This window comes from Mesoplodon mirus (genome assembly GCF_964341445.2).
Source record: "Mesoplodon mirus genome assembly, chromosome: 16".
NCBI lineage: Eukaryota > Metazoa > Chordata > Mammalia > Artiodactyla > Ziphiidae > Mesoplodon > Mesoplodon mirus.
Window position 1 is genome coordinate 14957044 of NC_138992.1, and position 72089 is coordinate 15029132.

General features: G+C 38.8%; 1 protein-coding gene across 1 annotated transcript; it reads left to right on the top strand.

Moving 5' to 3' along the window:
- Positions 1-244: 244 nt before the first annotated feature.
- Positions 245-41116, top strand: TMEM65 (transmembrane protein 65). The gene is made up of 7 exons (XM_082601595.1): positions 245-977; positions 25500-25544; positions 28403-28470; positions 33000-33054; positions 33917-33959; positions 35828-35933; positions 38184-41116. Exons 1-7 carry the CDS (start codon positions 692-694, stop codon positions 38283-38285), a joined length of 705 nt encoding a protein of 234 aa, XP_082457721.1. The 5' UTR covers positions 245-691; the 3' UTR covers positions 38286-41116.
- Positions 41117-72089: the final 30973 nt, after the last annotated feature.

The following is a 72089-nucleotide window of genomic DNA, read 5'->3' on the forward strand; positions in this document are numbered from 1 at the left end:
TGCTTCGGAGGGGGTGGGGACACGCGTGCACGCCCTTTAGCCCGGAGAAAGCGCGGCCCGCAAGCCTGCACAATGCGCCTGCGCGGCCCCGCCTCACCCACCCCGCCTCTTTTCTTCGTCCCGCCCTGTTACCCCCTATATTGCCGCCAGGGGTAGCGGCGGCGGTTGTGGTTTGAGAGCGTGGCTGCTTTGAGGGCGCGGAAGCCGTACGGTGTGGGGATTAGGGCTGGCAAGAGGGTGGGAAAACCGGCGAGAGAGGAGGGCGGTGCCGGGGAAGGGCGGTGCCGGGGAAGGGCGGCGCGTGGCTGACTCATCCCTCTGGAAGATCAGACTGACAGACACAAACCCTTGCCGAACCCGCCCGCCCGCGCCGCTCCTCTTTGGTTGGGAGGCGCCCGCCCGCACCGCCCGCCCGCCTTCTCCGGGAGCGCTCTCCCGGCCCGGCCGCCTCAGAGAAAGTTTTTGTCGTTGGGAGGGACCGGAGGCGCCGCGAGCCTTTGGGAAGGGAAGGAGGACTGAAGAGGAGGCTCCAGCCGCACGGGCCCGGCGAGTGCATGGTTCCCGGCGCCTTGGCTGCCTGTCAGGAGGACATCGGGGCGGGGTCGGGCTGAGCCCAGCTCCTTCTTCCCGCGGGCTCGCCAGAAATAGCCCTCCCGGACTGCCGCGGGGCGTCCCCGCTCCTCAGCCCGCCATGTCCCGGCTGCTGCCGCTGCTGAGGAGCCGGACCGCGCGCAGCCTTAGGCCGGGCCCGGCCGCCGCGCCCCGCCTGCCGTCCTGGTGCTGCTGCGGGCGGGGGCTGCTGGCGTTCGCGGCCCCGGGCGGCCCCCGGGAGCTGGGCACCCACCCCAAGAAGGAGCCCATGGAGGCGCTGAACACGGCGCAGGGCGCGCGCGACTTCATCTACAGCCTGCACTCCAGCGAGAGGAGCTGCCTGCTCAAGGAGCTGCACCGCTTCGAGTCCATTGCCATCGCCCAAGGTAAGGGGGGCGCGAGGGGGGCGAGCCGGGGACGGAGGGGCGGGTGCCCAGAGCCCCCCCCACCCCGCCTGCGCCCCGGTCGCCCGGCCACCCCTCGGCCTGGGCCCCCTCGCCCGCTTGGCCTCGCGCCTGGGACGTCCGGGGGGGCGGGGGGAACTTTGCGCCTCCTGAGTGTCCCCGGGGCAGGTAGGACAGGCGCGGATCGTGCCAGGCAGCCAGGGCCAACGCTTGGCTGGTTCCTCCCCAGCCTCACAGTTGGAGCTTCAGCCCCAATTACCAACCGACGTTGATTTGATTTTGTTTAGATTTGCTGTGCCCCCCGTCCCCCAGCCCTCCTGTCCCCCTGTAGTCCTTGCTGCTTACTTATGAACGTGCAGCCATGCCGTTGGCCTGCGGTGCCTCCTTCCAAAGCGCTACAAAGCCGAGAGGCAGGGGGAAACTTCGCTAAATGGTTATCAAACGAAGATGTGTCAGGGTCCGAAAGAAGGGATGTCGCTTCGTTAAGGCAGAGGTGTTCTCAGCGGCTTGTTTGCGTACACCTCCAGCTGGATTCATTTAAGCAGCCGAAGGAAACATTTTCCTGGGAAACTGAAAGCGTGGATCAGACCAGCAACTGCAGATGCATACTTGCAAGCCCATCACAGGCTTGGTGCTGCCCAAGTTAGACTCCCGTTTTCGTTGTGCCCCCAGAGGGTGAAAGAATGCAGTAGTTAAGAAGGTATTTTGCAGGAAATCTGTGGCTCTGCAATAAAAAGCGGACTTCTGCTCAAAACTAATTTGGAATGGTGAAAGCCAAGCCATTTTTAAGCTAACCTATTAAAGGAGGATATTTTTCAAACCGGTGCAGCATGTTGCTATGTCAGAATTTGAGTCCAAGTGAAAAAGCTAAAACGTCAGAAAATCAGGAGGATGAAAGGGGCCAATGATCAAATCATTCAGTCTTAAGATACTTTGGCCATTTAAATACCGTGATACAGACAGACAGAATACATTGCTGCTGTTTCATGTGATACATTCTGGTGTGTTGGAAAGTGGTGTTTTTGGTTGTTGTTTCTTTTTTGTTGTTTGTTTGTTTTAACAAACAAACCCCTCCCTCAGGGTTGGTAGGTCCATAAGCATTCCATAGGTTCTGTAAGTTGAGAGCACATTGATTTGGAGCAAGGCATTTGATCTGCCACAGGCACTGGAAAGCGCTTCTTTGGTCTGTATTCAGGAATGGAGGAGAGAATTGTCTACCTCATAAGCAGGACTTTTCTACACTACTTCTTTAGAAACTTTTTATTAGTTATGCCTTTTAACTGCTTTTTTTTTCCCTCCGTTCAGGGAACTGTGGACCAATTTATGGTACTGGATGATTCCAGACATTGTCTACCCACAGTGCTTCTATGGGAACAATGTGACATCACAACCAATTCGGTTACTAAATGTGATCACGATATTACATGAAGTCATAATCAAAGACTAGCATGTTTGTGAGCTGTGTGTGCGCTCAGCGTGTGGTTTTTAAATATTCACTTCTGAAAATGTGACCCTTGGAAAACTATAAAGACATTCATGCTAGAGCATTAATTTTAGGAATCTTTCTCCATGGGTAAGACTGTTTGAACACATCTTTGGCCTTTTCTAAGTAATTTCTTGGAAATTCTCCATTAACATTGTTACAAGATTGGAGGGCTTTATTAATATGATTTTATGACAGTGCATGAAAAGCATGTCCTGTGATACAAATGGATAAATTTTGCCTCATACCTTATTATTTTAGCACATGCCAGTAGGAATGCTACATTTTCCAGTGAAAATGGGAAATGTATTTTAAAATTTAACATGGTTTTAAATATTCTGGAAAGGACCTGTAAACTTCAGTCAATGGAGATCAGTTAGCGTCAATTAAACTTAATAATACGTAAGTTATATGAGAGAGAAGTTGGTAATTTAAGTTGTCTTTGTTCAAGATAAAGGATATAGGAAACAATGTGGTATTCAAATGCTTATTTGACTTAAAAGCTAAAGAACTTCAGAGTTTGAGTCAACTAATTTTGCCAATGTTGATGACTAAATTATTGCTCTTTGACTCAGAGACACTTATTGATGATGCTGGTTTAATTTTTAGTCAGTCTTAGTGTTCTTCGTTGTTTTCAATATCAATACGTATAGTTTCTATGGAGATAACTGGGATCATCACTAGTAAATTACCCTATTCATTAACCATTTAATGTAGAGAGGATTTATTATGTTGAGAATGCATACAGCTCATTCTATTGCTGAAAACAATTTTTTCCCCAGACAAATGAAAAATTGCCATGTTTTTCTTTTATTGTTGCTTTTTGAGTGTTTTTAAATGCTCAACCCATGTATTAAATATGTGTGTACTAAGTGCACTTTCTAATGAAATAAATTATGTTAAAAGAGCTGTTTCTTACAATAGGAAATCTTACGTGTTCTTGGAAAGAGTGCTTGCATGATCTAATGAAATGTTTTGGATTTGGTGTGGAAACATTACAGGAAAAGAAAATCTGTGCTTTGAAACGGAAGTGGGGTCTACTGCTGAAATTTGTTATATTTGCCCTTATTTTTCTTGTGTGTTTATCAGTAGGCATTTGATATAGTCTGTGACAAGATAAAGCTTTAGAATCAGTTTGTAACAGATAAGGCAGACTTTGTGGGATGTCTTGTTAATAGTTAAGTAAGATATTGTGATTTTTAAATTACAAACTGATTTCTTTCCTAGTTTAAAAAAAGTTGATGTTCTGTTCTCAATTTATCTGCTCAACCTGCTCTCTATTCTTCCAGAAAGAGTCCATATTCTTCTGATAGTGCACTGTTGGTTCATTGTTTTTACAAGTAGGACTGGCAAGCTGATGTTATTACTATTGCCTTTTAATTTTAGCTGAGCTTTTTAAACCAAATTTGTTTTTCAAGTTTTGCAGTTACTATTTCTATTTATAATTATTAAAAAATTTTTAAATAACTATTTGGTTTTTGAAGGATGAGCAGTGCTCATTGCATTAGTTAGTTCTACATTGCTGTACAACAAATTACCCCAAAGCACAGTGGCTTAAAACAAACATGTATTGTCTCATGGTTTCTGAGGATCAGGAGTTCTGGGGCAGCTTAGGGGGATGTTTCTGCCTCAGGGTCTCTCATGAAGTTGTAATCAAGCTTTCAGCTAGGGCTGCATCATTGAAGTCTTGACTGGGGCTGGAGGAACCAGTTCCAAGAAGGCTCACTCACATGGCTGTTGGCTAGAAGTCTCAATTCCTTGCTGTGTGCGTCTCTCCACAGGGCTGCCTGAGTGTTTCAAGACATGGCAGCTGTCTTCCTCCAGAATGAGTGATGAGAGAGACACCTAAGCTGGAAGCCACAGTCTTTTATAACCTGGTCTTAGAATAGATAGTCCATCCTTTTTTGCCCTCATCATACACTGTGGGAGCATACTATACAGGCAGGGTGTGAATACCAGGGGGTGGAAATCACTGGGGGCGTCATCTTGGAGGCTGCCTTCCACACTTACTTAGGTGTTGTAATTAATGCTCATTGGAGAATTACACAGAAAGGTAAGAGCTGGCTTTTGGGGAGGCACAATGAAAGATATGATTTGAAAAAAGGACCTTCTTAGGGAATATTTTTGTTAAATGTGTACTTAAAGTATTTTTAAAAATGAGATTCTTTTTATATATGGCAAATAAGGGATGTTTGGGGGGAACAGCAGTTTTTCTACCAATGTTAGATCTTAATCAGCTTGCATTTTTTTTGTTTCTCTGTGTAAGTGATAATTGTATATGTTTAAAAAAATTTTTTTTACATTTTTTTTTTTACCATTTATCTACATCCATATAGATACACCATATAATTCTAAATTTAATCTTGTAGTTCCCCACCGTTGTGATTATTTACTTAAGGTAGCATGAGTTTTGTTTTGAGAACTTGCCATATAGCATACTTAGAATACATAGAAACAAATATGATTTTTTGTGGAGTTCCAGTCCACTAGGGATCTTGGACTCTTTTTTTTTTTTTTTTGCGGTATGCAGGCCTCTCACTGCTGTGGCCTCTCCCGTTGTGGAGCACAGGCTCCGGACGCGCAGGCCCAGCGGCCATGGCTCACAGGCCCAGCCGCTCCGCGGCATGTGGGATTTTCCCGGACCGGGGCACGAACCCGTGTCCCCTGCATCGGCAGGCGGACTCTCAACCACTGCGCCACCAGGGAAGCCCAGGATCTTGGACTCTTAACAAGAGTATCCCCATTTTTCTCAGCTCTTTGTATAGGATTATATAAGAAAGTGGCAGTGCTGTTAAGCTGTTAGCCTCTAGATGAATTGGAGATAATCTTGGCTTTTGCTCAAAGAGAATAAGAAAGAGGGCAAGAAAACATTTCATACTCCAAATTAAGATTTGTGAATAAAGATATTTAGGTGCCTTAGTTGAAACAGTAAAAGAGGAATAAAGGAATAACTAGACTTGCAAGAGGAGAAGAACAGGATGAGGATATGAAATGTGGATTGAGTCAGGAAGAGTGAGTGATCTCTAATAAGCTGAGAGCTTCTATATCCTGGCCCTGGATAAGTAAATGAAGCTTTGTTACAATCACTTATTTTACCAATATGGAAAGAAACTAATTATAGCAGTATATTCCAACAAGGTTAATTACGATACTTTAGAGTTAATGGGAATGTTGGAGTAGCCCTGTAACTAGGGATTACTGCCTAGAAAACAGATAATATAAATAGGATTTTTTTCTTCCATTACAAAATGGATATATTCTATTTAACAATCTTTAATCATCATTTAACATGTAACTTGAGGTCCAGAGTTATTTGTGACATAAAACAACGACCGTTCCATTATTTCTCATGATTATGTGGATCAGGAATATAGGCAGGGCTCAGCTGGGTGATTCGTCTCTTTCACATGGTATCTATGGGGGTCACTCGGTAAACGGCTGACAGATGAGCTGGTCACAGAGTCCAAGATGGCTTCACTCACTTGTCTGGCACTTTGTTGGACATGGCTGGAAGGCTGGGTTCAATGAAAACTATTGACCAGAGTAGATGCATGTGATCTCACCAGTATGACAGTCTTAAAATGGTCAGGACTTCCAGAGAAAATGTTCCAAGAGAGCTAAGTAGAAGCTGTAAGACTTTGTTATCAGTTTCCCATTGTTGATGTAACAAATTGCCACAAATATAGTGGCTTAAAACAACACAAATTTATTCTCAGAGTTCTGGAAGTCTGAGGTCCAAAATTAGTCTGAAGAGGGGCTAAAATAAAAGTGTTAGCAATGCTCTGTCCTTCTGGAGGTTCTAGGGGAGAATGTGGTCCTTGTTTCTTCCAGCTTTTGGTATTCCTTGGTTCTTGCTCAAATTAATCTCTGCTTCGGTTGTCACATCATTGACCTTTTTGCCTCTCTTTTATAAGGACCCTCGTGATTACATTTAGGGCCCACCTGGATAGTTCAGGATAATCTTTCTCAAAATCCTTAACTTAATCACATCTGCAAACTCTCCTTTGCCATATGAGGTGATGTATTCACAGGTAGGAGGATTAGGATGGGGACATATGGGGAGGGGTATTATTCAACCTACCACAGTTTATGACCTAGCCTTGGAAGTCCCAGAATATCATTTCTGCTGCATGCTGTTGGTCACACAAGTCACTAAGACCAGTCTAGATTCAAGGGAAGGGAAATTAGGAGGAGATATTCTAGTAGGTAACCATAACTAATAATTGTAGTTTGTTCCTTTATATCAGTTCCTTTATATCCTTTATAACATTTAAAAATTAATTGTTTCTGTTGGAAATCTTGTATTACATCTTTCTTTATTAATGCATACCAGTAACATATTAGTTTTTGTTTGTTTGTCTTAAGACTTTTTTTTTTTTGTGGTACGCGGGCCTCTCACTGTTGTGGCCTCTCCCGTTGCGGAGCACAGGCTCCGGACGCGCAGGCTCAGCGGCCATGGCTCACAGGCCCAGCCGCTCCGCGGTATGTGGGATCTTCCTGGACCGGGGCACGAACCCGTGTCCCCTGCATCGGCAGGCGGACTCTCAACCACTGCGCCACCAGGGAAGCCCCTGTCTTAAGACTTTTGACCATTCGTTCTTGTACTGAGTGCCAGTATAGTGATAGTGATTTGTTTGATTGATAGATATATAGAGAGACAGAGGGAGACAGAGATGTGTAAGACTCTTTCCTCTGTATCAGGATATCTTAGCCTTGGCGGTATTGACGTTTGGGCTGGATAATTCTTGTTGTGGGCCTGTCCTCCACATAGGATATTTAGCAGCATCCCTGTCTTCTAGCCACTAGATGCCAGTAGCACCCTCCCACCCTCCTCACCCCAAGTTTTGTGTACCAAAAATGTCTCTAGACATTGCCAAATATTCCCTGGAGGAGACACTGGGTGGGAGGAAAGGGAGGAATTTAGCAAAACCAATCTGCTTGAGGGCCATCGCTTTATATGAAATGCTATATCAGACTCTTCACCTCATTATCAAATAAATGAGCTTTGTGATAACTCTTTTCCTTGATTGTGATGTCCTTTCACTTCTAAGTTCTTAACTAAATTCTAAATATTAGACCCTTAGAAAATAGGGCTTCCAGATAAGTCAAACACTGCCATAGTTGAATTCACCAGTAATTTGCTGGTGTTCCTCTCAATAGTCACTATTTTCTTACTTTTTATAGCAGTTGTGACAAGCAAATTTTTATAAAGGTGTTTATAGATAGAAAAATTGAAATAATATAAAGTCTGCAACTTTATAGGGTCATCCAAAGGGTCAGGCAGAAATAAAGATAATGGATAATCTTGAGCGTTGTGAATGATCTGATATTGAACCACTATCAGTGGCGATTGTTTTAGTTTTTCTAAAAATAGTGATGAATTTGTATAATTATACTCTTATCTGGTTTTCTCTGGCATGAGAGAATATAAAGCTAACTGGAACAAACAGGGACTAAATTCCTGAGTGCAGATTTTATTAGCATCTTGCTCGTCAGCTGAATTAATTAGTATGTAAGATTCTAGCCTTGTCTTTGACTCATAGGTTTATGCTTTAAGTGAATGAAAACAACGACATGAAAGCAAGTAGTTATTTGTTAAAATATAATAACGTAGTTACCTCAGACCACCTGGTAAATGAGAGACTCTTCTAGACAAAGGACCTTGCAGGTAACAAAACGTCACTCCTCTTTTTTTTTTTTTAATTTTATTTCATTTTTTTATACAGCAGGTTCTTATTAGTTATCCATTTTATACATATCAGTGTATAGATGTCAATCCCAATCTCCCAATTCATCCCACCCCCCACCCCCACCCCCACCCCCACTTTCCCCCCTTTCCCCCCTTGGTGTCCATACGTTTGTTCTCTATCTCTGTGTCTCTATTTCTGCCTTGCAAACCAGTTCCTCTGTACAAAACATCATTCCTCTTAACCTCAGAAACATTTACTTTTTTTTTTTTTTTTTTTTATGCGGTATGCGGGCCTCTCACTGTTGTGGCCTCTCCCGTTGCGGAGCACAGGCTCCGGACGCACAGGCTCAGCGGCCATGGCTCATGGGCTCAGCCGCTCCACGGCATGTGGGATCTTCCTGGACCGGGGCACGAACCCGTGTCCCCTGCATCGGCAGGCGGACTCTCAACCACTGCGCCACCACGGAAGCCCAGAAACATTTACTTTGACTGTGTTTGATGGCAACATATTTGAACATACTGCTTTTTTCTCTGCCTTAGTAAAAGTATAATGAGCACAGTTTTGCCTGTACCAGATGTCCAAGTCCGTGTATACTGTATTTTAATACGATGATTTTCTTTGGGGCTACTTAACTTCTATTTGTAGAGATACGAGTCATCACACCAGATGCCCCCAGAACGCTGTGCTGTTTCCGTTGGCATGCTTTCAGACCGTGTCATAGTGCTGGCGAGGTGTGTCCGATTTGTCCTGCCCCTGCCCCAGCCCCACTCCATCCACAGTGCCCTCGGACCGCGCTGCTCTATCCCCATTCGTCCCTTGTGGTAAACTTTGCTGCTGTGGAAGGAGGTCTGCTTCTCGGGCGTCTCTGTTGTTGTTTCTAATGTCTGCTCTTTGTCACTCTTCCATGGTGGGTTTTTTTTTTTTCTTCTTATATTTCTTTCAGTATCTCTTTCTCTCTTCACCCTTATGCTATTCAGTAGGGTTTAATCTTGATAGACATTTCAGGGTCACAGACCACTACTCTCCTGTCTCTCCAGCTAGCCAGTCGCACCTATCACACTGCTATGGACCTCTGACTCTTCAGATCTCACACTGAAGATCTTGTATTTCTGCTAATGTTACGATTATGGCCGTTCAAAGGATTGTTGCTGTAAATACCTGAAAGGCACTTAGGTTCAGAGAAGTTTAGGTTAGAATGGTGTTCTTTACTTGGTTGAGTTTAGATTTTCTGTCTTCTTTCTGAGTTTTAGGGTAGGCTATTTAGGGCACTGGGTTATTAAAACAATTGTAATTTTAAACATAGCATGATATTTCATAATATACCTTCGGAATTTCTGTTGTATAATGGCTCCTACATTTTGTAGAAGACATCCCACTGCTACCACTATCGCTGCTGCCAGCGCCATTTTCATTACCATTACTTAGCAGTTATTGAATGGTACAGACACACTGAGCTAATTAAGTGAGCCTTCATGTAATTATTCTGTTTACTTCTCTTGGAGAGAGAAGGCATTATCTCTATTCTATGGATTAAGATGCTGAGACTAAGAGCAGCTTGCCCAAGATCCTAAAACCTCTGTGGCAGAGTAGAGTTTTTAGCTTAGCTTTGTTTGACTTTAAAACCCCTGTTCTTATTATTGCACCTTTCTGTAGATATTCATACCTGGAATTTTTTTAACACGTGCTGGGAAAAAAGGTAACAACTCAAATGCTCAATAAAAGTCACATGTGCTGGTAGTATATCTTAGTCTATCTTTTATATGTTTGCATAATATACACATTCAATACAAAAGCAAATATAGCATTGTTACTTTTAAAATAAGGGAAATAGGGCTTCCCTGGTGGCGCAGCAGTTGAGAGTCCGCCTGCCGATGCTGGGGACACGGGTTCGTGCCCCAGTCCGGGAAGATCCCACATGCCACGGAGCGGCTGGGCCTGTGAGCCGTGGCCGCTGAGCCTGCGCGTCCGGAGCCTGTGCTCTGCAACGGGAGAGGCCACAACAGTGAGAGGCCCGCGTACCACAAAAAAACAAAAAATAAAATAAAATAAGGGAAATCAAAGTAAAATCAGTGTGCAAAAAAGTTTATAAATTGGGGGATTTTGAAAAAGTCAGAAAACTAGTATTTGGGACTTCCAACTGTTATAAATCTTTAACTTTCTAACCGTTATTCTAATTTTCCTTTAGATTTTTAAATGAGTTTAAAAAAACGAACATGCTATTCATAGAAAACCTTTCTAAACTTAGAAAATTTATTTGTGTAACAAATATTTGTTACTCTCCCTACCATAATAGACTCGGTACTGCATATTGGAGGTGTGTCAGAGAATTAATTCAGGGAAATACTCTCATGAAACCTACATTTTTGAGAGAGGAAAGATAAGAGCAATAAAGTAAATAATAAAATAATTATAGATAGTGTGTGCTATTAGAAGAATAAATAGAAGGACATTTACTTTACTTGAAGTGATCTGGGAAGGCTTCTGTTTAGGTAATATTTAAGCTGAAAATAAAGGATTGAGAAGAAGCCATTCATTCAGACAGATGGAGGAAGAGCATTCTCAGAAGGAAAAGCAAATACCAAGAGCTTGAGATAGGAAGGGACTTCACATAGTGTAGAAATTGAAAGAAGGCAAATATGAGTGGAACTTAATGAACAAAGGGTAGAGTGGAATGGGATGAGATGTAGGTAGGCAGAAGCCAGATTAGCCGGGACCTTTCTGGGTAAACCATATGAAGGCCATTCAGGCATTTACACATTAGTGAAATAATGGTATTTGAAGAGCCCTCTGGCTGCTATTGGAGAACAGATTGGAGGGTGCAGATGTGTAAGCTGGGAGACCACTTAGGAAGCTGTTACAGTAGTCTAGGCTAGCAATGATGGTGGCTGAGACTAGGTGGCCACAGAGATGAAGAGGAGGAGATGGAGTCAAGATATACTTGTGAGAGTGAACTGATAGTACTTGCTGATGGGTTAGAAAGGGTCAGATAATAAAGGGAAAGGAAATAGTAAGTGATGACTTAGGTTTCTGACTATACTGACTGAGTAAAAAGCGTTATTATTAACTGTGAGGGAGAAGACTGGGGAAAGAATAGACCTGGGGGTGTGGAACTTGAAGTGTTAATTTTGGACATGTCAGATTTTAGATACCTTTGTGAATATAAATGGAGATGTCAAAGAAGTAGGTGTGTGTGTTTATGCATGTGTGTGTATTTATACACTTAAATCTGGAGCTCATAGAAGTTTAGGCTGAAGATGTAAGTGTGGGTGTCAACAGCTATATATAGATGGAGAGGAAGATCCAGGACAGAACTCTGAAAAGCACCAATGTTTATTGGAGGGGAAAATGAAGAAGGATCAGAACTGGAGGGAGACTGAGGACTGTCTACAAAGTCAGGAAAAATAACAAGAATAGTGTATTCCAGAAGCTAAGTAAAGAAGACAGCGTTTCAAGAAAGAGGGAATGATCTGATGCTTTAGATGGTTCAAATAAGAGGAAGACTGGCGGGTGGGAGGGTGGAGTAAAGAAGGTCTATTGGATACAGTAGCACAAAAGAGAGTGATGTCTTTGTCAAGAATTATGTGGGGAGAAGCCAGATTTTAGTTGGCCGAGGAGGGAGTATCAATATGGAAGGACTCAACTCTTTAAAGGGAACTTTGGATATGGAGGGCAGGAGGTGTTGGGCAGTAGCTTGAGTACTACTAAGATTCCCTCTTTCCTCATCGGTCAGAAGTCTGAACTTATTTTAAATATATGTTACTAGTTTGCTCATTTTTTACAGAGTCCTGTGTAGAATTCTAGTTTATCAGAGGAAAATGTAATATCCCAGGTAAGCAAATTATACCTCTTTTTAGCAGTATTGTGTAGAAAATATACAGACCATTTAGCAAGTAATGTCTTTTCATTTTCTTTGGTAAGAAGCTTAGAGAAATCAAGAAGATGATTTGAAACTCCACTTTCAAATTAAAATACCTAAAGGCTAGGGCGAACATTTTTTTCCTGGGATGTAGGACTTTAAGTGCTAAAACTGAAAGAGTCCCAGGCAAACTGGATGGTTAGTCACCCTACCTGCCCACGGGTGACAGTATTTTTGCCGTTCTCACAGATTAAGGCTTTTGACTCATAGGAGAGGTTGAGAAAGGGATCCAGGTAGAGTTTCATGTCCCTTCTGCACTACTGCTTTTTCCCTTCCTCTAGGTCTGTACCACAATGGATGCTTTCTTAGGGCTCCTTCTATTACCTTTTGTGTCTGGTGAGATTTCTGGTGAAAGAACCTGCAAGAAGGTACCCTAATGCCTTCACACTGTTGCACTGGCTGTCACTCTGCCTTCACCTGTTCCCTTACTATTCTAGCCGTATTCTTATGGTGTCCAGTTGCATCTGTCTCAAGTAAGCATGTGCTAACGTCTCCTCTGTCCTTGCAGGTGCCTGCTTCTCTTTTGATTTAGGGCCAATTGTTTGCTTTGTGACTTGAGTTCTCTTAGGGGTTTGAAATAAGTCATAAATTTGAATTTAGTTTGACTTCATTTCACTGTAAGGGTGGGAGCAATACTCTTTGTAGCTCTCTCTATCCCACAGTGAAAACTAGAACCCGCTTCACAAAGTTTAATGTACATATAAAATGATCTGGGAATCTTACTGAGATACAGATGCTGTTTCAGTAGATTTGAGGTTGAGCTTGAGTTCTGCATTTCTAACAAGTTCCCAGTGATTCAGTGCTACAGGTCCAGGGGGGCAATACTTTGAGTAGCAAGGCTATAGCAATTGTCTTTGTTTTTAAGGTGAGAAAGTTGAGGTCATATAGATAAACTCAGGCATCCTTGCATTTTGAAAGGAAACAGGCAAACATGTGAGAGTGATAATATAAGATGTGGCATATTTTGTGAGCTGGCAGAATTTTGTTTGTGTGTTAGAAAGATCTTATGGTTTAAGAAAACATTATTATAGCATTTTTTCTACTCAAAGGGACCTGTTAAGAACATTACAAAAAGTGTGAATTGTTAACACTGATTTTATAAGTTATACAACGATCACTTTTGAGTAATAAATGCTGTGTAATAGATTTATTCCTTTGTTCTCATTTCTTTTTCTTTCCCATTATTACCTTGAATATGCTGTTCATCGGTTAGTCTCATTTCTTCAGTGAACCATGTCCTGTGTCATACTTTTTTTCTTCTGCTTTTCTTCATCCTGTTCTTCCTATGTTTTCCCCACTCAATTCTGTATTACTTTTAAAATTTAGAAACAATCTCAAATTTCTGAAAAAGTTTCAAGTGTAGTACAGTAAGATTTTTTTTCCCTCCCCTGAATCATCTGAGCATAAGTCGCTGACATGATGCTCTGTCATCCCTGGCACAGGGTAGGTTCTTTGGGAAGCAGTCTTTGAGACAAAATTTAGCATGCAGGAAGTTTACTGGGAGTGCTGTTTGGAATCCTCACCTTAGAAAGGCAAGGGAAGGAAGGAGTTTCGGGCAGAGGTAGAAGCAAAGTGATGCAGTCTCCACCGAAGCCTTAGCTGAACCTGCGGAGAGGTCTAGAGATAGAACGACCCTTCAGTGCCGTCCTGAGTTGGGTGAGAGGTCCAGGCCTCTTCCTCTGTGAAATTACATGCGGAACTGCCCTGGGCAGGGGGCAGAGCCTTGGCTGAGGCAGCATTCTTCAGCTGAAGCAGTCGCCTAAGAGCACTATCACTGAGGGCTGTCTCTCGGAAGGACTTCGGGCAGCTAAGGATCAACTGTGCATCACGATGCCCACTACAACTGGAGTACTTTGGCCTGTACTTCCTACAAAGAAGAATATTGTCCCATATAAGCCACAGTATAACATGGATAGATGACTACCATCTTATTCTCTGTCACTCAGGTTTCACCAGTCGTCCCAATAATGCTCCTTTACACCAAAAAGATCCAGTCCAGAATCACATGTTGCATTTAGAATTTCCTTTATTTGAAACAGTTTCTCAGTCTTTCCTTTGGCTTTCATTACCTTGATAGTTTTGAGGATTACAGACCAGTTATTTTGTAGCATATACTTCAATTTGGTTTTGTCTCTTTCCTCATGAATAGATTCCAGTTATGCATCTTAAGTAGGAATATCACAGAAGTAATTTAATGTTCTTTTTTCATCCTGTCAGTTGCTCATGATTTTTCTTTGTTCCTGATGATGTTAACTATTTCTTGGTTAACCATTTCCTTTGAACATTTGACGAAGTAATATCTGTCTGACTTATCCACTAGACAGTTACTATTTTCCTTTTTGTAATTAATATTTTGTGGGGAGTTACCTTGAGTCTATGCAATATCCCATTCCTCATCAACTATTCAAGTTATGAATTCATATCAATATATATTCATGAATTCTTACTCTATTTAATGGGTGACAATTCATTACTTTCATTTTTGACCCTCAAACAGTCCCATATTTCACCAGTGGTAACTCCTTCAAGTTGGCTTCTGTGTCTTTTTGACACCTCCATTACTCTTTGAACGTTTCCTTACTTTTTGGCACCATGAGATATTCTAGGCTAATCTTAGGACATTTCCTACCCTAGCCCTGGAATCAGCCATTTCTATAAGGAGCCCTGTTTTTTTTCAGTGTAGAATGGTATTTAGAAACCAAGACGTGCACATTAGGTGTGCTCATAGCTATTAGGCTGTTGCTGTTCTCAGGCCCCCACAGTGCACAGAGTTAGTGAATATATGAATGTATGTATTTATATACATAATAAATATGATTTATATTTCTCTATCTATCCATATCTATTATAACATGAGTTCATAACAATTTTTCCAATCCTGATCCAACATCACAGGGTACATTCTTGTTTCTGTCTTTCTAACTTTATTCTCTGATGGAAAAATACCTGACTTCCATTATCCTTAATATATTTATTCTTTTTTTTTTTTTTTTTTTTTTTCCGTACGCGGGCCTCTCACTGTTGTGGCCTCTCCCGTTGCGGAGCACAGGCTCCGGATGCGCAGGCTCAGCGGCCATGGCTCACGGGCCCAGCCGCTCCGCGGCATATGGGATCCTCCCAGACCGGGGCACGAACCCGTATTCCCTGCATCGGCAGGCGGACTCTCAACCACTGCGCCACCAGGGAGGCCCTATATTTATTCTTTTGATCATTCCTCCTACATGTCACCAATATCCCATCACCACCATTGAATTTATGCTCATTTCATTAAATAATTCGTTTTTTTGTTATTGTAGTCAGTCCCTGCTTTACACAGTTCCCATAAGCATGAATTTTAGTAACCATGTTTTAGTTAGATAACAGTCCCCAACAACAAGGTTCCAATTTTATTTGCCACGGTATATTAACTCTGAGTAGTTACATAAAGTATTAACTTTGCTGCTAGCTCCTCAGTCCACAAATCACTGTGTAAAACAGGGGGTGCCTCATGATTGTGGCCAATCATCTCACTCTTTCACGGTCTGTCAGTGGTTGGTCACTACTTATCTGTTATTCAGTTCACACACAGACAGAAAAATGTGTAGTTGTGTTGCCTCCTTGTCTCCCAGTGATATACCTATAAGACGTTTAAAAAAAAAAGATAATGAAAAGGGGATGGACCAAAAAAGATGAAAATGCAGCAAAGTGATAATACTGAAGTGAAATTTTAATCAAATGTAAGTGAGGTTATAGAAGAAATAGCTGACTGTGGGAATGTTCACACTGCTGTTGAACTGCTGGCATTTGAGAGACTCCAGATATGCAGCCAGAGGAGCTAAGAGACCACAAACTTATGGACATGAGTGAGGAAAGTGAGAAGGTTGTGATGGAAAGGATGACGTTCCAGAGAAGTGACTCTGGTAAAAATTTCACATTAAAGGAACTCTCAGATATTTCATGATATTGTAAATATGAAAGATAAAATGCAAGCTATTTCAGACTTAGAAAGGAGTGTGACAATTCACCAAGGCATAGAAAAGATGCTTGTTCCATATTGTAAGTTATATGATGAGAAAGAGAGTGCTAGCACGATTGAAGCGACTTTTGATCATTTAATTTTTTTTACAAAGCATAAAACACTTTATTGCTCAGTGTTTCTAATATTTTAAATTACAGTATATTAAATAAACATCAGTTTTACTATTTAAAAACTTTCCCTATATATTTATAACTGCCAGTAAGAGAATTTTTAATGTTTTCCAAAAAAAATTTTTTTTAAGTCATAGAACAATTGTGATTTTTCCCATCAGTTATTGTTTGCTTTGCAGCTTGCATTGTCATTTTTATGTCCCCACACTATTGTGCAAAATGAGGACTGCCCATATTCTAGCATGTTTCACTTCAAAATTTCATATACATTTGAAAACTGATACGTATTTTATTTATATTATTGCTTGAATACATTGATTTAAAAATATTTTTAGCATGCAGGTATCCTAAACCCGAGATTGCCATTGTGAAGCGAGCGAAGGAGGTACCATCAGCAGAGGCCCCTGATAGTTTTGGTATAGTACAATCTTGCAGTATTGATTGTTTGTCAGATGTTTAATGCAACTGGAAAAGCATCTATTTGACAGAACTTCTTGCTTGTTTGAAGTAGAATGCTTTGGTTATAGTGATAGTCTTTTTTGTTTGTTTGTTTGTTTGTTTGCATCAGTGTTTTAGACTGTCTACAGAATATTTATTTTTATTATCTAACCCTAGACCTTGTGGATATGGTCAACTAATAATTGCATGTTTAATTAACTGAAAGATTACATTTATGATCTTAAAAGACAAAATCACTTATATTTAATTATATTTAAATAACATATTTTCAAAGTTGTTGAAATAACGAGAGCAAGTGAGACATAAGAAGCAACAAAGATTATGAATATCTTTAGGATGAATGAGTAGGATAAAAGGACCACACACAGGGAAACCTTCAGAATATTGTAAAGAGAAACTGTGTTTAAGTAACTGAACTTTAGGAAAATATGTTTTAAGAGTATATTCTTGAATAGTTTGGAAGTCTTATGTAAGTTCACTTTAATGCCATTCATGAACTTTTTTCAGATTCAGTCTCCATGCAGCTTGATATCTAACTTCTGTTGCGCGTTGTGATGCTGATAGTAGAGGAGGAATTGTGTTAACTGAGTGTGTGTGTGTGTGTGTGTGTGTGTGTGTATGGGGGGAGGGGAGGGAGAAATAAAAATATTGCAATAAATACTTCTCTGTCCATATTTTATTTTTTGATTACTATTTAATATATATGCGTTGCCTAAGAAGTATAACACAATGTTTGGAAAGGAATAAGAAATATTTTATGGGCCAGTTGAAATTTTGTAAGGATAAATATAACTCAGTTTTCTTAGGCTGTATGTATATTGTCAAGAGCAAGAACTAAACTGTAAGAACCTCTGAGAAATGGAGAGGCATATAGTGTGTGTGTATACACATACACACATGTGTACATATTAACATATTAGGGCAGTGCAAAAATTCCCCAGTTTGCTCTACTTTGCCAGTTCTAATTAACTCTGAAGTTGAAAAGTTTAATCTCAATGTGTATGCAGAAGTTAAGCATTTAATGAAACTGTCTTTTGAAGAAAAAAGTTTTAATTTTGGGTTATTCTGTAGATTGTTTAGTTAGTCCTCATTTTTAGGACAATGTAGGGAAAAAGGAATGATACTTATTCTATAGATAATGGCAAATGATATCACTAGGAGGTAAGGTGCTGCTGAACAATAACTAATCGTAGGATTTAACCTGTCAGCGATCAGCCTTTGAGACTCAGTCTTCAGTTATAACCCTACTCACTGTAGCGTGCTTCTTCATGAATGTTTAGGTGGTATGCCTCTTATTTTTTTTTAAATCCTACTAGCTATATAATAAACAAGAAATATAGAATCAGAATCTTAGAGCTAGAAGGGATGCAGAGACCCTAAACTCCTCATTTTATGTAACATGAAACTGAGATCTAGAGGATTTATGATATAGTCAAGATTTGGTGACTAGTTATATATATATATACATATATAGCAGGGCAGGGATTAGTGTCAAGGCTTTTGGATTTTTAGTTCAGTGCTCTTCACTATAATAAATTTCTTCAGGGTTAGCAGGGGAGATTAGCGCTATACTATAGGTTATCCTGTTGTTCTTTTTTTTTTTTTTTTTTTTTTTTTTAGTTTCTGCTTTATAACAAAGTGAATCAGTCATACATACACATCTGTTCCCACATCCCTTCCCTCATGCATCTCCCTCCCTTCCACCCTCCCCATCCCACCCCTCCAGGCGGTCACAAAGCACCGAGCTGATCTCCCTGTGCTCTGCGGCTGCTTCCCACTAGCCATCTACCTCACGTTTGGTACTGTATATATGTCCATGCCTCTCTTTTGCTTTGTCACAGCTTACCCTTCCCCCTCCCCATATCCTCAAGTCCATTTTCAAGTAGGTCTGTGTCTTTATTCCCGTTTTGCCCCTAGGTTCTTCATGACATTTTTTTTTTTAATTCCATATATATGTGTTAGCATACGGTATTTGTCTTTCTCTTTCTGACTGACTTCACTCTGTATGACAGACTCTAGGTCCATCACCTCATTACAAATAGCTCAGTTTCGTTTCTTTTTATGGCTGAGTAATATTCCATTGTATATATGTGCCACATCTTCTTTATCCATTCATCCGATGATGGACACTTAGGTTGTTTCCAGCTCCGGGCTATTGTGAATAGAGCTGCAATGAACATTTTGGTATCCTGTTGTTCTGAAACCAGTAGAAACCATGTAATTTTCCCATTCAGAAAACATTCTATTTGTAACCATAATAAATCAGTTGATTTCCTCTTCTTTCTTCTAACTTTGATGGATATTTGAAAATGATGTATATGAAAGGGAATGATATTTTAGGGGAGAAAAAAGGAATTTTAAAAGGTGTTAGTATTTTAATTAATTGCATTTTTACTTCAATTTCAAATACTAATGCATGACCAATGTTTTGACAGTGTTTTATGTATTCATATACAATTGATTCTTGGTTCTTTTATGTTTTCCCATTGAGAATTGACTCATTGAAAGAGAAGTAGAGCAAGAGAATGAGAATCTGGGTTCTAGACCAAGTTGTGTGTCCTTGAGTAAGTCACCTAACATCCCTGGACCAAAGTGGCTGAATCTTCAAAATGGAGAATTAAGTCAGTATACTACCAAGTGGGCAAACTATTGGCATTTGGGCTGGATAATTCTTCATTATGAAGGGCTCTCCTGTGCATTGTAGGATGTTTAGAATCCCTGATGCTAGTAGCATTTCTCAGTCATTTTCACATCCACAAACAACGCTGCATTTCCAGGCATTTTCCAGGGTGAGGTAGCATATTGAGAACCACTGGCAGATTGTTTCTAAGGATCCTTTCAGCTCTAACATGCTGTGAAAGAATTTTTATTTGGGGAATGATTGAAAGGGAAAAAGTCAATGCACTGACTGAAAAATCTCTGCTCCTTCCTAATGTTAAGCAATTTTATTTTAAAATGAATGTTTTCTGGGGATTTATGTCACCATACCCACAGATATACCAACCACTTATGATGTTCCAAGACGAATAATTTTTTTATAACTCACTTTAAGCTTTCCATCTATAATATAATGTTATGTATACTTAGTTATATGATTTTTTAAATTTAATGTTATATAGTACTGTTTCTCTCTATACCTAATAAGTAAAAGTAACAAGATCTGACTCTTTTTTTTCTTATTTTGGCCACACTGTGCAGCTTGTGGGATCTCAGTTCCCTGTCCAGGGCTTGAACCCAGGCCACAGTAGTGAAAGCGCCGGCCGAATCCTAACCACTAGACCACGAGGGAACACCCCAGATCTGACTTTTTTTTTAAAAGTTGTATTGTTGTTTTAATATCTTAGCCTTTAAAAAAAAAGGAAAGTCATTATATATAGTAATTATTTGCCTTGTCTCTTTTCCTTTGACATGAAGGAAGGGAAGGAATATAGTCTCTGTGTTAAGTAGTGTATATAATTACTCCAAATACACAAGTAAGATGTGTAAAAGCAACCACAAATCAATAGTATGTTTGATTATCCTAAACAAAAAAAAAACTCCATGAGATGACAGACATAAGAGAAATAAATTACTGTACATCTAGTATTTACTATTTCTTAAGCCAGAGTTAAATAATTAACAGGTTACTACATTAATGAGGTTAATAACGGTGATGATTAATTGGGTACTGTCAGCTTCCTCATCATTACTACTGGCCAACTCCTGTCCTCAACTGTTATACCACTGGACTGCCTCAGACTAGGAATTGGTTAGCTGCCCTTAAGTAAACTGGATCCTAGTCTAGGTTGCATTGAAGCCCCAGGCTGCATGTTACCTTCCCCTGAAGATTAGTGAGGTGACAGTATTGCATGATCTAAGTAAAAATTTCTTTACTAAATAATGTACAAGTTGCAGTAAACTTTTAAATGCTAAATAAAATTACAAAATCATACTCAAATACTTTTTTTTTTGGTCTTAGCTGAGGCATGTATTTAAAAAATAATTTAAAAGTCCTTTTATAATTAATAGTCATTGTAAAAGACAAGACCTGTTAATTGAAATTTACTAAATTAAAAAGTTCTTTCAATTTCTAAAGTGTTTCATTTTTCAATTGGAATGTCAGTTTTTATAAGTATATTGCTTAGTCATATTAATTTGTTTCTTTTAAAAAATATTGCCTTGTAGCTTTATAAACCCTTTTTGGTGCATGTTTGAGTTTTTTGGCATTTAATATGATTTACTTTGCTTAAATTATTTTGCATACAGCATGGTTTTCATTTTAAGTTTGTTTTCTTTAATGTGTTATATATTTATTGTAAATTTAACCTTACCCGTTGGAACTCTTGGTTCTGTTAAAAGTCTAAGCAGATATCTATTTAGAAATATGGGTAATTGAAACCTGTAATCCCAAAAACTGTTGTTTAAATGCAGCAGTTCCATCTCTGTTCTTTTCATAAATCTCTTTTTAGGTCAAATTGTGATTTGTGTTGCCAAAGCTACTTCCTCTCCTTTCTCAGGGAAGATTCTGGGGTGGGGCTTAGAACAAATACTAGGTGGTCAAATGATCAGAAACTGCATCACGGGACACTTCAAGGATATTGAGTTATTTGTAATTAAAGGAATAGTGCGTGCATTAAACTGTTCCTTTTATGTCATCTCAGGGTGATGTTGGCTTCTGTACTTTTCTTGCTGTCTATTATAAATGATTCTGAATTTTTCCCTTGATTTGTGATCTTATTGATATTTATGTCCATGATAATAGACTGAAATAAGTTACCACATTTAGAATTATTTTTGCTGTGAAAGCATATTGGAAACCAAGACCTTTCTTTTTGTTCTTTAGATTTTCTTTCGTTTCAAGTTTGGATTTATACTTGTAACGTATGGTTAAATTTAATGGAAGGTTTAACAACGAAAATGACAGATCATAGTTTTTTTAAAATTATTTATTTATTTAAAAAATTGAAGTATAGTTGATTTACAATGTTGTGTTAGTTTGAGGTGTACAGCAAAGTGATTCATTTATACATATGTATACATCTATTCTTTTTCAGATTCTTTTCCCTTATAGGTTAAAATATTGAGTATAGTTCCCAACAAATTATAATTTTTATTACATAATGTTATAGAACTCACTGTGTTAAGGGGGGTAGTTTTGTTTTCCAGCACCACCTTTGTAAACACGTTTTGTTTTATAGCGGAGGCTAAAATGAAGTGTAGGTGTTCCACTTACTTTTTTCTACTTAAGTATTTTGATTTTCTTTTTTTTTTAATTAAGGGTACTTTAATTAATTTATTTATTTATTTATTTTTGGCTGTGTTGGGTCTTTCGTTTCTGTGCGAGGGCTTTCTCTAGTTGTGGCAAGCGGGGGCGACTCTTCATCGCAGTGTGCGGGTCTCTCACTACCGCGGCCTCTCGTTGCGGAGCACAGGCTCCAGACGCGCAGGCTCAGTAGTTGTGGCTCACGGGCCTAGTTGCCCCGCGGCATGTGGGATCTTCCCAGACCAGGGCTCAAACCCACGTCCCCTGCATTAGCAGGCAGATTCTCAACCACTGCGCCACCAGGGAAGCCCCTGATTTTCAATTTAAGATATTTTTCTTAGTATAGTAACTTATTTAGAAAAGAAATACACTAGGCTTAGTTTATCCTAAAAGATATTTTAGAACCACTTGTCGATATTGGACTGAAGATTTTTTAAAAATTATTTTTAAGGGGAAATATAGTAATAAACTCCTTTGACCTGTCCTACCTATTTGTTGTATTGGAATCTTATGCCACTTAAAATAACTTGGCAATTGATTGGGGCCTGGAAATTTCTTTCAAGGATTTTGTTTTAATGACATTTTACCTATATTCCGAAAACATGAGAATATTTTTAGTACAGTATAACAATAAAAAAATAAAAATGTAGCAAGATGGGAGTAATTTAGCATACTTTTTCTGAGAGAAATTTTGCAAAATTTTAAAAATCCTTAAATGTATGCCCCTTTTTTTGGACTCAGTAATGCCACTTAAGAATCTACCATAGGGCTTCCCTGGTGGCGCAGTGGTTGAGAGTCCGCCTGCCGATGCAGGGGACGCGGGTTCGTGACCCGGTCCGGGAAGATCCCACATGCTTCGGAGCGGCTGGGCCCATGAGCCATGGCCGCTGAGCCTGTGCTCCGCAACAGGAGAGGCCACAACAGTGAGAGGCCCGCGTACAGCAAAAAAAAAAAAAAAAAAAAAAAAGATATATATGTAGGGAAGTAAAGCTTTGGGGTTTATTATGACTTTTCATGGAGGTTAAATTGGCAGCCATGACATTTTAAAACTTGTATAGATTGCTGAAACCTTGGGCTTATTTCCAAGATTGAGTTTTGCTGTGTGTTATACATCTAATGTTTTTAACTTCTTTTTTTTAAAATTATTTTTTAAATTTATTTATTTTATTGGTTTTATTTTTGGCTGCGTTGGGTCTTTGTTGCTGCTCGCGAGCCGTCTCTAGTTGCAGTGAGAGGGGTCTACTCTTCGTTGCTGTGTGCGGGCATCTCATTGCGTGGCTTCTCTCATTGCAGAGCACAGGCTCTAGGCTCGCGGGCTTCAGTAGTTGTGGCACGTGGGCTCAGTAGTTGTGGCTCGCGGGCTCTAGAGTGCAGGCTCAGTAGTTGTGGCGCACGGGCTTGTTGCTCCGCCGCCTGTGGGATCTTCCCGGACCAGGGCTCGAACCCGTGTCTCCTGCATTGGCTGGCGGATTCTTAACCACTTCGCCACCAGGGAAGCCCTTTAACTTCTGATATGTATTTTATTTTCTTTCAGTTAATGTAGTAAAGAAGACATCTTATAGTGTCAGAATCCTCAAACTGATCAATTTATGATTCACAATTTTTTATAGATACTTTCCCATAAAATTTTCATGTTCTAGGAAATGTTCCTTTCATATTTACTCTTATTACTCCCTAGGTTCTTTATGATGCAGGAGGCAAAAATCTGTGCTTTGATTTTACTTTAATCTCTGTGCTAGTGGTTTTCTTTCCTGCTCTGTCTCCTTTACTTTATATTTCTTTCTTTTTCACTATCTTTAAAAAAAATTATTTTTCATTACCTTTAATTTTTTAATCCTTATGTGTACTTGGAAAGACAGATTAAGAATATTGGTTACATTATTTGATTTTTTTTTCCTCTTTACCGCTACACGTTATACATTTGCCTAGCCCTTATCCTTTTGTCTTAGGAGTTGTAAAATATTTTAAATATTTTGCTCAATATGTAAGGAATTTGAAGAAGTAAAAGCAAGGACTCTGTATATTCTCATTATATTGGGAAGGTCCTGCTTGTTGAATTTTTAGGTATTTCAGGATGTTCCAGTCAACTGACAAGGACTTCTCCTCACAGTGTCAGAACTGTAGTGATGATGAGAGTAATGCAACTAGGAAATAGTTCTGGTATGTAACCACTTTTGCATGTTTACTTCACCAGAAAACTCTGTGGAAGTACAGTGATATCTTATATTTCTTGTTAAAAATTTGGAAAACTATTTGCATGCTTTCAAAGTAGATTTTGAAGTAACAGTGCTAGTCAAAGAATGGAAAGTATATTCTAAGCAGATGTAAAATTCTACGAAGTTTTAGGATATCTTCATTTCTTAACTGTTCTAAAAAAGGAAAAACAAACTTGCATTCTTAGAACTTTCTGAATAATTCAGTAATTGCCTAAACTCTAGGTTTTAGCGTATTTCTTATTATTAAGCCTTTATGATACTATATGCTTTTTAGTAAAATAACATTTACAAATATGAATCATACTCCTTTTTATATAGCTTATTAATGGAGATTTATTTGCTTTTTCCTTTTTAAAAAATAATTTCTTCAGTTCTTATGTTGTCATAGATTATAAATAAATATTTTAGAAAATATATATCCAGTTTGTAATGAATTTCCTTGGACACTTCGGTTGTTTGTACTGAATCTTTAGAGCAGAGCGATCCATGGTTTGGGTTCTTCTGTGTAGGTTGTCAGTTACTTCTGTTGGATTGAGTGAGGATAAAGAAGGTGGAATTCTCTGCCATTTTACCATAGCTTACTCTTACTTATAAATGGTGAGTTGTTTATTGTTATGAGATTAGGTAGGTAGATTCTTTGTAACAATTGTTAATTTTTAGATTTAATGATGGCACTTGAAGTTACTTACTTTGATATATATACTTGGGAAAACTTTCTGTGTTTATTATGACATATAAGTAATATTGCTATTTGTTGAATGATACTCTACTCTTTTGGGTCATTTTATTGTGTAGAATATTTTAATTATCCAGTAGTATAGGTTTCAAAACTCAAAATATTCAGTATATTATCTAGGGATATAAATTAAGGAACATAACACTGGTGAAATTACTGGTATAATACATTGCTTTAAAATATTATTTTCCTATTTTTAAAGGACATCTAGGTCTACTTGAGTATTATCAGTGTTTGTTTGGGTATATATTTCTTAAGTCATTTAGGGTTGCCATTTTAAAGAAGGGTAGCTATATTTCTGAAGTTTTTTTTTTTTCACTGTAATTTGTGTGAACAGTGTCATTATATAGATACAAGGACTTACGAAAAACCAAAAAGCAAATTATTTACTCAGGGCTATAGGGTCCATGGTAGGCCTGTAACTAAAGCTCAGTTTTGTTTTCTAGCTTTGTAATTTAATCTATACCAAGTAATATTTCCTGTATGGATAACTTTGGTCCATTAACCTAAAGATAATTTATGAAAAACTCTATTCTCTCACTTTGTAATTCTGCTGGTATTTTCTTCATTGTAATAAAAAAGAAATCATGCTATAGTAACTAATTCTTGACCACACCCTTTCTTTCCCCTTCAGAAAAATTGGAAGCTCTACCACCCACCCCAGGACAGCTGAGATATGGTAATGGTTCTATAATTGTTAAATATTTGTGCATCTGTCTTTTGGACTTGAAATAACTGTGTTACTCATTAATAGTATAGAAATCATTCCAGATAGAGTGGATTATCCTATTTATTATGGTGAAGCAAAAAGTTTGTAAACTTGGTTTAAGACATATTACAGTATTATGGAATTTCTAAGATTGTTAACCATATCTATTATTGTTTAAATATTGTTACCATCTAGAGATAGAATTATAGTAGAGGTTTTCTTAATTCCCAAGAAGAAGGGTATGTTTAGTTTGGATTTAAGTTGGGTAATTTCAGAACTAGAATTTCTAGGCTATTTTCTTTGGTGGAGAAAATACTCTGATTTGTTGTTTGTAATAATGAAGAAAGTAAAGTTCATTTTAAACCACCAGGAAGAAGAGCTTTACAATGCTGCTGGTGTGCTTTCTTTATTACGATTGGAATAAATATTCAAGGGCTAACACCAAAGTAATGTAAAATAGTTTGGGATCTTACTATAAAGACAATGGAAGAAGAGAATTATTTAGCGGTGCAGTGAATTTGAATAGGTTGTAAGTTAAAGCTAAATATTAGATGTGATTTGCTAACAACTACTGAGTTAGAGAATAATATTTCCCAAAGGAAACTGAAGAAATTGGTAGGATATCATTACATGCTGGAGAGCAAACTTATATAATTAAAATTTAGTAGCCAGTTCTTTTTAACAGTTCTTTTTACTCTCAGAGGTAGAATATAATTTGTATTAGAAATAAGTAACTTTTCCCAGATGTCAAAACAATTTAAGAATTCTTTAAGACCTTTCTTTCCTAGGTAATCTTTTTTTATTTTTCTAGCCTGGATTCATACAATCAATATCCATAGCACTGTATAATGCTGTTACCATTTTGGGGGTCATATTGAAATTACCTGCTTATATGGCTGTGTTATCATACCCAAACTTCTTGAGGGCTGGTAACCAAGTATCTTTGTATCTCAAGTGCCCTGTGGAGTGTCCAGTACATGTTTATTTGACTTTCTGAAACTTACAATTTTCCTTTGGAATGAAAATAAATTTTTATTTGCAGGACACATTTACTTAGGTCTAAACATCAAAGCATAATATATTTTATAGTTCCAGGTAATTATTATAGCAGTGTTAGCAACATGCCTTGGTTTTATGACCAAGTTTTTACTAAGATAGTAATTAGTCTAATCTTAAACTTAGTTTAATAACCTTGACACCTAATTTTAAGATATATATAACTAGCCAGTTTTAGAGATGCCATCAAATTAACCCTAAAATGTTTAGTAATCCCAAAGGTTTCATAGTTACTTTACCATATTTACATTTCAAAGATGATTGAGATGTCTAGAGAGTCTTCTCTCCAGATATACATTTAAGTAGCTCTCTTTTCACTGTAAATGTTTCATGTGGTGAATTTTTAAAATTTCATTATATTCTTTTGGCATGTCAAATTTGTAATATGTTTTCGAAATTCTGTATGTGTTTTAGAAGCTGATTATTATAAAATTTTGAATGTCTGGTCATTAAGCAGCTGGATCTAGGCAAAAAGTCAAAGAACTAAGTCTAGACTCTTTAATTAAAAAAGCCCATTTCATTAATGTGCCACTTGATTTTTATCATCTTTCATAGCTTTTAAAACAATATGCTTAAAAACAAAACAAAACAATATGCTTTATAATTTAAAAGATGCTGCTTTTTACCTGGGACATTCTCATAACTTCTGGATTATATTTTAATTATACTTTTTGTGGACTTAACTGCATTAAAATAAAAAAGATCTAAAGGCACTGAACACATATATAACCAATCGGTTTAAGGGACTATTTTTTGGATGTGGTATAAAACTCAGAGCCTTGATGTTTATTTTTAAAAAGTCCTCAGTTGAATGGATGTTGACTATACCTTGGCAAATTTATAGAATAAAGTCTTAACTATCCCCAGCTTTTAATCTGTTTCACAGTCTTCCTTAAATTCTCTTAATCTGGAATTCTCTTCCTTTCCAAGTTAGTTGTCCTCAACTTATTTAACTAATGTTTATTGAGCATCTACTGTGCACTAGGCATTCTGCAATGTGCTGAAGATGTAAATAGGAAAAAAATGACACTAAATATATTTTTTAAATAGGTATTAGTTCTTCCTAGTTACACTTCTGTTTTCTCAAGTCATTCAGATTATGTACTAGATAAATAGGGTGAGATGTGCCTTTGGTAGGAAGAGATCAAGTTACATTTTCATTTAAATCAAATATTGTTTGTTTTAGTTGGTGAAAGCTATCAGGGATACTGATGTGTTGAGGGGGGAAAGAGGACTTTGAACACAGATGTCTAAGACAGATGAGATCATCACATTTTCCTAACATTTGTTTAAAAAATTGTTTAGTGAGTATAAGTGACCACCAGATAGCTTCCCTGATATTTGATTCAGAACACTTTTTATTATTTCTAATATGGAGATCAATTTTATGGTATCAGTCGTTAGGTCTAAGAGAGAAAAAGATTGATGTCAATAGTAATTTAACAGGTAAAACATGGTACTCGTGTATTAATTTGTTGTGTCATTAACTGTATGTAATTTGTACGTGTGTGCGTTGCCAATAAGGAAACACAAAAGGCTAACACAATTAATTTTACATGTTATGTGTTTTTTATTTTGTTTCTTCCCCAGTATATCTTCCACCAAGTATATAAACAGAGGAGAAGCAGAATCTTTTGTCTATGGGGAATGGAAAGCAAATTCCAAAACTTAAATCAAATCTATTTATGAGAGTTTAATCATATAGTCTGTTTTTGTCATTTTAAAATTATAGAAATCTTAAAACATATTTTTCTGTTTTTGATGTTTTTCAGTATTCATCCACAATGCGATACCTTTCATAGGGTTTGGCTTTTTGGATAATGCAATTATGATTGTTGCAGTAAGTTCTTTCAACCCTTCTATTTTGAGTTAATAAAGAAATTAATGTGGTCTAAATTTTCCTAATAATTTACATATTGTAGCTATAAAGTTTTAATTAATATCATAATGAACAAGGCTATTTTTAACTATATTTCAGGTTAATTAGACTGTAGCTCAATTTTTAAGGCATCATTAAGACTTTTGGTAAAGCATTGACAATAATAAACACATATTTATTGGGTCTGTATTATTCTGTTCTAGTTTCAACATTCTTACTAAAGAATAAAGTATGTAAAATTTTCTAATGTTCTTTAATTGTATCAGCAGTTCTCATCATGTGTATGTTATTAATTAGTTCCTTGTCCAGTTTTCCCATACAAAAATGTTTTAAAGGGTGTTTGGGTATACAATCTATCCATTTAACCCAAAGATGATTTAAGTTTCAATTCAGAATACTGTGAATAATGAACCCTTCAGTCTTTGTTTCATCGTAGTGTTAAAAAGTTCTCCTTTGCTGAAGTCATTTTAATATAAGGTTGTTTCTTACAAGTATTGTTTAGTCTCAGGGATGGCTGACTTATCTTTCTTACTCTTCTGTGACACTTCTTTGTCACTAGATACCAATACTGGATCCAGATTATAAAGTCATGATGAAAATGCAGGTCTTCTGAAACTGCCCGGTGCTCTCTCCACTTCTCTTCACTGACTCAAACTTTTAAAAAGCTCTATAAATTCTGGGTGTTTTGTAGGAGACCACTCAAAAAAGAAATAGAATGATTTTAGGATTATTGAATGTGAGGGAAATATATTTGAGAGATGCCAGGGTTTTTGTTGTTGTTGTTGTTTGTTTTTGTTTTTTGTTTCGGTGTTTTGGAGGTCACATGTACTATAGATGGATATAAATAGAATATTTGGTTTCAATATAGGGATAAAAGTATAATTTACATTGTATGGATTATAAAATTTGCTTAAAGAATATCTAAAATTGGTTCATTCAAGAATGGTTTTCTGGGCTTCCCTGGTGGCGCAGTGGTTGAGAGTCCGCCTGCCGATGCAGGGGACACGGGTTCGTGCCCCGATCCCGGAGGATCCCACGTGCCGCGGAGCGGCTGGGCCCGCGAGCCATGGCTGCGGAGCCTGTGTGTCCGGAGCCTGTGCTCCGCAACGGGAGAGGCCACAGCAGTGAGAGGCCCGCGTACAGCAAAAAAAAAAAAAAAAAAAAAAAAAGAATGGTTTTCTTTGGTATGTAGTCTCACCTTATGTCCAGATTGATAAGGTGGGATCAGATATCCAGAAAGTCTAGACATTCACCTGGTTGAGGAAACACAGGGTTCACACATCAGGAAGGTATCTTGCTCCTTAAGCAGTCACAGAAGATACTGTAGCATGCACATAATTTGAAGGTGATAAGCACCCATTGGATACATAATTCTTTAGCAAAGCAGTCTGGTAAGAGCCTCTAAAATACAATTTCAAAATGCTCGTTTTTTTGACTGATTATGACATTTTCCTATTATGTATATAAGAATCAAGTTGGCTATCTTATATATCTGTGAATATGAGAAACTTATTCAACCATACCACACTACCTTTTCTGAAATTACTAAAACCTTGAGTTGGTTAGATTATTTAAATAGTTAATGTAAATAAAATCTAATTGTAATGAAAACCCCACTATGATGAATTTAGAAGCTATAGTTTAAGATCTGATGTGTTCTTGAATAGATTGTCTGAATTAAAGCTTCTCTGTTTCAGTTTTACACTCAATATTTTAGATTCTCTTTATTGACAGCTGGTATCTCTCATTCTACCATCTTAATAAGCATTTGTTTTTTTTCACCTCAGTTGGGCAGACCTTAGATATTCAAATGATGCAAGACTGTCCTTGCTACAGGGAAGTGTTGAGATGATATATTTTGCATAAAGAGGGGTGCAGGGAGATTTTGAAGAGATATCAGAATAGGGAAACTGGGTAGTTTCTTAGATCCTGAATAAGACCTTCACAGTATGGTCTTATTATTTCTTTGAAATAAATATCTAAAGTAACAAATATCTATGTTTAAATACAGATACCAACAAGACAAAACAAACAGAACAACCACATTCTAAAGTCAAATTATTATAATGTTCCTATTTTGTATTACTCAGGCCTGTGTCTCATTATTAGTGTAACGAAGAGTGGACTATTTTTCCAGGCCTGAGATGGTTGACTCTAATTCAGTAATATTTGTTTTTCTGGTTTACATTGAAATCCAGTTTCAGGAACGTATTACCCGTTTTTTATTTATATAGTACTGAAATAAATAATTAAACTACTGGCTTAAACCTGATTAAGAGTAATAGGTATGGCAAAAATATTATCCTGTGATAATTGCAAAATAATTCAAGAACAGTTAAATTTTCCAAAGAGGCTTTTTAATAGACTGCTAAGACTAAAATCCATAAATAATATAACTGTAGGATCTATGAAAAGGGAAATAAGTGAACATTATTATCTTAAGAATGTTTTTCACCTTTTTTTAAAAAAAAAACAAAACAAAACACTGATTGCCTCCAAACATTGTAGGATAGCTATGTTTGAAGATAGAAAGTCAAGAAGATATTTTATTCTTTTCTATCATGCCATTTGATGTTTTTCCTGTTAGGAAAAACATCTCTTAACTGCTACCTAGTTGTAGTCATGTAAACAAATTCCTATATAACTTCTCATAGTAGGTTTGACCTTTATTCTTGGCTGCTGTTCATACTAAGCTTTTGATTTCATAGTTTTTTATTACATTTTTATATTATTGGGATTGCTTTTTATAACTTATATTTTAGTGGGTTTTGGGGGGATTATTTTTCTTATAATTTAATTAGGATAGAATTGATTAAAATTCTAGCATAGATCAATCATATTAAGGTGATGAACCACATATAACTTTAAGACAACTAGTATTAGGTTTATTTATAATTTCTACCTCACCTGTTAACATGAAACTTGATGTAACTATGGGAAAAAGGAAAGGAGTGGATAGTCCATTGCCTTCAAAACAACCTTGACTTTATGTGAGGCTTTTCCTGCTGTTTGAAGGATCTTCACGTTTCTTAAATTCAACCAAATGATTAAGCACTTAAATGCTTTATAAATACATGTATTGGCAAACAGATTTTTGGGGGGTCATTTCTAATGATTCATTGCTGTTAAAGATCCTGTATTTATTTTTTTATACACTATAGCTGTCAAGTGCTTCTCTTCTATAGTAATGCTCCTGATTTTTGGGGTTCCATATATATAAGGATACTTCTTCATGCCTGTTTTCTTCTTCAGAAATCTGTTTCTTTGGGTATCTTTACAACCTTGTAACTTTAAGTGCCTGGGAGACTTTTGTACATCACGCTGTTTGGTCCATACTCTACAAGAATTATATTTTAAAGGAGTGGAATCAACAGGCCTAGGGGAAAGAAAATTGAGGAAATTAAACTTAGCCTCTCTTCAATTTTTTAAATAATTGAGTAATACAATATTTCTATATTACCAGATAGGACATTCTTTTTTTTTCTCCACAAATATCGTTGAGATTTGTAAGGCATTCTTATTTTTCTCCATAAGTATTATTGAGATTTTTTTAAAAGCTTTAGAAATTTTCAAGCATCAGTATTCAAGAGAGCTTTTGAAAATTAAGTCCACTTATGGCAGAATTGTGTAAGGATTAGAACTGAATTAGCACAATAGATTGTAGGATTTCTTCTTTATTCTATGTAATAATCCATTAGAATGGTTTAATCTTCTTCACTTCAGTTCCTTCTCTTTAAAGTAGAAGTAAAAATATGAGCCCCTCTTTTCTTTAAGAAATGAGATAGACATAGAAAATCTTAAACTCTCCATAAATTCAGTGGAAATACAGTGGAACCTCATTTTTGCTGTAGCTCTATTGTATTAAATGCTATTGTTGCTTATAAATGAATCATACAGTCTCATTACTTAACGGTTAAAGAACTAAGTGTTTTAAGGATAATTTTTGAAGTCTGATTTTTTGAGTCCCTAGAAACTGGTTTTGTCTGTCTTTTAAATCTTTTATGGGGTAAATATCAATAGTATAGTTGTATCATTCAGAATTTAAAATGTAGGTGAGTTGGTTGTCTTTGTGTTCAAAAGCATTAAAACAACTTTCTGTGGTAAGAAAATATAAATTCTAGATTATTAATGGTGAATTATATTGCTATATGTGTTGCTATTTTTTATTTTTATGAAAGCCTAATTTTAATAAATAAAATATTGATGTTATTTCTGCATGAATGTATATATTGGGTTGGCCAGAAAGTTCGTTTGGGTTTTTCCATAACCTCTTATGGAAAAATCCGAATGAACTTTTTGGTCAACCCAATATTTAATAATTAAGTGAATTGCTGTAGTATATGTGTATATTTATGCATATTTTATATATACAATTTTGCTGTGATAACATATTGCTTATTTTACCTCTTTAATTATTAATGTTTTGCTATTCTTTGATAGTCACTTCAGTTTTAATTTTTAAGATTAATTTCTTTGTAATCATTTTTCAGGGAACCCATATTGAGTTATCTATTGGAATTATTTTGGGAATTTCAACTATGGCAGGTATTTAATAATAGTAATATTATTATTCCATTGTATATTTATGAAACATTTTAGTAAGTTAGGTTTAGAAGAGGATACTTTATTTGAATGAATTTGTTCACTGAGATGTCTCTTAATTTATCTACGTAATCCTATTCCTCTAATTTTTAATTTCGTATATGTAGCACATATTTTTCTGAGAAATTTTAGGTACTTTAAGTTAGTTAATGGGTAACAATAATCTACTAGATTGACTATATTAAAAAATTTTTTCTCTTAATTCAGTGTTACCCTAAAACCTTCCTACTCTTTTTCTCGATCAAATTATTTATTTTCAAGTTGGGCAGAAAAGTCAAGGAAGGAAATACAAGATTGAAAATCTAATTTGGTTCTATCTCCTTCTTTCCCCCCAAATGCCACTGTACTCTTCATGATGGTGACATGTGGGAATGATTCTGTGTTGTTTTATTCTGTGGAACACGTGAAGTAGATGAGTTAATGAAAGAGACATTTCCTCTCCTTGATTTTCTTGAATGTCATAGCTGTACATATAGTTTACTCTTTAACTTTCAAGTATTCAAATTCCCTTAAATATTATCTGAAAGTTAAACTACAAAATATTGTACAGGTGTTTTAATACTGAAACCAAAATGGAAACTGGCTGCCACATTAGAAAAATCCTACTACTTGATGGAAGTAGAATACTATAATCTCAGAAATATTGTGTTCTATTTTGGAGATCTCAAGATTCAGAGCTGTCGAATGAACTACTTTGGATATTGTCATTGTAGTTTAGAAATGTGCTAACTCTTCCAGACTGGTGCTTTATTGATTTTTCTGACTTCTATGTAATAATTCACTTGTCCATTTTTCATTTTTTTAGCTGCTGCTTTGGGAAACCTTGTGTCAGATTTAGCTGGTCTTGGGTAAGTTCATTCATGTATTCATTTGTGCATGTGTGTACTTGCTCTCTTTCTCTTCTCCATTCTCCTTTAATTGAGAAGGATTTTAAAAAGGGACATTTATTTTTACATGTGTGTTTTATAACTAAATTTTCAACTTTAATGTTTCTAAATCAATAGCACTAAATCTTTAAATCTTTGGTGTGCATCAAATATAGATGTCTTGCTCACATCCCAGTCATGCAGAATTAGTGTCTCTGGGGATGGGACCTTGACATTTGTGTTTAATAATCTTCTCAAGCAATTCTGATATGTGCAAAATTTTTTCTAAAACTACCATAAGGTAAGTTCAATTTTCATTTACTGAAGTGTTTATATGTATTTTATAAACATTTCCAAGGGTGAGACAGGACTAAAAGTAAGAACCCCTATCATTATTTCACCCCCACCCTCCTCCCACTAAACCCAAAGATAAGAAATATGGCTCAAATGTGAGGATACTGACTGGGCATGTTTTCTAGAGAGAGGAATTTTCAGAGAATAATGGCCAAAACATACAGGGACTTGGCTAGTTTTTGCTCTTTTTATTCCATGTGGTAGAAATGATGAAACAAACTGAGGATGCCTACTTGGAAAAGGCCAGCTTTCTCTCTTTCTGTTTTTACATTCTCTCTTCTAAGCGGCAGATGGCCTGGGCTGCTTCCTGAGCTTGGGGAAGCCTGGGAAGTATAAATTAGACTAAGTTGGCATTAATTTTTGTGATAAACATATTTTCTCTTGCTCAGTCTTTGGTTCTGTTTCTTCCTTTTTTGGTTCATTAGAATGGTAAGTTTTGAGATTTGGATCTGGGTCTAGCAGAGGTCTACTTAGCCCTATAATCTGGAGAAAAGCAGCTTTATATATGACCTAACTCTATATGTTAGACTTCTGCACTGGAGTTTGGGGCCAAAGCTAATGTTAAAAACACAGTTTCTTTGTTCTGGGCCGAAGCAAAAATTTTATATTCCTGGAATTCCTGACATAAACCTATAATGATATTACCCCTTAAACATTCCATTTCCCAGTTTCCAACATTAAGGTTAATAATGATAATATTATATAGCTACTGTGATAGCTTTCTATGTTTAATAGAATCAAATGATCTAATAGATCTCTACGGCCATTTGGTTTTAGATTGTATTATTAAACAATTATTTTTTTATTAGAGATAAAGATTTGTTGGGAGTCTTATATTTAAGAACTACTTCTCTGCCTTTTAAAAATAGCATTAGGTAACAAATACCACATTTTATCAATCTTAGTTGTACAGGTTTTTAGAACTTAACATATCTGACATTGAGATCCATCTTATAATTGATGGTATGCATAGTTTAATTGGCAATTTTTTTTCTTTCTTACAGTTCTTAAAGTAAGATTGTATCCAATAAGCAATGGCAACTTAGAATTCATAAATACTTGAAATTGCCCTGAAAATTGTAGGCTGTTTTTCTTAGTATATCAATCTGATAAATTTTGGAAATTTTTGTTTTCTGATGATAGTTATTAACTTATATGTTAAAGTGCTTTGCTTTGAATTTGGAATAAATGCATAAATTATAAGTGTTGTAAAAATTTTTATATACCTTGAATTGTTCTTTTTAAGGTAATGGTAGAGAATAATTACTCTAAGTTAATTAATTTACCTGTGTATTGAATATGTCAGTCTGAAAAATTTTAAGCCAAATATATTTATACACAATGAAGATGAAAGTTGTAAAAGAATGTTTTACCATTTCTAGAGTGCCAATTACAGGTATAGAATTATCTTATCTTTGTAGTAATTAGTTTTTCCTATGTGAGGACATTGTGTTTCTCTTTAAAAACTTATATTCTGTCCTCTTGTATTTTTAAAGACTTGCAGGCTACGTTGAAGCTTTGGCTTCCAGGTTAGGTCTATCAATTCCTGATCTCACACCAAAGCAAGTTGACATGTGGCAAACACGTGTTAGTACACATTTGGTGAGTACTTTATATGGCTTATGATAGTGAATTTGGGTAGCCAGAGCAAGACACTGTATTCAGTCCCTTGAGAAATTTGAGACTAAAATTGATTTGAGTGGAATTTTTAACAAAAACTGTCCAAGCCTTGGCAGGTTCAGAAAAGCAGTAATTTTTTATTGACTACTTTTTGTAGGTATACTTGATTTTTGAAAAATTCTTTATATGATTCAGTTACTGTTGAGGAGTATCAGTTATGTGCTGAGACTGAAGGACATAAAATGAGTAATAGACTATAGTTCTTTTTAAGGATTGTGTAGGTAAGGAACCAGACATATTAAATAAATTATAATTTAGTGTGACATATTCAGTAATAGAATTATGCACCAGATATAGCAGAAGCACCAGGAAAAGAATTAACTCTTTGTGGAGAGAAATTTCTTTTGGTGTGGAGATTTCTTGGTGAGTATTAGATCTAAGCTTATTTTGAAATTATTGATGAGACATTTGCTAGGTGAATGAGAGAATTCCAAGTATATTGACTAGCAAGTAGAAAAGCATGATAACTAACTGGAAGTTCCTAGCGGAGAGAGACAGACTGCATCTGCTTGGACCCTGTCTGTCTCCCTGTTACCTAGCATAGAATTTGGTATTTTGTAGATTCTCAGTAAATGTCTGTATGAAGACATAAAACTTAATTCAAAAGTGTATAACCTTAATAGTCATCATAAGAATGCATCATTTAAAAATCATTTATAAAAACTTAAAAATAAATTTTTAATGTAGGTGAGATCACAGAAAAATTGTGTGTACGTATACATATAAATATATTGCAGTGGGTATACACATATTTACAGTTTTGTCTAGAATAGATAGCATGGCAGTATCCTATGGTTATGCACAAATATTCATATTATTTGATTTTTAAATAAATCATTGAGGAAGAACTATACACAGAAATGTTTATTGTTCTGTCATTTGCAATGGTGAAAAAGTAGCAATGATTTTTAATGGTAACGAGAGCTTGAATTCCCTGGTGGTCCAGTGGTTAGGACTCGGTGCTTCCATTGCATGGGGCCCAGGTTCAATCTCTGCTCAGGGAACAAGGATCCCACAAGCCACGCGGTGTGGCCGGGAGAAAAAAAAAAAAAAAAAGAGCTTTACGTAGATTACAGGCCCATCAATTCAGTGGAATTTAGCAGTTTTTTTTATTAAGTTTATGAAACAGTTTGGAAAGGAGTTTATTATAACATGTGTGACTGTGGGGGGAAGGAATAAGGCAGAAAACAAAGCTATGTTTACGTAATGATTAGACCTACATATAATTAGGTGTACTTGGGGATAAATATTGAAAAGGAATATATACAAGGGGTAGCAGATCCAAATATGTTGAGAGTACTTGGTGAGATATTTTCTTTCTTCCTATCTCTGACATTTTTAAAAAGTGTTTTTCTACTTGAATACTTCTCTAATGTTAATTTATTTTTTAAAATAAATTTATTTATTTATTTTTGGCTGCATTGGGTCTTCATTGCTGTGCGTGGGCTTTCTCTAGTTGCGGTGAGCCGGGACTACTCTTTGTTGCAGTGCGCGGCCTTCTCATTGCAGTGGCTTCTCTTGTTGCGGAGCACGGGCTCTAGGTGCGCAGGCTTCATTAGTTGTGGCATGCGGGCTCAGTAGTTGGCGCACGGGCTTAGTTGCTCCGCGGCATGTGGGATCTTCTCGGACCAGGGCTTGAACCCGTGTCCCCTGCATTGGCAGGTGGATTCTTAACCACTGCGCCACCAGGGAAGCCCCTCTAATGTTATTTTTTTTTTTTTTTTTTTTTCGGTATGCGGGCCTCTCACTGTTGTGGCCTCTCCCGTTGCGGAGCACAGGCTCCGGATGCGCAGGCCCAGCGGCCATGGCTCACGGGCCCAGCCGCTCCGCGGCATATGGGATCCTCCCAGACCGGGGCACGAACCCGTATCCCCTGCATCGGCAGGCGGACTCTCAACCACTGCGCCACCAGGGAGGCCCTCTAATGTTATTTTTATGGCAATTTGAAAAAAAAAATTTTTTTTTCCTTGTTGCTTTGAACTTTACATATTATTTGTTCTAGAACCTTTTGTACATTATTTTTATATTTAAGTTACTATGATCAAAAGAAATACAGTCACAGTTGAATTTTATAGTACATAGTAATTTTTAATTTTTATCAGATACTTAAGCAAGGATTCCTCTTACAGGGGTAAATTAACTGTCAAAAAATCTTTTCTTTTGTTTCCATAGGGCAAAGCTGTTGGGGTGACTATCGGCTGCATTCTAGGAATGTTTCCTTTGATTTTCCTTGGAGGAGGTGAAGATGATGAAAAACTGGAAAAGAAAAATTAACTCACTTAGGATACCTATAAAAAGATGTAAACTAATGTACCTCAATTATTAAATATGCTGTCACAACATTTAGGAATTAAGACAGTAACAGTGCATAGATATGGGATCACTAATTCAGCATGTATTATGGAAAACACTAACTTATTGTGGCTTGGTTTTCTTAGGACATCTTTTTTAAAAAACTTTTGTGTAAATTGTTGAAATGCTTTTTCATCAATGGCAGTCAACATTTTACCTTTTCTTTTTCTTTCTTTATATACCAAAATAACATTTAAGTATCAGTCATTGATGTGCTGTGCTGACTTGGGGTTTGCCTATTTGTTACTTGTCATGTGTACATGCATGAAAGCATTTTCTGTTGTTGTTCCCTTACAGTTACAATTCAACCTTAAGATTTTTTCCAAATTACTTAAGATGTTTAACATCAGTTAAAGATTTTTTTCCCTCTTTTTGGCAACATCAGTTTTGTACTGTTTCACAGCAAACATATAATTTCATATAATTTTCATATAATTTCAGTCATTTAAAAGAAACTCTCACATCTATTCAAAATGGACAGAGACTTTAAGTATTTTAAGTACCTATCACGCATTTTAATTTTCAGACCTTACTGTCTCAAGAGCCGGACATTAATCAGGATGAACAATTAGGTGGTCTTCCTACTACATAAAACCATATGTTAACAAGTGTATTATTTTGAGTTGGTTTTTTTACCAATTAATTTCTCAGTTTTGAATAATTACAAAGTGATTTCTGACTCCTAAGGGAAAGTCATTATTTTAGAGTTTTTTTTGCGGTACGCAGGCCCCTCACTGTTGTGGCCTCTCCCGTTGCGGAGCACAGGCTCCGGACGCGCAGCCTCAGCGGCCATGGCTTACGGACCCAGCCGCTCCGCGGCATAGGGAATCTTCCCGGACCGGGGCACGAACCCGCGTCCCCTGCATCGGCAGGCGGACTCCCAACTACTGCGCCACTAGGGAAGCCCATTTTAGAGTATTTTTAATGGGGATTGTGGAATTAAGGTGTGAACTAAAGGGTTTGACATGACACTTGGAAAATTAAGAGGCTAAAAAAAATTTTTTTCACAGAAGTATAAAATGGAAGCTGTCAAGAAGGTTTATGGTATGAGTGGGGAAGTTGAGGTGATATTTGTAAGGTTAATAAAATACAAATAATACTGTTTGGGAAGGCTTTTCTCCCCACAAATGTCTTCTCATCTGAACTGAATGAGTTTGAGTACTCATAATTTTGACATTGTTATATCTTCTTTAGCAGATTTTATTTCTGGATAACTTCTTTTGAGGTGAAAAATAAATATTTTATATTTTGCTTTTTGCTATATATAGCCTAGTGGTCAAAAGACATATGAGGAGAAATTCTTTCTCCCTTTTTTGGTCCCTTTTCTTTTTTTGTGGTGTTTAAATCATATTTTAGATTGAAGTTACTTATGTCCAGTCTTGTGTATCTGATTTAGGCATAGATAGGATTCATACCTATACTTGTGAATCATATATTTTAATTTTATGAACCCTTAAAGTTTCTTAGCATGTGGTCTGTTACACAGGCTAAAAAATTACTCTTAATTGTAAGAGTTGTTGAACACATCATGGAGGAGAAAAACAGAAATTAAAGTTACTATTTGGGCCACTGAAATTATTTATTTTGCTAAATAGATGCAAAAGAAGGGAAACTTAAAGATGGCTCTATATACAGCTACCTTATTTTTAAAGTTTTATTTGCACATATTTACTTTGAGGTTTTATTTTCAGAGGAGCTGTTTTTTCTCACAAGGCAATTTGTCATACATTCTCTTCTGTGTACTTCAAAATGATTTTAGTGGTATCCTTTAATCATAGATTTTTGAGGGAAAAATAAATCATAGAATATAAAAATAAATATATAACATTCTTATTATGTACAAATACTATGACAGTCTCATTTGATCAAATTAGAATTATAAAACTTAACATTTTAAATAGAACTGTGGTTTGTATCTTCCACATAATACCACAGACACACCAAAATTTTTTTTATTATTTCAGATGATAGGATTAGAGTGATTATTTAAAAAAAAAATAATTTGGGGGGGGTAAATGTTTAAGTGCTTTTGTCCCTAACTGTATTGCCAGTCCTTTCTGTTCTCTAAAAACATATTTTATTGTGGTGCTTAAATTTTCTTTTTATTAATTAAATCCCATATCCAGAAACTTTGTCTGTGAGTTTAGAAAGGGCTTTTGATAAGTGCTTTCATTTTTTTTGCTCATGAAAATAACCCAGTCCTACAGAATCTTTTTAGCTGAGCGTCTGTAGAATTATTTAAAATGTCAAAATATGGAATATATAACCTTCATATTGAACAGTATTTTAATTTATGGACACAATAAAAATTTGCATCATTCAGGTAATTAGTTAAAAAAAAAATGGAGCCCTTTTGTCCTTAACCTAAGGTAAACATTTTTTTCAAGATCTTATTCTATATACTAGTATGGTGCTTTGCACAAAGTGACTTCTGAAAAATGGTTCCCTTTAAGATAATGACTTCATATAATCATTGTTTCATATTACTTGTCACAAGGAATTTTATTTCAGATTGAAACTGGAATTCTTATTTCTCATATTAGCTATTTCTTTTTTGGGAGCAACTATAACTATGGTTAAATGCAACATGAGCTGTGTTAGTACTCTTCGTTTGAAATTCATGTTGTCTGTGTATTATGATTTATTGACTTGTTTATGCATGTAAATTAGGTGCATTTTGTTGGCACTGTATGTTAAATGGTGACCAATGTTTTTACAAAGGAATTGAACAAAGAAAAATACCTTTTAAGAAATTTTGGAATGTGGTTTTGATTTTGAAATTTGATTTTCTTCTTAATCTCAGAAAACCCTGGTTATTCTGTAGCTTAAAAGATAGGATTAATAAATGCAGATTTGTTACAGGGTTGTAGCAATGACACTGAGACAGTAAAATGGAACTATTTACCATTTCCGTGAAGTCCACACTCGAGATACAACATTACACATTATGAGAGAAGGATGATTCCCATATTGAGATAATTTGATCTTTAATAGGATGTCAAAAAAGCTTTAGAGAGAGAGATTGGCGAAAATTACACTGATGGGTATTTATTTATAGCAGAGATATCCAAGCTTTCTATATAATAACGCCTCATTTACTTTACTCTGTTTTTCCAGAAGATGAATTTTGAAGGTAATGAAAGTTTATCTTTTACACCAAAAGTTCAGGTAAACCATTTTGAAGTAAATCTTCCTAATTTTAGAATTATATTTTCTTGCCATCTTACGAGTGTATTAAATGTAATATAATGTAATCTTTTTCTTAGTGGCATCTTTATGGACATTGTTATTGTGCTGTAATGCAGTACCTTGGGAATCTGGTTTTTATAGTTTTTCATTTTCCTCCCATTTTTTTGCTGCTGTTACTTCTGGCAATTGCTCTCTCTCTCTTTAATTTGCTGCTGCTTTAATTTGCTGCTTCTTAGAAGCTAGATAGTCAGTCTTACCATAAATTATTTGGGAAATATCAGAAAACAATCTGTGGAGCCTGAGTGAGATGATGATGTTGTCAATGGTGATGATGATGGTAAATATAATGTTAGCTCCCTTTTATTAAGTACTTATTTGTTGCTATGTACTGTAGTATTTTACATACATAATCACATTTAATCACTGTAATAACAGTGTTAAGTTGGTGCTGTTATCATCCCTATTTCGTATCGGGTGAATTGAGACATGGAAAGGCTAGTTTGCCCAGGGTGTCACTATTCATAAGTGGACTAGAGTCTGGTTTTGTCCAAGTGTGGAGTCTGTGTTCTGAACTACTTACTATGCAGTTGGGACATCAGTTGCATGGACTCTGTAATGTCTGTTCTCTGTTCAGGTTCCTTTCTGCCTCTATATTTATGGAGTTATTTTCTCACTTACAGCTTAAGGGAATTGTACTCAAAATCTCCAAGTCCATTTAACAAATCCTGTGTTTTTGGTTGCATATTATGTACTAGGAACCGTTCAAGGCTCTGAATGAACAGCCAGAACATCCGTATTCTCATGAAGGTTATTCTGTGGGGGGCATGAGTTGGGCAGGAGAATATAGGAAAGCAAATGTACACTTAAATAGTGGTGATAAGTTCTGCAGAGATAAATGAAACAAGGCGGGTAGAAAGTACCAGTGGTCATACCTGGGGGCTTATTTTTATACAGGGTGGTCAGGGAAGGCCTGAAAGAAGTGAGAACATACACAACACAGATGTCTGGGAAGAGAAGGTATCACGCTACATTCTAGGAAGTTGGTGTTAAGAAAATCCCCACCATGTGAAATATATTTCAGTTTGGAATGCATTGTAAGTTTTTTTTTTTTTTTACTGAAGTATAGTTGATTTACAATGTTGTGTTAGTTTCAGGTGTACAACACAGTGATTCAGTTTTATATATATATATATTTTTTTCAGATTCTTTTCCCTTATAGCTTATTATAAAATATTGAGTATAGTTCTCTGTGCTATACAGTAGGTCCTTGTTGGTTATCTATTTTATATATAGTAGTGTGTTTATGTTAATCCCAAACTCCTAATTTATCCCTCCCTGCCTCCTTTCCACTTTGGTAACCATAAGTTTGTTTTCTATGTCTATGAGTCTGTTTGTTTTGTATATAAGTTCATCTGTATCTTTTTTTTTAGATTCCACATATAAGCCATATCATATGACATTTGTCTGGCTTACTTCACTTAGTATGATAATCTCTAGGTGCATCCATATTGCTGCAAATGGCATTATTTCATTCTTTTTATGGCTGAGTAGTATTCCATTGTAGAAATATACCACATCTTCTTTATTCATTCGTCTGTTGATAGACAATTGGTTGTTTCCATGTCCTATTGTAAATAGTGCTGCAATGAACATTGGGATGCCTGTATCTTTTCGAATTATGGTTCTCTCCGGATATATGCCCAGGAGTGGGATTGCATGTAAGAAGGTTTCTTGTTTGTTTTGATTATTCATGTTTTCTGAATTAAGCCTAAATATTAATATTTAAATATTAAGATTAATACCCCTGCATATTTACTTACAGTAGTAAATGGAAATGACTCAGAAGCATGGGGAAGCTATCCTAGAATTCATAAAGTCAGTGGATAACCAACCTATCAGCAAATAATTTAGGGTTTGTTGTGTGCTCATAATGAAACCTTACTAACAGATCACTTGTTTTAACCAAAGTAATGAATGTTATTGACATATGGGTTGTAACACTGAAATTAGTTTTTCTCCTCTAACATTTAGAAATGAAGTAGTAATTAAAGCAGGAACTTGTAACATTTTAATTTTGAAGCTTCAGAACTTTCAGGATCTATTGATCTTATACTGACTGCTGTATGAAGCACATGGTGTTTTGTATTGGTATTTATATGAAATTTTATAATGTCATACATAGGTTAATGCTATTGATAAGTTTATGAATGAAAGAAATTTCAGCAATTTTTTAATTGACTTTTAAAGATTAAAAAGATGGAGTAGGCATATGGTAGATTATATAATTTCTCCACAATTACAAGTCAAACCTTTGTTTAAATGAGTAAAATGTGAGAATGGTGACTGAAGAGTTAAACTCAAAGGAACTACTTTCAGGGGGAGATGGGGGGAACCCTCAAAACCTGTACGATAAAGGAATTTTCTGTGAGAACTGAAATTCAGTAAAGATTTGGTATCTGCTAATAATATGAAGGCTATACATTTATATAGTGCTTTACCACTTATAAAATATTTATGCAGATGCAAGATATAAATGGAGTTTAACAGAGGTAGTTGAGTCAAAGAAAGCTGTTAGGCACCTTAATTAAAATTAAGATTTTTCCTTTTGCATATCAACCTCCCCACCCCCACCATTCTTGCTCTGCAGTATCGATTCTGCAGTGTGTCTGTATCTGTCTCCTTTATGTCTCAAATGTATTTTTTCTCTTCCCTATTTTCTCTTCTTTTCCTCAACCTCAGACTGATGGAAAGTGCAGTTTTTAGAATGTATTTTATGTCCCACACTGTTACTTTAAAAGCATATAAATCAAACATTTTCTTTCCCACCCCTACTTGGGAGAACAAGAACAAATCTTAATTTAGTCCATTCTTTAATTGTTAACAGCTTTAACTGTTCTTTCTTCCATACCGACTCAGGTAAAAAGCCCACATTTCATAAGAGGAAAAAGATCTGACTAGTTGTGCTTAAAATGTCAGTGCCCCAAAGGATGGGGTCTCATCTGTCTTGCTTACATCTCTATACTTAATGCTCCGTACAGTGCCTGACACACGGTACATGTACAATAGAGATTTGTTTAAAGAGTGAATCACCACCCACATCACTATGCTCTTCCCTCTAGGTATTTGAATTCTGGCTTGACTCCCAACCCATTCTGTATCAGTACTGTATAAAAACTGTATCACTTCCTATGTCACATTCTGTATCACTTCTGAACTTCACACATTTTGCTTCAAGTTGATTGGTTTGTGGTCTGTTTTCTACCCATGAACTCCCTAAAAAAATCAGGATCCTTCAGACCACACATCTATACTTTGAGAACCACTGCCCTGAACTTTTCTAGTTAGTTTAGATTAGGTTTAGCTGTAAGTAACAGACCCCCAAAATAACAGTAGCCGAAATGAGATGGAAATTTATTTCTCTTATATGAAGTTATTGTGGCATGTTTCCCAGGGTGAGTATAAAGGTTATGCTCCACAAATTAGTCAGAGACCCAGATTCACATCCTCCTGCTTCATCGTGTGTAGCTTTTATGCACAAAGCCACTTCATGGTCTAAAGTGGCTGCTTCAGCCCCAGCTACCATATCCATACTCTACCCAGGAGGAAGGAACTAAAATGAAAGGTGAAGGGCTTAACCAACTTTTAAGTTACCACATGACTCATCTACTTATCTATCAAACCTCTATTACATGAACACACTAAGCTGAAAGAGATACTTGTAAATCTCTCCATTCTGTATGGCCAAGTGTATAGCCAAAAATTGGAAGAAGGGAGGGCATCTTGGAAGACACCCAACCACAAGGGATTGGGCTCAAGTTTACATGCAATGACTGCACTCAACTCTGGGAATGTGCCATTTTCTCTATAATGTCTTAAACTGACTCTGGTATCGGATAACCTATAAGTGAAAAAAGTATCTGCCCTTATACATCCAGTATGCAATAACAATTTCTTTTCAGAAAGGGAAAGAATGAGCAACACGGCTATCCCTAGTTGCTATAAATTATTAAATCCACTACCACATCACCTAGCTTATTTATTTGAAGGCAGTGGAAACCCATCAATCATATCCTAGTTTCTTAGAGGCTCCCCAATGCCTTCAAGCAGATTTTAAAAATGGTTCTTCTAGTTGATCTCTATGTGAGCATTGATCTGTTGCAAGTAACTACATCAGTAGTTCTCAAACTGGGAATGATTTTGCCGCCTCCCCAGGGGATATTTGGTAACATCTGGAGACATTTCTGGCTATCATAACTGAGGGGTGGATAGCGGGTGCTACTGGCATTTAGGGGTTTGATGCCAAGGATGCTGATAAATATCTACAATGCACAGGGCAGCCCCCATAATAAGAAATCATCTAGCACAAAATGTCAGTAGTACCAAGATTAAGAAACCCTGCATTATAATGTTTTGGCTTTAGTATTTAAAAAATTTTTTTCAGACTTTCTGATTTTACATTTAAAAGATTTTTTTAATGAAGACTTTTTTTTTAATTAATTATTTTTTGGCTGCACCAGCGGCTTGTGGGATCTTAGATCCCCGACCAGGGATTGAACCCACGCCTTCGGCAGGGAAAACGCAGAGTCCTAACCACTGGACTGCCAGCAAATTCCCTACATTTAAAAGATATTCCTTGGTATACAAAGGTATAAATTCAAATTAAGGATCTTATTTAATTCAATGTCAGTTAACTGAAGAGAATAGACATGGAATTTTTATCTTACACGTATTTATCTTCATAGATGTATGTGGAGGATTACCTGGTAGATAAAGTACATTTAGAAGTTGAAAATATTGGTCTCAATTTCAGTTGAGAATTTGTGATGAAATATATATGCTTGGAAGTTATTTACATGCAGATGTTAGTTAAAGCCATTATAATGTACAGGTCTTTTCATTTTGTAGAACATAAGAGAGGAGGTCCAAGGACAGAACTCTAAGGGTGGCTGGGAGTGGGTGTAAGGATAACAATCACTGGTATTTAAGGACTTAATTCCTCTACATGACCATCTCAAAAGATGCAAAAAAGAAAGAAAAAATAGAAAAAATCCAATGGAACAGCCAAACATCCATACTTGATAAAAATTCTCAGCAAACTACAAATAGAAGGGAACTTCCTCAACCTAATAAAGAGCATCTATGAAAAACTCACAGCTAGCATCATACTTAAAGTGAAAGACTGAAAGGCTTTTCCTCTAAGATCAGGAACAAGGCAAGGATATATTCTTACCACTTCTATTCAAATTGTACTGGATGTTCTAGCCCATGCAGCAAAGCTAAATGAATGAATGGCATTCAAATTAGAAAGAAAGAAATAAAACCATCTTAATTTGTAGATGACAATCATCTGCAATTAGGAAATCCTAATTAATCTACCAAAAAGCTACTAGTAGTAATAAATGAATTTCTTAAGGTGGCAGGATATAAGGTCAACATACAACAATCAATTGTATTGGGTATTTTCCTGTCTTTTATTTATTTTATTGAGGTATAGTTGATTTACAATATTGTATGTTTTAGGTATACAAGATAGTGATTCATAGTTTTTAAAGATTATACTCTATTTATAGTTATAAAATATTGGCTATATTCCCTGTACCATACAATATATTCTTGTAGCTTATTTATTTTCTACATAGTAGTTTATACTTCTTAATCCCCTCTCCCAACTGGTAATCACTAGTTTGTTCTCTATATCTGTGAGTCTGTTTCTTTTTTGTTATACTCACTAGTTTGTTTTATTTTTAGATTCCCCATAGAAGTGATAACATACAGTATTTGTCTGTCTGACTTATTTCACTAAGCATAATATTCTTCAGGTCCATCCATGTTGTTGCAAAAAGTTGTTGAATTAGTGTTTTCATTTTCTTTGGATATATACCCAGGGGTGGAATTGCGGGTCATATGGTAGTTCTATTTTTAGTTTTTTAAGGAACCTCCATACTGTTCTCCATAGTGGCTGCACCAGTTTGCATTCCCACCAACAGTGCAAGAGGGTTCCCTTTTCTTCACACCCTCTCCAGCGTTTGTTATTTGTGGTCTTTTTGATGATAGCCATCTGACAAGTGTGAGATGGTATCTCATTGTGGTTTTGATTTGCATTTCTCTGATGATTAGCAATGTTGAGCATCTTTCCATGTGCCTGTATGGCCATCTGTATGTCTTCTTTGGAAAAATATCTATTCAGGTCTTGTGCCCATTTTTTAATTGGGTTTTTTTATATTAAATTGTATGAGGTGTTTATATATTTTGGATACTAATCTCTTATCAGTCATATCATTTGCAGATATTTTCTCCCTGTAGGCAATGATTTTAATATTGCTATGAAGCTATAGTAATCAAGACAATATAAAGATAGACACATGAAAAAGAAAGATAGACATGGATCAATGGAATTTGTCCAGAAATAGACCCATGTATATATAATCAATTGATTTCAACAAAAGTGCCAAGCCAATTCAGTGGGGGAAATGGTAGTTTTTTACAATGAATGATGCTGGAACAAATCAATATCCATACACACACACACACACACACACACACACACAAAACCCCAAAGCAAAACAACAAAGAATCCAAATGAACATCAACCCTTACCTTAAACTAATATACAAAGAAATTCAAAATGAATTATAGACCTAAATGTAAGAGGTAAAAGTATAAAACATCTTGAAGAAAACATAGGAGAAAATCTTAGCAACATTGGTTTGTCAGTTTCTTAACTGGGATACAAAAAGCAAGAACTAAAAAAAAAAATCAATAAAATGGACTTCATCAAAAAAAAAAACTTTTCCTTTTCCAAAGATATTGTTATCAAGTGAAAAGGCAAACTACAAAATGGGGGAAAATATTCAAAAAACATATCCAAGAAAGGACTTCTATCTAGGATACATAAAATCTCTTATATCTCATATCTAATAATAATAATGTAAAAAATAAAAATACGCCAAAGATTTTTAAAAACTTTTATTGGAGTATAGTTGATATGCCAAAGATTTGAACAATCACTTTACCAAAGAAAATATATAGGTGGCATATTAGCACATGAAAAGATGCTCAGCGTCACTAGTCATGAAAATACAAATTAACACCACCCTCATGAGAATGGCTAAAATTGAAAAAACTCACCATACCAAGGGTTGATGAGGATGTGGAACAACTGGAACATAATACTACTGGTAGGGTTTTCAAATGGTACAACCACAGTAGAAGTCAACAGTTTCTTAAAAAGTTAAACATATACCTATTATACTACCTAGCCATTCCATCCTGAGGTATTTATGCAAGAGAAATAAATGTATATGACCACACATGTGCACTAAAGTACATAGCAACTTTATTTGTAATAGCTCCAAAATAGAAGCAACCCAAATGTCCATCAACAGAAAACTGGATAAACCAATTGTGGTCTATCCATACAATGTAATACACGTTAGCAATGAAAAGGAACTATTGATACATGCAACAACTTTGGGTGGGTCTCAAAATAATCAAGCTGACAGAAGACAAAAAGAGTACACATTGTATGATTCCAGTTACATAAGATCCTGGAAAATGCAAACTATAGTCATGGCAAACATCTGGTTGTCTTGAGGATGGAGAGAGCAGCAAGCAGGATTATAAAGGGGGTCACAAGAAAACTTTTTGGGGTGATGAAACACATACATTGTCTTGATTGTGATGATGTTTCACAGGTGTATACATATGCCAAGACTCATCACATTTTACACTTTAAATATTTGCAATGAAGCTGTATAAAATACAGCCCCCCCGCCAAAAAAAAAGAATAACAGGAAAAGCATTAAAAGCCATTACTACTGTAAAGTTTTCTTTACCACCATCACCCCCTATCCACTGAGCAGGAAATACTTTCTAACTCTTTATTCCCAAATCACTTTTTACTTCCATTATAGTACTTAACAGATGTCTCAGTTGTTTATCATTCCAAAATTTAGTGGATGAAACCAATTATTTACTGTCACATTTCTGTGGGTTAGCTATGCAATTACTCTGCTAGTTTTGCCTAGGTTCGGTCATGTGACTGTAGTCCAGCTGGTGAGTTGGCAGAAGCTGGAGGGTTTAAGATGGTTTTGGTATAGACAGATGGAAGGCTGGGATCTCTCTCACCACTTCGTAGTGCCATTTCGTAGTCTAGCCAAATCTTGGCGTGGCAGTTGGGTCCCAAGAGAGTAAAGGTAGGAATCATGAGGTCTCATAATGCCTACACTCTGGACCTTACACGATGTGACTTCTGCCACCTTCCCTTGGTCAAGAGAAGTTACAAAACCAGCCCAAATTCAGGGGGATGGAGAAATTAACTCCCCCTTCTGATGTGAGGAACAACAATGTCCTATTGCAAAGGTGCATGGACACAGGGAGGCATTGCTCATTGGAAGCCATTATTATAATAATCTATCCTTTCAGATTATGCTTTATCATGGACATTTTTTTGGTACCCATATCCCTTCTATTGTAAGTTCCTTGGAAGTAGTATCTTATTCATCTTTTATTTCCCTTTGCAACAATCACAGACCTCGTCTCCTGGATGATGAGAGAAGTAAAAGTGAGAAAAAACTAAAATTGAAAATGTATCATTGTCGTGGTAGGGTGGAAAAGATCCCAAAGTGTTTAAAATAATTTCCATAGCAAGCAAAAGCAAACAGCAGCTATTGATAAGCCATCAGAATATCTTAATAATCACCGCATTTTTATAGCAAAATAGGTAAGGGCAATACAATCCTCAATTTTATAGATGAGAAGACTTGCAAAACTGTTTTAGTAGCTAGACCTTATTTAAATACAACTCTTCTGATTCAAAATTCTAGGCTTTTTTTCTTCTTCAAATTTTATAGTATTGTATTATGTTAGGCAATTGGAGAAAGGGGTGGATTACTTTGGGATTTTAAATTTACAGAAAAAAACATTCTGGTGGTTAGTACCATGCTTTTCATATTTATATTTTTCTGTGTAGAAAATGAAAGATTTTAGAACAATGCTTAAGGTGCTTAAAATAAACGTTCATTTATTTCAAGTCCTTTCTGTTTCTAAGCACTTAGATTTCAAGAGATGAAGTATGTTGCAGAGCAGCTCTGCCAAAAGCTGAGTCCAAATTCTTTAGTCTTTCCTAGAAATTGCAGCCAATGTTTTGCCTATCTGCTATTAACACATTTACCCTTTGCATGCCATCTGATATTTGGCATGTTTTGTAAATAGGCTGATGACTCTAGGCTGGATCCCGGCTACATTTAGGTTTTATAATTATATCTTCCTGCAATATTCTTCCCACACAGACAGCTAATAAATAGTTTAACTAATTTAAGATTCAGCCTTTCTCCTTGTCTCTGTAAAATTTAGAAATTGAAAATGCAATTCAGAAAAAACTATTTTCTGTACTCACTCCTATTATTATATGTTTGGTGTAAGTAAGGAACCAGGTTATGAGGGAGGTGGGTCAACAGAATCATGAGATCCAATCCCTTTCCTTGAGGATCCTCTGGTATCAGAGAGATGGACAGTCTTTGGGTGTCTGCAAGCTCCAGAATTCTGTGATTCTAAGTGAGTGACCCACATGGTGCACAGTGTTGCTGTTAAGTTCTTGTAATGAATTATGTTATAGTTTTTTTGTTTTTATATAATTCAACACATTGGGCAATAAAGTCATTTTCACACTATTCATATTAATCTTTACTCTGCAGTAAGATTTAATGTAACCATTTAAATAAAAACATTGAATTATTCCAATTCAGGAAAAGTATAAGTGAAATATAGCAATCTTAGAGGGCAAGACATCAATTTAGTTAAATTCTCCATGATCCCATGGCTCCCTGTGGATACCATTAATTCACATCCGTTGTGTGATGCCCAACACTGAGGCCAAGGCTATAACTAATTCATTCTCACGTCCTTAGTATTTATCACGATAGCATACTGTAGGTTTTCCTTCTTTCTATTTTTTTTATTAGCCTCAGTATCAATTTTGAACCTCTGAACTCTTGGTAAGAGACTTGCAAATTCATTAAAAATACATGAATAGATTGAAACCCATTTTTAATGCTCTTTTTAAGCCTTCAGCCTCTGAGCCTCTGAGGGGAGTGGTTGCTGCTGATAGATCTAGCAGTTGGTTATAGAGGAAGATCTTTCTTTATTTGTTTATTTATTTTTATTTTTGGCTGTGTCAGGTCTTCATTGCGGTGCGTGGGCTTCTCTCTAGTTGTGGTGTGCAGGCTCCAGGGCTCGTGGGCTCTGTAGCTTGTAGCACACGGGCTCTAGTTGAGGCGCGCGAGCTCAGTAATTGGGGCACTCGGGCTTAGTTGCTCCGCGGTGTGTGGGATCTTAGTTCCCTGAACAGGGATCGAACCCTCAGCCCCTGCATTGGAAGGCGGATTCTTTACCACTGGGGAAGTCCCGAGCAAGATCTCCTTTCACAGCTGAAGTCCTTTGCTTTTCTAAAGTCATGTTAATAGCATTGATCATTTGGAATCAACAGTTTTAAGCTAATCAAGTCATAGCTGTGGGAACTTACACTCAAGAACTAATCTCTCTGAACTCTCAAAGTGTCCCCATTCATAAAATAGAGACAGTAATACCTCCTTACAGGGTTGTGATTACATATTTATCATGCCTGGTGAACTGCTTGGCATATAGAAAGTGCTCCGTAAGTGGTTGTAAACTCTCAAAGTGTCCCCATTCATAAAATAGAGACAGTAATACCTCCTTACAGGGTTGTGATTACATATTTATCATGCCTGGTGAACCGCTTGGCATATAGAAAGTGCTCGGTGAGTGGTTGTAGTAAAGATAGCAGTGTTTAGGGCTCTTCCTGCCTCAATTTGGTGGTTAAATATTTGGGGAAAAAATGGAATCTGTTGAATATGTTTGAGCTGAGAAATAATGGGAAAGTGAAAACATTCCACTTTCTCTTTGGACAGTTATAGTGTGACTTTAAGTATTGAAATCTCTGTCCATCAGACACATCCTTGATGAAAGTTAAGCAACCAAAAAGATAACCCAGATCAAACACATGGTTTTGAAGTTATTTTGCCACTGCTACCCCTAAAATAACTGCACTGAAATGCAATGATTTGGAGCCTTCCAATATTTTTCTTGCGTTTTGTGGAAAGCTGGTAAGGTCCTATGAAACTCCTATAGTTTCACTGAAATAATATTTAAAACTAAGTCTCCAGGTCTTTTGTTTACTAGCTGTTTGATCCTAAGCAAGTCATTCAGCTCATCTGCAAAACAGTCCTAGTCACTCTTATTACTATCTCACAGGTTTGTTTTAAGATTGAATGAGACATTACATGGGGAATGGCTTTGTCATTGGGATGACTGTTTTCTTAAGTTATATTAATACTAAACATCCATGGGGTGAAATGGGGATTCCATTTAATGGAATACTTCAGAGACATCTCCTTTCTCGTGTGAAATGTGACTGACTACAATACACTGGATTCCTAAGTAGATACTTAATCTCATAGCACTAAATTCTTTTTTTTTTTCCGTCTATTTTTTGGCGGTGCCACACGACCCGCGGGATCTTATTAGTTCCCCGACCAGGATCGAACCCCCATCCCCTGCAGTGGAAACTCGGAGTCTTAACCACTGGACTGTCAAGGAAGTCCCTCATAGCACTAAATTCTTAATGGGCTGTCTATTTTAACAGTTTTAGCCTTTCTCAATCACTAACCTGGCTCCCCCTCTCCCCTAGGTTGTATGTATCTACCATATTTTGCTTATGATGGTTGGACTGGGGGAAACTTGTCACTTACTGGGTCCCCTTTTGGATCTGCCTCTCTGCAGAGAAATTGGCCACTTGATAATTTTATTAGAAAACATTTTGCTCCTGCCAAGAAAGGCCCACGGTTTACAAAAGATGCATATGACTTGGTAGCTGGTCTGCCTAGTTCTGGAGTGCAGAATTATGGACCCATTGTTTCTGTACCCCTAACCCGTATTTCCACCCTAGGCTTTATCAGCAATAAGGCTGCTTTTTTTTTTTTTGTGGTACGCGGGCTTCTCACTATTGTGGCCTCTCCCGTTGCGGAGCACGGGCTCCAGACGCGCAGGCTCAGCGGCCATGGCTTACGGGCCCAGCTGCTCCGCGGCATGTGGGATCTTCCCGGACCAGGGCACGAATCCGTGTCCCTTGCATTGGCAGGTGGACTCTCAACCACTGCGCCACCAGGGAAGCCCAAGGTTGCTATTTTTATCTTCAACTGCCTGGCTTATTTGTTTCTCAAAATGTTAAGAACTAAATCGGAAAAAGAAGTATTCTTTATTACTCCACTGAAAAGTAAAGGCTAACTTATCCATGACTGACTCCTCATAGGGTAGCCTCTGAAAAACGCCATAGAAACTAGCTCCAGCTGAGAGCTTAAGACAGTCAAACCAATGTATGGCAGAAATCTGAGGGGCAGTTTAGTTGGACTGGTGCTCTCACAACCAGGATACCACGGTAGCAGGCCTGGGCTGCATACTGAAGTGCTGCCATGTTATACAGCTGTGACCCCCCCAGATCTGACTCCAACCTCTTGATTTTGACAACTGATGAGTGCTGGGGTTATGACGTAAGGATGGAGCCAAGGTTCTGCCCCATCATATTGCTGAGATCACAAGTTTTGGACCTTAGCCCTTGGTCATATCATGTGAAGGACCTGTAGTCTCTCAGTCATGCACCTTAAAAGCCCCACAGCCCAAAGACTGAGCTTTCTCTTCCAGAGCCTGAAGTTCGGCCTTGCTAGATCCTTGTGTGCTCTTTGAATACATTGGGAAACAAGGGCTCACACACCTATTATGGCTTTTGTCTCTGAATTAAGCCCCACCCATTACATGTTCCAGAAGACTGGTGAGTGTGTGTGTGTGTGTGTGTCCGTCTTGCTTGTTCATCTTTGGTTGCTGTCCCCTCTAAACTTCAGCATTATCTGCTCAAAAAGAGGGATTATAATTTGTCTAGATCTCTCTAGACAAAAAATTTCGTACAGACTATTTCATTTGACCATCACAATAACCTTGAAGACATGGGTATCCCGTACCCCATTTTATATGTAAGGAACTTGAATTCTAAGAACTTCAAGGTCACATACGATGAATGACAGAGGTGGTTCTCTGGTACCCAGGTCTTTGGCCTCTGAATCCTGTGCTCTTTGCTTTGTAACCCTCTCTTGGAGTTGGTGGTTCTATAAACATCTATTGGTTCATGTAGAAAAGCCTCATTCCCTTGTTGCTATGGGAATAGTTCAATGCCTTGTTTTCCAAAAGTCTTTTTCTTTATTCCAGGTAGCAGTTCGAGTAACGGATTTTGCTTCAAATAAAAATAGCCCATCTCTCTGCTATCTAGAGTTTATTTTTCAGTAAAATTTTCAAAATTACACCAAAGCTGAAGAAAAAAGAATAGATATTGAAATCTCTAGCATCCAGAAGCTGCAGAATTGGTACTGCAGGTGAAAGACAGAAGAATACCAGGTTGGGATGCATGTATTCAGAGCCCAAAGGGTAGACTAGATGATAGCAAAGGAAGGGTGGAAACATCAGAAAAAAGGAGGTGTTAGAAAAAAGAGAAGAATACACACACAACCTCGAAAATTGTGGCTCTGCACATTGGTAAATAACGTTGTTACACCCATTGCTTGGTCCCAGGGAAAGTTCTTGGCATGCAGGACAGTCAGGCCACGTTCAGCACTGACAGGACCAGAAGGGATTATGACCGTGATAATGCCTGATCAATGGAAGTGGGGTCAAACAAGGCGAGGGATTCAATGGATTGAGGCTAAATTAGGAGACAAACTTAGAACCTCAAAGGACAGTGAAGATGGAGGGGTGTTGTAGTGAGGACTGTACAGGGGATAAGGCTTGATATCTTAATGAACTTATAACCAAATGTGGCACATGAGGCCACACCACGGTTTTTACCCTTTGCTTCTAACCTTTGTTCCTGGGGGAGACAACTAATATTAGGGGACAAGAAGGATGGGGAGTTGGCAGAATTCCAGTGTGCTTCACAAGATCCTAATAGGCTTCTCAGGGTGGTGTTGAATCCTAACAAAAGGCCTTTCTGCCATGTTGGTTACACAGAGGGAGCACGTGGAGGAGAAAGTAGCATTGGTAACATACTCTGTCCTCCTCTTGATGTTCTTTTCAGGAAACTGGGATCAGAGAATGTTAGAAATGGTATGTGTTAATTTAAAATGTTCCTTTTCCAAGAATCTTGGAGTCAAATGTACACTCGAAAAAAGCGCTCTGTGTTTAAGCTATAGCTTCTTATACTCACTAGGACATGACCATATGCCAATTTAAGAAGGTAGGTCTTACAAGACAGTGTTCAAACTCCAGAGTATGATGCTTAGGTCTTCTGTGATCTGGTCCCCTGTGTCATGTCCTCCAGGCTGCAAGCCTCCCTTGTCCCCTGAGTCCTTCAGTCTTGTGCTGTTTGTGCTCAAGTATTATGAGTCCTCTTGCAGTTGTCCCAAGGTGCCATTACTTGGCCCCTACACCCCCTCGTTGAGATTGAGACTCTCACTGCGTAGAGCAGCCTTCCTTTCCTTGCCCACCTGACAAACTCCTGCTCATCCTTTTTAAGTCTCATTTCAAGAGTCAGCAAAACCTTTCCTGACCCTGTGGGAAAGGGTAGAGTCAGGTGCTCCCCCAGGCATTTTTAGTACCCACTACCAGTACCTGACTTATAGTATGGTGTGCTCAAGGAATACTCAAAAGGAGAGAAAGTATCAAAAGCAAATGATCATGGAGTGTCCACTGGGCATTGTTCTAATCACTCTATATGCATTACCCCCACTTAATCCTTACAACAGCCCTGTGAAGTAGGTACTATCACCATTCTATTTTATCTGAGAGGAAGCTTAAAGAGCTCAAAAATTAGTCCAACTTTACACATCTACTAAGTAGCAGTGCTGGTGTTTGGACTCAGTCTGACTGCAGAGTGAACACTCTTGACTACAGTACTGACCTGCCTGCAAGGAGCTTAGACTGGCAGGGAGGCAAAAAAGAAGAGAAGGACACCTGGAGGGTCCGATGCTTTGTACACACTGATGTCTGCTTATTTGGCTATTTTTCCTAAGCAGCCAAGCAACATGCATTAACGGTTGCTGCAATATAATACCATTCTGCAAGAAACTTTTGTGATTATAACACTGCACCATTTTTTTTGGTCCTGGCATGTGTTCAATTATTAATTAGGGTATAGACTTTAGAGTTAAGAAAAAAAGAAGCTCTCTAACAAATACATTTTCCACCCAGAACTGTCTAGAGATACATTCATGTAGAAAACAAATGAGCAATGAAAAATATAACTCAGGAATCAGAACTGTCCCTGGAGCAGGGGGAATTGGTAATATAGGCCCAGCTGGATTTCAGAATTGCTACAGACCAGCAACTGCTGTGTGCCTTCCATTCCTTTCCATGGTGAATGGGAGTATCTACTGTGATTATCCTGTCTCTTTCTCACCAGTATATGGGGAAAAACAGTTTGCCTCAAGTTCACAGGTTTTCAGATCTAGAGGAAATATACCTGAGGAGTCTCACCTACACTTCAAACTGAATTAGATGAAAAGACCTTGGACCCTGAGCCCGAGATGGATGCTGTAATAAGATGAGACTCTTAGAGGTCTTGGAATGTGGGACGGTTGTGAGCCATCTGGGACCAGAGGGCAAACTATTGCAGTCTGTTTTATTGGTGGCCCCAGGAAATGCCTCTTGGCATTCACAGCCTTGTGTAGTCCCTTTGCCATGAATCTGGGCTGGGCTTATGACTAGCTTCAACTAGTGGGATGTAGCACAAGTGGCAACGTGCTTTGCTTTGGTGCTCTTGGGAGCCTGCGCTGCCACATAACAAGTGTGACAGCCCTGCCAGAGGGCATGTGAAGTGGCCTGAGAGAAATCCTGCCATCCCAACATATCAACTGAGCCCAGCCCACAGCCAGCCCACAGCTGAATTCAGCCAATGTGTGACCACCATCAAAATCAGCAGAGGGCTTGTCCAGCTAAGCCCAGTCTGGATTCCAGAACAGTGGAATACAAAGGTTGTTGTTTTAAGCCACTCAGTTTGGGGAGCGTTTGTCACATGGCAATGGGTACATGAAATAGGACCAACGTGAACTAAAATAGTTATAACACTACCTCCTAAAAATAAGAATGGAGATATTTATGGAAAATATATCTTTGGTTGGAGTGAAGTTAATTGACTAAGTTGACTCAATCACAGTCTGAGCATAAATCACAATTGAAAAGACTGGCGCTGCAGAGTAAATGGAGCAGGCTCAAAATGCTGACTGTATCCAGCGTCTTCTTGGAATTTGGTGTAGGATGTGCGTACATTTTAAAATCAGGAAAAGGGGGGAAAATCAACTCCTAGTAGAGCCTACAGATTTGTTTATGCTTTTTAATGGGAGAAACTTGAGATGGCCTTCCTCCTCTGAGGAAGGTATATTTTGTAATTCTGCACAGCTAAGAAAACATGTTTCCACTTTCCCTCCAAATCTCACTCCTCACCTTCCAGCCACGTGAAGAATGGTTGCAACCCCTCAAACGTGCCCGGGGCTCTCGCATCTCTCTGCTTTGTTCGTGTTATTCCTCCTGTTTCTGTGCCCTGTCCCCATCCATCCATTAACCTCCACACTCCACCCACTTTTTAAAAATATAAATTTGGTGTTTATCACATATACAAGCAAGTAGGTAAATGAAGAGAGAAATAAAGGCTTACATTTAAATGGAATCTTCATCTTTCTTTTAAGTGAAGAGGATTTGATGGTATAGAGTCCTTGACAATTTGTTCTTCATGCTATGTGCTGACTCCTTGTGATTCTGGTTTTTTCTTCCAGACACTCACAAACCATCTGCTTCATGACCTGCCCCTTGCTGCCTCTTCAACATGATCTCGTGCCACTCTCCCCCTTTCTCTTGATGCTCCAGCCACGTTGGCCTTCTTTCTGTGTCTCACACTCACCAGACTTTTCTGCCTCAAGGTCTTTGTCATGCTGTTTCCTCTGTGGAAAATGCCTCTTCAAGTTGCTTGCAGGAGTGGCCCCTTCTCAATGTTCAGACCTCGGTCCCAGATCCTCAGAGAGGCCTTTCCTGAATTCTCAGTCTAAATTTCCCTCTTGTCCTGCCACAGATCCATCTATCACAGGAGTTTCTTTTTTACTTTTTTTTAACCTTAATTAAAAATACTTTATTGCTAAAATGCTAACCATCATCTGAGCCTTCAGCAAGTCATAATCTCTTTACCGGTGGTACATTCCACCCACTTTAGTCACCTAGAAAATGTGCAGGTGAAGCTTCCACTCAGGGAAGAACTTCCTGACAACTCTCCTTCTGTGTCCCCAAGCAGGCTGACCCGCCCCTCCCCCAGCCCTCCACCCCACTCCCCGCTTTGGGACACCACCATACTCTGTTTTTTTTGTTTTGTTTTTTTAGTGTATTTATTTTATTTTTGGCTGTGTTGGGTCCTCGTTGTAGTGTGCGGGCTTCTCACTGCGGTGGCTCCTCTTACTGCGGATCACGGGTTCTAGGCATGCAGGTTTCAGTAGTTGTGGCTCGCGGGCTCTAGAGCACAGGCTCAGTAGTTGTGGCGCACGGGCTTTGTTGCTCCGCGGCATGTGGGATCTTCCCAGACCAGGGCTCGCACCCGTGTCCCCTGCATTGGCAGGCGGATTCTTAACCACTGTACCACCAGGGAACCCCTATACTTTGTCTTTACCTCTATTATTTGACTACACAATTCCTAGGATGGTTTGTTTGCTTATCTTTTGCTCCTTCTAGACTATGCATTTCTACTGGAAACAGGAAGAAATCCTACTGAGATGACACATGAATAATATGTGGCAATAACTGCATGATTACAACTTGGCCCAAGATCGGTGGTTTTCAGAGTTCTGGCTGCATCAAAGTTGCTTGTTAAGGCTTCCCTGGTGGCGCAGTGGTTAAGAATCCACCTGCCAATGCAGGGGACACGGGTTCGAGCCCTGGTCCGGGAAGATCCCACATGCCGCGGAGCAACAAAGCCCGTGTGCCACAACTACTGAGCCTGTGCTCTAGAGCCCGCGAGCCACAACTACTGAGCACATGTGCCACAACTACTGAAGCCCATGCACCTAGAACCCGTGCTCCGCAACAAGAGAAGCCACCGCAATGAGAAGCCCGCGCACTGCAAGGAAGAGTAGCCCCCACTCACCGCAACTACAACAGAAAGCCTGCACACAGCAACGAAGACCCAACACAGCCAAAAATAAATAAATAAATAAATAATTTTTTTTAAAAGGTGCTTGTTAGAAATGCTTATTTTCAATCCCCAATCCAACATAGTCTCATTCATTTGGGGCTGGAGGATCTGCATTTTAACAATTCCCAGGTGACCCTGATGCAATTGGTCAGGTGACTCCATTTTACAAACTACAGCCTGGGTTCATCACGTCTCCTCTGGCTTCTTACTACTTAAGTCTGGGCAGTTTCCCTGCAGCAAAGGAGGAGCCTGGGATGGTATTTGGTGAAAAATCAGGGGGACACATTTGGGTAAAATGTTCCACCCTAAAAGTCAAAGGCGTGCACTAAAATAATAATTATTTGTTGATGTTATTTATTCCCATTTGCCCTGACTTCCTTTTCCACTAACAGTCAAGAACTGGCTTATTTAAAGCTGCTCTGGTTGACTTTTTTTTTAAAAGGCACTCTGGGAATAGCTCCTCAAAGCTAGAAAAATTCATGCATTTGAAAATTGGTTATAAAGCAGAAACTAAGAAAAAAAAAATAAAAAAAAAAAAAAAGAAAATTGACTTGTGATGAGCTTATCTGTCAGGTGCATGATGCTTCCTCAATCATTCTGTCTGGGCAATAAATCCATGATTATTGAAGGCAAGGGCTATTCATTAGATATGTTCATACAGTCCAGTTCAAAGGCCCAGATTATCTAAACTGACAGTAACTACAACTACCATTTATTTACCTGTTGCTTTGTACCAGGGTTGTGCTCAGTGTTTTACATCCATTTTGTTCTTTAATTCTCATTAATGCCTTTGAGACAGGTTTTACAGATGAGGAAAGTGGGGCTCAGAGAAATTTAAATAACTGGTTCAAGGGGTAGAGCTAGGATTAAAACATAGTCTGCTTGATCCCAGGACCTAGATTTCTGTACTACACCGCAGGCCAGCTCCTTAGAGCGTGCCTCTGTAGGTTACAGATGGGAGACTGATGCCGGGGCACATGGCCATTTAATATCAGGGTAGAATTTAGGACCCAGGCCTCCTGATCCCTAGCATAATTTCCTTTTCATGACCTTACATATGAGGGGGAAAAAAAAAGAAAAAGGAAAACTAGGACCATTAGTGATTAATTCTGGTTTAAAAAAAAGAGAGAGAGGAAAAAAAAACTCTGATTTTCCTTTACTTGCTTAGATAATTTGGGAAATTCTTGATTCCTCCGGAAATCGTGGTTTTACAAAAATACTTACCAAAGTCTAAATTACACTGTTATATATGGACTTGGAACGGATGATCTGGGCCCTTCCCTGTTTCCACAAACTGCTATTCCCCTAACTTTGTAGAGATGCTGAAACCATCACATGATCTTCTCGGTCCATTCTGAAGCTTCTCAAAACCTCGAAGGCCTTGTTAAACCCGTTCAACCACTGCAGAGCCTTTTCACAGAGAACTGGCAAAGGATAATAGCTAAACCATGGGAGGTGTATTTTAGACTGAGAGCAGGCTGGTTTTATGAAAACCCAGCAGCTTTTTTTTTTTTTTTTTTCTTTTTTTTTCTTGTTGCGGTACACGGGCCTCTCACTGCTGTGGCCTCTCCCGTTGCGGAGCACAGGCTCCGGACGCGCCGGCCCAGCGGCCGTGGCTCACGGGCCCAGCCGCTCCGCGGCACATGGGATCCTCCCAGACCGGGGCGCGAACCCGTATCCCCTGCATCGGCAGGCGGACTCTCAACCACTGCGCCACCAGGGAGGCCCAACCCAGCAGCTTTTGTGAATATTAATGTATAAACCAGAAGCAGAAAGCAGCACAGGCAGCGTCATGAGCAGCTAAGACTGTGGCCTGATGTGACCAAGACCCTGCAACATGGCAGAGGAGACCCCAGATCAGCAGGGGCTCCTGCGTTTACTCTCAGCTCTGCCTGTGACTGGTGAGACTTAGGCAAAGCTCTCAACCTGTGTGGATCTGGGTTTTTTGTTTTAAGTTACACTAACATTACCTAAGCTCTTGGTGGAGGTGAGAGTCGGACAAGAATGTCAGTCAAAGAATGTACCACGACTCTTTTCTCTGTATGTGTTTGTTTTGGTTTGGTTTGGTTTGGTTTGGTTTGTTCACTTATTTATTGTTTGATTATTAGTTTTTAAAATTCCACATGTGAGTGAAATCATACAGTATTTGTCTCTCTTTGACTTATTTCACGTAGCATGATACCCTCAAGGTTCATCCATGTTGTCACAAATGGCAAATTTTCACCTTTTATTATGGCTGAGTAATCTTGTATATATACGCCACAACTTCTTTATCCACTTATCTGTTGATGGACACTTAGGTTTTTCTAAGAGGGGGAGGGATGGGGAGCAAAATGGGTAAAGGGGATCAACTGTTTTGTGACAGATGGAAACTAAATTTTTGGTGGTGAGCACATTGTAGGGTATACAGAAGTAGATATATGTACACATGAAACTTATATAATGCTATAAATCAATATTAATAGAACAAATTAAAAAAATTTTTTTAATTAAAAAATGTAATCAACTAAACAAACAAAGAACTTACCACATGTAAGCTGTTAGGAAGTTAAGTGTCATCTGCCATCTTTGCTGGTCGTTTTGTGGTTTTTCAACATAACTTCACAGCTGATGTGATCAAAATTACTGCTCACAGCAGGCGTGCAGCCAGCACTTGGTGGAATAGAACTGCTGAATATTTATGATAATTGAGAACTTCAAAGATGAGTTTGAACTGTACAGATGTCACCCTTATCCCTTGTCTTCTGGCAATTTAAGAGCTGACAGGTTGTGCTGTTTCAAGGTCTCTGTTGCCTAAGGTGTGGGGTGTGTTCATTCACTATGATATGCAGGATGATTTGCAGGATAGACAAGCACTTTAAACGTATAATTAGATATTTAATTTACTGTATATATTTTTAAGGATTCATTTGAAAGAAATAAGTTAAAATTGAGTCATTTAAAATATATAAAGCAAACAATAAGGATATGACAAAAATCATGAAAGTGGCATACAAATGTCTACAATTTAAGATCTACTCCTAGAATATAATTCCATAATTCCTTAAGCCAAACTCTTGGAGCCAGGTGTGTTCCAGAATTCAGAGTATCTCTTATGTTACTTGACACCCCCAGAGGTAACTGGAACAGTACTCTCAAATCAAACACATTATTATTTCTGCAGTAAAACATATGAATATTCACTATAAGTGAAACAAAGTCTACAAATAGACTCACATCAATTCAGGTCAAGTATTGCAGCCAAGGGGACTTCCCTGGTGGTCCAGTGATTAAGACTCTGTGCTCCCAATGCAGGGAGTAGGGGTTCGATCCCCCGTCAGGGAACTAAGATCCCACGTGCTGCACAAGATTCCACATGCCCCAAGGGGTGACCAGAAAAAACCAAAACAAACAAACAAAATGTATTGCAGCCAAATGAATTACAAAAATATATTGTTTTTCAGATGTTTTTGCATTTTGGAATTGTAGATAAGAGATTTTTAACCTATAGTAAAACAGGCCAAGGGGAAAAAGAGGTAAATCCAAGAACCTTACACCTTAACTATTCTTTGTAGTTTACAGAACACTTTCCCTCTCATTATCTTATTTGTGAAGTAGACACCCCTGTATTATAGATGAGGGATCTGAGGCCCAGAGAGGCTAAGTGACTTAGCCATGATCACACAGCTCAGCTGGTCACCAGCCAGGTCAGGACCAGAATCCAGGTCCCCTGCCTCCAGGTTTCTGGATCTTTCCATACCATAACCCACACATCATATAAATCTGAAGAGTCAAACTTGCAGAGGCTGAATGCTTGAACATGTTCCCTGGAGCACAGAGAGGCTTCCCTCTAGGGAAGTGTCTTATCAGACTGCAATTTCCACAGGGAGGCTTCTGGAGGGGAAGGATGAGAGAGGAGGACAAAACCTTGACCTTTTTTTTTTTTTTTTTTTTTTTTTTTTTTATAAGAGTGGTGAAAGTGGGCAACCTTGTCTAGTTCCTGATCTTAGTGGAAATGGTTTCAGTTTTTCACCATTGAGGACGAAAAACCTTGACCTTTTAATGCTGAACTATGGATGTATCCGAGGTAGTTGGTTCAATCTCTTCAGGCAGGACATAAAACCCAGCCCACGAACTTCCCTGGCGGTCCATTGGTTAAGACTGTACGCTTCCAGTGCAGGGGTTTAGGGTTCTATCCCTGGTTGAGGAGCTAAGAGCCTGTGTATCGCACGGTGCAGCCAGAAAAAAAAAAAAAAAAAAAAAAACCCACAAAACCAAAAACAAATAATAACAACAGCAACAGAACAAACAAAAAAACCCAGCCCAAACGCTTGTTATGGTCCAGTGTTATTTCAGAGGAGCCATTGCCTGCTACTTCCAGGAATTCTAAAAATAGTAAACATTTATTGACACCTGCTATATGCCAGGCACTCCTCCCTGTAACATTTTGGGGCATTGTTACTACTCCCCTCCCCCAGAAGAAGAAATGAGGGTTCAGAGACATGGCCAATGTCCCATAGCTGATAAGTGACAAGTCAGGTTTGGGCCAGGTCTGGTTCTGCCTGGGGGCCACACACTCTTACCTGATACCTTGCACAGAGCAATGACAGTGCTCTGGATTTCCCATCCGCCCCTGGGAGGGCTGCCTTCTCCCCTGACCCCAGGCTGCTGATGAGCATGCAGAGACAGGACAGGTTGGTCTGAGGAGTGGGAACCACAAGCGCATCTTCCATGGTCATCCTGAGCGAGGCTTCAGATGAACTGAAAGAATGTTCTATTTGCAAGTTGTGGATGCAAAGACCCTCAAGGATTATGGGTGTGCTCTAACTGGGTCCTGTGTGTTGCATGCCTATTGTCTCAGACATCCCAGTGCGAGTCGATTCAGCCTCCTGATTTTGATGGTACAGCCTCCAGCAGCAGGGAAGTTTGAGGAAGCTTGCTGTATTCAGGAAGCTACAGTGGGTGCATATGGTTGGAATGTAAATGAGTGGAGCTTGAGGAAGGACTGAGGACAAAGGTTAAATCATGAAGGGCCTTGTTGTTATCACTAAAGAGATTAGATTTCATTCTCTAGGCAATGGAGAGTCACTGGTTTGGAGCTGGGGAGCGACATGGTCATATTTCCATGTGTGATGTCTCATTTGACTTGGAAATCAGGGACCGTTTCCTTGAAGAGGTATCAGTTAACCCAGGACTGAATGGATGGATAGGATGTCAACCAGCAGAGATGGCTGTTCATCTAGGGCACAAGCAGCTGTGACAGCCAGACGTGTTCTGGGTTCACAATGACTTGAATCAAAACAAACCATTTCCATGTATTGAGCACCTACTATGTGCACTGGCATACATACACATATCATCTCTTTAATCATGGCAGAATCCCTGCAAGGAAAGCCATAGCTCCTAGAACGCAGAGGTGGGATTCAGGCCCATTCCCGTTAGACCCCAAAGCCCATTCTCTTCCCATCCCACAAGTTGCCTGTCCTGTGGAGTTCAGTCTGGGCCCAGAGTACAGAATGAGGTGGGAGAACAGAGGCTCAGACAGAAATCTGCTTTCAAATATACCTGTGCCCCTAATGGGGCTGTGTTCATCAAAGTGAGATTATTATGTGCAAGAGAGGAGTGTTCCCAAGGAACCAGTTTTAATCCAGGATTCATTTCCCTGGCTTATTGTTCCTTTGTCTCTGTACTTTTCTCTCTTTATTTTTCTGAGTCTATATACTCTAGGTAAAAAGAGATGTTGTGAGAAAGAATTCTGCGAGCAGGCCACACTGCAGCTTACACTGTTCAGAAGGCGGTGCTGAGGACCTAGAGATATTCCAGGGTTGGCTAAGATGTGGTGAATGTGAGTTGGATACGGGGCTGGGCCTGTGGGGTATAATCATCCTTAAGGCAGCCTTCCTGCGGCCCTGCACCTCCTGAAGCTCAAGGCATTTACCATAGGAGTCAGTGCATACCTTTGAAGCAATCAGAAACAATTGCATGCTTATGTGTTCGGTAATGACCGAGAGAGAGTTTGGTGATGGGAGAAAGGTGAGGTTGTCGTGGATGGTGACAGGCAGGGAAGGTTCCCAGAGCTCACGGGAAAGGCCCTGGGTCTTGAAAGCTGTGTCTTCCTGGAGCCCAAATGCTGGCTGTCCCTGACTAACGGGCCCAGCTGCAGGGACAGCATGGAGATGGGCACTTCCCTGGTGTGAACACATTCCATGAAAGCTGATCCATTGATAGCACTGGGGCCTCCACGTGCCAGTAGCACCAAAGATTAACATGGTGGTGGAGTGGTTACTGCTACATATCCCAAGGGATAGATAGATATATTATTAGCAGCCAAACCTCCCTCCCCAAACCCTCTGGGATCATATGAACTAAAGTAAGACTGGGCAAGGAGGAGAGGTGAGCACCCAGAGGACCAAAGGTAACCTGAGTGTGGTTTCCCTTGACCCAGCCTTCGACCTGGCATTTCTAGAATAAAAGCAACCAGAGGGACTTTAAAAAATGATATTGTCAAAATCCAAAGAAGACCACTTTTTCTGAAAAAGGACAATGACTTTTTGCATATGTGTCATGCTAAAGTCCATGAAATGGCCAGGGCCCTCTCTTATCAGTGTACCTTTGACCCTCTTTTCTTTCTTTTTTTTTTTTTTTGCGGTACATGGGCCTCTCACTGCTGTGGCCTCTCCCGTTGCGGAGCACAGGCTCCGGACGCGCAGGCTCAGCGGCCATGGCACACGGGCCCAGCCGCTCCGCGGCATGTGGGATCCTCCCGGACCGGGGCACAAACCCATGTCCCCTGCATCGGCAGGCGGACTCCCAACCACTGCGCCACCAGGGAAGCCCTGACCCTCTTTTCTTTACATAAAGATTTCTTTATGTCTTTGGGAGCTGATCTGAGTTGTACCATTGAGCCCCTGGGGTACAGCTTCTCTTGACCTCACCCCCAGGTTCTCCCTTTCTGTCTTTCCAAAGGCTCTAGAATCTCACCCCTTAGATATTACCTTTCCTCACTCTGGCCCCACTGATCACTGGAGATTTCTCTTCTTGTTGCCTCTAAGGACAAGCAGATGGGCTCCTCTTGTTTGAAAGTTTTTTATTCTCCACAGAGAGCAGAGAGACCAAAATAGTAAGCCCAGGGAGGTCACAAACTTTAGGAAATCTTACCCAATTCGTGCTGTCACAGACTTTTTCTGGAGGTGCTGACAAGTGGAAAGTGGTCCAATCCTGGTCTAGCCACTTACCAGCTGCTGACCTCGAGTGAATCAACTACTTAACCCCACCGAGCCTCAGTCTTCCTTCTGGAAAATGGGGACAATAGCACCTGCCTCCTGGTGTTGATCTAGAGATAGATGAGATCACACACACAGGACCACACCTAATGCCCAGCATGTCATAGACACTCCACAAAGAACAGTTTTTGCTGAGCTAGTCATTGATAAGGCCCTTGGACTCCATCTCTCTGTCTTCATTCCTAAAAGAGAGGGGCATCCCTTCCTCCACGAAGACCACTTTTCAAGCTTATAGGCTACAGATGGAATATCCAGAATCATGGATGTCAACCAGTCTCTCCAGCTACCCCACCTGTCCAGAGGGAGTGACTTGAAGTTCTGAGGATGCAGCATCCTCTTCATTGGGCCCATATGGGTAAAATATCCCCTGAGAGAAGTTCCTGGTAGTTCTCCTTTCTCACCAAAACAAAGCCAACTGTTCTATCTCCTCCGTCTCAAAGTAGTGAACATGAGGCCACACCATTGCTCCCGAGGTCGGGAGGCTAAGGTATCCAGCCATGTTCACCATATTGGAACATGCTTCACCTCAAAGCTGAATTTCTGTTGGGTCCTTGACCATCTCTGCAGCTCTGTGTTAAAGGTTTTCTTAGAGACCAGTCAGGTCAGAACTTCACCGTCAGCTGGGAGAGTCAATCAATGCTCCATCAGGTTGGGTATTGGTCAGGCCAGCAAGGTACCAGCACTGCCCTCCTCTGAGGACCCACATCCATGGCAGGCCTGTCACTTCCACAGTCTCCCACAAGGTGTTCACACACTTTGAATCCTACTTAAGGTTTGGGATTGGGCTAGAGTATGGATCCCTACCATCACTCAACGGAAGTTCTCTGGGGCGTGCGCATCTGCCCCCTTGCCCTATGAGAGTAGGATTGGATATGCAGAGCTACAAAGCACGCTTCACCACTCGTGGGAAAAGCAACCAATGCTTACTGAGTGCTCCACGGTGCTGAACACCAGAATCAGAATGTCGCATGCATTGTCTTGTTCTCTCTCTCAGTAGCCCTTTAAAAGCAGGAAAGAGAGACTGGAAGAGGGCAGTGAGCTTGATGTTTCCCTAGGAACTCAGATGAAAAGTTTCTGTTTAGGAGTCAAGTCAGGAAAACCCACTCAATGGAGATTGGGAGCAAACCAAGCAAGTGTCTGTTGATGAGAAACCGAGGACTCTGGGAAACTGCAATCAAGGTGACCCGATCCTAAGGAGTCTAAGCAGGGGTCTTTGGAATCCACTCAGCAGAAACTATTCCCTTGTAGTTTATGGTTTGGTGAAAGACTAGGGGGGACAAAGGTGAGAATGAGGGTGAAGAGCAGGACAAGGAAAACCGTTAAAGAGCCAGGGGTGGGCTGAGCCTTTTAGACGCTGGCCAGCAGTGTGTCTGCTGCCCCATGGGCATCAGCATTCCTATTTTGGGGTAGATGTTATCCTATCATGTATCAATCTACACACACCCCAACTCGGCATCGCCACTCATCATGCAAGCTTCTGATTGTAATTTTGATGTCCAGGTATTTGATATATAGGGAAAGGCAGTGGAGAGGTGCTGAAGTGGGCAGCTGGGCTCAATTGACAGTTGTACTTCTCATCTTAAACTAAGAAACAGGCATTCTGACTTGTGTCTCAGTCTCTAAGAAAAGGTGCATGCCCTGTAGGCCCCAAGGTGGATGCTTCCCTCTGAGACCAGAACTGGTTACAACCTTCTGCAGCACATTCTCACACTGGCTCATTTGCACAAACTCTAAGAACAAGACACTCATTGTTCTAAATCAATGAACGATCATGGATGCACTTCGTGGTTACTAATTAAAATAGCCACCCAAGGAGAACAAAATCATTAAGTGTAAAAACTGAAAGGGTTAAGGTGACTACAAGGGGATGCTCAAACAGGTGAACTGGACGAGGTGCATCAGAAGCTCACATAGCACCAAATCTCCTCCCTTCCCAGAGATGACTATATAAATCGGGTCATTTTATCTCTACCAGGTAATCCCAATGTCCAGAGTGGATACAGTGAGATCCAAGGAGCAGTATTTATCTAATATTCACCAGAGCCTTTTCCTTTCCTTGGTGACTTTTTTTTTTTTTTTTTTTTTTTTTGTGGTACGCGGGCCTCTCCCTGTTGTGGCCTCTCCCGTTGTGGAGCACAGGCTCCGGACGCGCAGGCCCAGTGGCCATGACTCATGGGCCCAGCCGCTCCGTGGCATGTGGCATCTTCCCGGACCGGGGCACGAACCCGTGTCCCCTGCATCGGCAGGTGGACTCTCAACCACTGCGCCACCAGGGAAACCCTCCTTGGTGACTTTTATTATTTTTCTTTTTGGAGGAAAATACTTCACTTAGAAATGTCAGCAAATTGATAATGTTTATAAAGGCATTTTAGTAACAGCACGAGGCTGGGAGGGAGATGACTCATATGTGACACGATTTCTGCCAGGGCCGCTTTGTACCGCTGTGCAGGTCATGCTAGAGTGTGTTCTCAGCACTGTAGTCTCTGCAATTGTCTCCCCCGCTCCCCAGCTTTTTCAGTGCAATATGTGGTATATCGGGGCTCTGGCCCATCTAGGGAGCTTATAAGGTAGTTGGGATTTGAAGGTTACAGCTGCATCGCGGATGTGAACCTCGGATGTGAAACATTTCGCAAAGTGTAGGAACTGGGACTAAAAACTGTGATATTCCTTTTGTGAGTGGTTTGGTGCATATTCATGTGAGGAGCATTCCAGTGGAGTGACTAGAAATGAACAAGGATCCCAGACACAGTAAGAAGCTGCATTGTGGACAGAAGTAACTGTCTGCTCCAGCCTCAACTTTGGGAGCCATGGTGTCTCTTCAGGAAGACTGATAGACCCAAAAGAAGAGTATCCTTTCAAGTGCTGTGGCTCTTCCCTCTCTGCCACTGTCCAGTGACACCTTAAATATAATTGGCTCTGGAAACAGAATTCCCCAAAGCCACCATAGAAATGAGTCAACGTGGCTTATCTTAACTCATGAGTTGATGTCATAGAAGTGACTGAATATTGGGGAATGCAAAGAGACGGTATTAGTCAGCTCCAGCTGCCATAACCAAGTGGCCACAGACTGGCTTAAACAAGGGAAATGAATTTTCTCACAGTTCTAGAGGCAGGAATTTGAGAGCAAGGTATCTATAGGGTTGATGTCTTCTGAAGTCTCTCTCCTTGGCTTGTAGATGTCTGTTTTCTCCTTTTATCTTCACATGGCCTTTTCCTGTGTGTGCACATCCCTGGAGTCTTTCTGTGTCCAAATTTCCTCTTATATGGACACCAGTCAGATTAAATTAAGGCTCAGGGACTTCCCTGGTGGCAAGGTGGTTAAGAATCCACCTGCCAATGCAGGGGACAGGGGATTGATCCCTGGTCTGGGAAGATCCCACATACCACAGAGAAACTAAGCCCATGAGCCACAACTACTGAAGCCCGTGCATCTAGAACTCATGCTCCACAACAAGAGAAGCCACCACAATGAGAAGCCCGCGCACCAAGTAGCCCTGCTTGCCGCAACTAGAGAAAGCCCGCGCGCAGCAGCGAAGACCCAACGCAGCCAAAAATAAAAAAAAAAAAATTTAATTAAAAAAATTAAGGCTCAATCTTTTGGCCTCATTTTAATTTCATTGCCTCATTAAAGGCCCTGTTTCCAAATACAGTCACATTTTGAGGTCCTGAGGGTTGGGGTTTCAACATATGAATTTGGGGGCAGGGGGACACAATTCAGCCCCGTAAGCATTGTAGGGGAAAAAGAGATTGTACTCTCAGGGAGGTGTGAATGGCTGCCAGACAGAAATCTAATCAGAGATGCATCAGAGGCTCACCAAGAAACACAACACCCAGTCCTCCAGTCTGGGCCCTTGGATCTAAGTCCAACCTGTCTGGAGGAATGTGATGGGACAGGGTTCTGAGGAATTGGTAAATATCACAGCAAAGCAGAAGAATACCTCCACCTCGAGACCATCAGATCAAGGGGAATGAATGGGAAAGGGAACAGGCTGTTTCACTGAATAAGAAACTCCATATGGAATTTGAAGGGCCACTGGCCCCAGAGGACTGCACTTCTCAGACAGTACCCGTCACAGAGGACACACATGGCAATATCTGAACATAACTACACACCATCCCTAGTGGTGTGGACAGTTAAGTTGAGGTGACACATGTTCAACCAGTGATGTATGTTCAACCTGAGTTTGTTGTATTAATCCTTCTTCTATATGGTCCTCCTCATCTGTGAGAGATGATAATAATCAATGACTATTAAAACTATTTACCTGTACAACCCTTTCAGGTGGGTTTTAATTGAGAGCCAGGACCCAAAGTTAAACCTAAAAGTAGATGTCCGCTCTGGGATTTGGACTCTAGCCTGGCTCACTTCATAAACCACATATATCACCACTGGGCTGTAGTCTCATGCAGAAAGTTCTGGAAAGCAGGGCCTGGGGGCTGAGCTCTGAGCTTTGCCAGTAGCCAGGCAGGCCATCCTTGTTTCTGCATATTCCCTTCCATGACCGAGAAGGGACCCTGGTGGAGATGGGGCCTATGGAAGTTATAAAGCTCCCTAGACTCAGTAAGCAAGAATTGCCTTTGAAACAGCTTAAGTGTATCTCTGCCTGCAGATAGCATCATGGTGATAGTGGTGGTGGATGGGAGGATTAATTGGTAATTCTTCTCTGAGCCTACATTCAATTTCCTTGGTTAGGGAAATTGGGTTTCTCAAGAGGTTGAGAAAGGGACATTGGTAATAAAGTTCAGAGAGATGGATTACACTTGGATATTCAACCTTTTCAATGCTAAGCAATTGATTAAATCCTGCCAGTTTGACAGCGATGGATGCCTGAGGAACTATTCATGCCCATTTCCAAAGAATGGCTTTTCTTGTGTCTAAACAAACTCAAGATGATCACTAATTGACCCCTTTCTCTGGAGTCCCTGCCAAGAGGCCAACTTTTGATAGGTTTCTAGAGCCCAAAATGCATAGTATGGAGATTCTGATGGTGGTTGTCCATGGGAAAAGACATCCGTCCTTATGACTGTTTGATTCCTAGTTCATAG

Excerpts from the sequence above, each read along its gene's own strand:
- TMEM65 (XM_082601595.1), top strand. The coding sequence starts at position 692 with ATGTCCCGGCTGCTGCCGCTGCTGAGGAGCCGGACCGCGCGCAGCCTT. Across the intron at positions 978-25,499 it reads GTCCATTGCCATCGCCCAAG|AAAAATTGGAAGCTCTACCA; the intron begins GTAAGGGGGGCG and ends TTTCCCCTTCAG. Across the intron at positions 35,934-38,183 it reads CACGTGTTAGTACACATTTG|GGCAAAGCTGTTGGGGTGAC; the intron begins GTGAGTACTTTA and ends TTGTTTCCATAG.